This window comes from Arachis ipaensis, chromosome B4 (genome assembly GCF_059453495.1).
Source record: "Arachis ipaensis isolate K30076 ecotype BB chromosome B4, ASM5945349v1, whole genome shotgun sequence".
Classification (NCBI taxonomy): Eukaryota; Viridiplantae; Streptophyta; class Magnoliopsida; order Fabales; family Fabaceae; genus Arachis; species Arachis ipaensis.
In genome coordinates this window covers 137663122-137718919 of record NC_142439.1, presented here as the reverse complement: position 1 = coordinate 137718919, position 55798 = coordinate 137663122, and the positions used below count along the sequence as shown (strand labels likewise).

Below are 55798 nucleotides of genomic sequence, written 5' to 3'. Positions count from 1 at the left end.
ATTTTTTATTTTTTATCATTATGATGACGATTATTTTTTAAAATTATTTAATTTGCATATTACATATAACTATAAGGGATTTTATTGATATATATAATTTTAAAAATATTTATTTAAATATGTAAATTATTTTAAAATTACATATATTAATAAGTAAAATATTTATTTTATTGATACAAAAAAATTTTAACTTAATGAGAATTTTTTTTTTGCTGCGTTTGGAAGGAAGACTGTGACTCATATTGAAATTAAAAGACAAAGAGCCTAAGATTGAATTAAATCTCTATTTGTGTTTAAAATTGTCAAACTCGCGAATCTAAGTAAATTCGTGGAGTTGACTTACACTTGACTCGTAGACTCGATTTGTAAACTTATATGAATTTATCTGTTATGAATTATATATATATATATATATATATATATATATATATATATATATATATATAAACTATAGACATTTAAACTTAATCATTTTAAACTCAAAACACATAATAAATAAAAATAGTACATTAGTTCAACAATTACAACAAATACTTTAGAACACACATTTAAGTTCTTCATGATAAAATATCTAGTACAACATAAAACACAACAGAAAAGAATAACAATGCAATAATTATATATTCTAATAAACTAAAAATCTAAAATTGAAATCCTCTAATATCTTCATCTTCTATGACATCAACATCATCATTTTCAACATCTTCATCAGAAACATTATTTAGACCGGGATAAATAAATTCATAATTCAAACGTTCTGTAATAACTAACAAATAATTGTATTCAAAATAATTAAATTCAGAATTATTCCTAATAAAAATGCAGTAACAACTAACAACTATCACAGAATTAACTTAAGTTTAACAATGAATTAAGTAACAACTAACAAATAAAAAAACGCAGTAACAACTATCAACTATCACAGAATTAACTTAAGTTTAATAATGATTTAAGTAATTAACAATGAATTAACAACTATTGCAGAATTCAGTAACAAGTAACAACTATATATCACAGAAAACAGATCAAGTAAGAAATGGAAGTAATTAATTGTAAATTTTTTAAAACATACCTGAATAGAGAAGAGGTCCTCGGTGGTTATGTTGTTACTGTTGTGCAGTCAAACAAAGGGCGGCGGTGTGCGAACAGAAGATGGAAGCGCGGCGGACGGCAGATGAACACTGGCGACCAGCAATGCAACGAACGACAGCAGCACAAAGGATGGAAGATGCTCCACTTGAAGTGAAACCAAACAGAACAGACTCAACAAAAAATGAGAGCAGAGAGTAGGGAGCGACGGGGGCGTAGGTGAAAGATCGACGGCGGATGGCAGACAGCAGACGAATAGAGGTGAGAAATCACAGCAGAGAGAAAGAGAGAGAATGGCGGAGAGAGGGAGAGAAGAGTGAGTGACGAGCCAAAGCCATTAAGCGATTTTGATCGAGTTTCTACGAGTCTAGCCGAGTTTACTAAAAAACTCGCGATTTTGACCATCATTAAACTCACGAATTTGACAATTATGATTGTATGTGGTGTAAAATGTACTGATGTTTAATTTAAAATAAATATAGAAATTAAGTGGTAGATTTATAATTTAAAAAGTTAAATGAAAATATTTTTAATAAAAAATATTATTTAAATTTTAGTTTTTGTCTTTAAAATTTCAGTCTTTTATATCCCCATTTTTTAAAAAATATTAAAAAAATTAAAATTTTAGTTCTAGTCTCTTACCACCAAATACAATACTAAATCTTAATTCTTTAGTCTCCATCCCCTAACCTAACACTGCTATATTTAGGAATGAGGTTTTAAATTTATCCCAAATAATTTTTGAATGATTATCTTAATTTTAAATAAAACTCTACAACCAAATAAAATATTTAACCAAACTATTTTTCGCATCACACGCTTATTCGAAGTTTTAGATTTATAGATTCGATCGTAACAAAAAAGATGAATATTGGACAGCATTGTAATATTCCAAGACCTATGAGTCCAATTCTTCAAGGATTTATTTATATATTTTTTATCAAAAATCTATTAGTTCATCGTAAAGTGTTTGCTAGAATTTATTTGATACTTTAGTTTCTTTAAGAACTTAGAAAGAATTTCAAATGTTTTTGAAATATAGAATTCTAGTAAATTTAACTGTTGTTGTTAATTATAAATAATATATATAATATATTAATTAAAATTAACGATTAAAATTATTTGAATATTGATATTCTAAGAATATTTGAAACTTTTTTCTAAAATCTTATTTATTTTATTTTTAAAAAACCTAATTTCTTTCATAATTTAAATAATTAGAACGACTTAAAATAAAAAGTAATTATGCAATTTTAGTTCTTTTTCTTAAAAAAAAAATAGAATCCTAACTTATTATTTTAAGGGTAAAAAACGGAAATAAGTCAAGGGTGGAAAGAAATTACATGAATCAGCCAAATTGGAAATTGCTTCACGAATGAGCCAAAGCACATTACTATATAATTCGAACCAGCTTGGTTCGAACTACAATAACACATAATTCGAACCAGGGTAGCTCGAATAATGATGGAACACGTGATGAATGTAATTCGAACCTACATGGTTCGAACTAGAATTGAGAATAATTCGAACTAGGAGAGTTCGAATTACACATTTGGATGCTTCACCAAGTAATTCAAACCTAGTTGGTTCGAATTAGTCAAAGTTTGCCTCGAATAGTAATTCGAACTGGGCTGGTTCGAATTACAAAGGTTTCCGCTATATAAAGAGTTCGAATTAGCCTCATTCGAACCACATTTTCATTCTCATACACCCCACCAAATCCCAGAGAAAACGACCCAGATTTGATCCGACAAAGACTCGAACAGAATACTCAGCTGATGGGGGACGATCCGGAAAGGCTATATCGGTTGGACGGAGTTGCTCATATAGCCGGGGTCATCAACGACGAGGTTAGTTGATAGAAAACTTTGTGCTAGCGGTTTATCTAAGTTAGTGGTTTTGCATGTGGTTTTAGTGGCGGTTTATGTTAGCAGTTTATCCTAGTGGTATTGCAAGTGGTTTGTTTGAGAGGTTTTGCATGCAGTTTAGTTGGTAGTTTAGTTGGTGGTTTATTTATGTTAGTGATTTTTGTTAGTTGTTTAGCATGCGGTTTTAGTTGGTGGTTTATTTATGTTAGTGGTTTTTGTTAGTTGTTTAGCATGCGGTTTTAGTTGGTGGTTTTATGTTAGTGGTTTTGTATGCGGTTTTGTTGATGGTTTATGATGGCGGTTTATTTTGGTGGTATTGGAAGTGGTTTATTATGTGATTTTGTGTGCGGTTTATGATAGTGATTTTGCATGTGGTTTTCGTAAGTGGATTTGTATGCGGTTTATGTTAGCAGTTTGAGCATGTGGTTTTGCAGCCGGTTTGTTATATTGGTTTTGCATGTAGATTCTGTTAGTGGTTTCCATTAGTGGTTTCTGGTGTTGGTTATTTTTGTCACTGGTATTCTACGTGGTTCTAATAATGCGGTGCATGTAATGCGCAGCCACAGCGATGCATCAGGAGCATGCGGCGGCAGCAGGGCATGCGACTCGATGAGCGGTATGTTCCGTACTTGCAGATGGCCGGATTATACCATCTTGCGAGGCTGAACGATAGATGGTTCCGGTTAGATGAGCCCCTTGTCAGTGCCTTCGTCGAGCGGTGGCGTCCGAAGATGCACACCTTCCATATGCCGTTCAGAGAGTCCACGATCACACTTCAGGACGTGGCGTACCAGTTGGGGTTGCCAGTGGACGGGCGTTATGTCAGCGGTTGCCTTACAGATTTCCAGATATACATCCAGGGTGGCCGTCCAGCTTGGGTGTGGTTCGAGGAGTTGCTTGGAGTGATTCCTCCTCTGAGCTAGGTTCAGAAGTTCGCAGTAAACTGCACTTGGTTCCAGGAGATTTTTGGAGAGTGCCCTGAGGGAGCCGATGAGGAGACTGTGCGACGCTTTGCTCGACTAGTGCGAATGCAACAGGGAGTATGTTGGAGTTCCCGTCCTGTGCAATCACGACAAGCAACGTTCCCCCATACTTACCATACAGATGTGTGCCGTCAATACTAACCAGCGGCTTGCAATGATGGAATGCCTCGATACACGGTGAAAACGTCCAGAACAGTCTGTGAAAATAAGCTTGAGACTCGTCTAGCTGTCCACCAACTCGAACAGGGCTCATCCTAAGGACTGCAACAGTACCAGGCATCGTCAACTAGACTCCTAACACCCACCTGGGGAGCTCATTGTACGACTCATCCCAGTCACCATAGATGAGGGCAATAGCCTTCTGCTTCGCCAACCAGACTCTCCTGTACGTCGGCCTAAACCCAAAGTGTGCGGTCGTGGCATTTAGGAGCACCTTGATGCTGACGGATGCATCAGCCCTAACCATTGGCATAATGAATGCCGATATCACATGATAATCCAAACTCCTGTGGTCGCTGGAGATGGAGGTGGCAAGACAGGTATGAGGTCTATTGTACCGTTTGACCTCCCAAATGCCCTTGCGCTGCCGGAGACTCAGCCGAATCAACCATGTGCACCCATTCCCGAACTCAGAACACTTGCCCACATACCGGCGATAGTCAGACTCCACTACCTTGTACTGTACCCCTCGGTGGATGCTGTAAGTCTTCACACTTAACAGGGCCTCATCTTTATCCTGAAATTGCTAACCAACCTGGAACTCTGTCAGACCAGCAGTCCCTTCCGCATGTCTAGCTCCAAATCCAGCAGGCTGCCCAGAAACCCCCTCCTGCCTCATGGCATCCAAGTCCAAAGAGGAAAAATGTGGTGGATACTGCTGTGTGCCAGAGCTAGAACCACCTCCCGCCCCGGCAGGCTCACTCGCTCCAATATCATCGCCACTGTCATCATCAATCATATCCGGCTCGACATCATCGTCCTCTGGATCACCCAGCAATCCCTCTTCAACCCCAGGCGGTGCAACGCACTGTAAAGAGGTCGGCAGAAATTCTCCTGTTCCGACCTCGTCGCCTACACTGCCATTGAGATCAACAGCGAACGAAGGGGAGGCGACAGGTTGGACGGGTGGCTCGTACGCAGGGACGGAAGAAGAAGCAACGGCAGGTATGGAGCTAGAACCGGCTGCCGTGGCTAAAGTGGTGGTATTCCGGTTCGAACCCCCTAAGCTGGATACCACATCAACCAACTTTGCCAACAGTTCTGGTGTCCTCACTTCTGGAAACTGCCGGCGACAATGAAACATGACCTGCAAGTCCTCATCACTCCCGATCGTGAAACAATCATACTTCATGGTTTCCTGGAGCACCGTGATTGGAATGCGATAGAAAAACTTCTTAACCCGCTTCGCATCTTCCAGACCAAGTTTCAGCAGTACAGACCTAACAAGGTCATCATAGCTCGTCGTAGGCCTCACGATAATACAGAGAGGATCCTTATGGGTGAACTTCACACCGGAACGAGTTTTCCTCTTAATCGATCCTTTGTGGTAAACCAACACTACAAAACTCTCCTCACTAGCCATCTTACCCCTCTAATGAGAGCAACTCACGTTTACAACCATATATATACAGGTCTGGTGCTCACTAATTCGAACCAGCCTAGTTCGAAATATGGTTTGTGTAATTCGAACCAACCTGGTTCGATTACTTTGGGAAGCTTCCACTCATATAATTCGAACTCATCTAGTTCGAATTATGTATGTTCTTAGTTCGAACCAATCTAGTTCGAATTAGTCTGAATTTCGCTAAACAATTCGAGCTAATTCGGTTCGAATTATATACAAAGGCAATTCGAACTAAGCTGGTTCGAATTGCATAGAGAAGTGCTTTGGTTGATTGATGAAGTAATTTTCAACTTGGCGGATTTACGTAATTTCTGGCCTCCCTTAACTTATTTCTGTTTTTTACCCTTATTTTAATATCCTTCTAATATCTAAAGAAATTTAAGTTTTTATTTTTAATATTTTAAGCATATAATATATATATTTAATTTTTTTGCATATTTAAAAATTAAAAAGATAAATTAACTTTCTAATCAATATTCTTATTTTAGTGCATGATATATATATGAGTAAAGTATCATTTTTGTCCCCAACGTTTGGGGTAAGTACTATTTATGTCCCTAACGTTTAAATCGTCCTATTTGTATCCTTAACGTTTATAAAAGTGATTCAATGTTATCCTACTATCAATTATACTAACAAATCAGATTATATTTTTCAATTATTCTCACTTGGATGTATTCATTCTCAATTAGGTCTCACTTGGATGTGTTCGATTTTAATATTATACCCACTATTTGTGTTTAGATTCAATTATGTCCCTAGAAAAGTGAATTATGTAAATGTTGTAGGAATTAGTTTCAACATTTGATGAGCTATTTTTCGGAGTATATCATCGATTCTATCCCAGACATTTGTATTCTAACTTCAAGAAGAGATTTTTAAAACTCAAACTAAAGCGCTCATGATGTGTAATTGACGACAGGATAACATTGAATCACTTTTACAAACGTTAGGGATACAAATAGAACGATTTAAACGTTAGGGACACAAATAAGATTTACCCCAAACGTTAGAGACAAAAACGATACTTTACTATATATATATATATATTTTTTTTTTTCCCTTTTAGATATAGGTGTTAAGGACTCGAATTTATTGATTTTTTTTTACCAATTAGGATCTGTCCATAATTTATTTTGTTGAGTTTGGGTGGACTTTGAGTTAAAATAATTTTTTTTAAAGGAAAAACTAATAAAATTTTATAAAATTATATTAATAATAAACTAAAAAAATTTATATCTGGAACCCTTGATTTATATTTCATGTAACTAAAGTTAGATACTTAGTTTAAGTTAATTATTTTTTAAAATTATTCGAAGAGTTACTTAGTGAAAAATTAATTTAGAGTAAACTTTGGATAGATACAAATTGGTAAGGTGGTAGCTTCTTTGATCGACAGAAAAAGTATATGTACGGAGACTTCGACCTTTTTTAATTTCTGCAAATATTTTTGTCTGTAACTATTGAAAAATATTTTTAAGTAGTTTCTGACATTTTTAAAAGTTAGACCGATCAATCTCTCCATTCAAATAACAGAAAAATCTGACGTGGCTCCCGTAATGCTTGTCACGTGTATGTGTGTGTCACGCGTACGCGTCGTTATGAATTCAGCAAATTCTCATTTTTTTTCATAATTCTCCATTTTACATGTTTTTTTTCCATTTCTTTTAAGTCATTCTTGTCTTCAAAACTTTAAATCACTCAAACAAATATATCAAGACATCGAATGAAAGAAAAATAAATTAAATTATGGTAAATCTAATAAAAATATTGTAGTCATTTTTTATAAAACAAATCTTCCTTCAATTAATTTGCCTTCTACTATTAAATTTTCAAGAGAAAATTAATTTATATGTATTACGAAGGAGAGAAAGAAAAAATGTATTTAAAGCGGATACGGGAGAACATTAAGAGAAATGGTGAAAACTAATCACCAATTATACGATATGATTCTGAAATTAGGACTTTTTTTTTAGTGGTAAAACTAGCTTAGTGATTTACTTATTCTGAAATTAAGTTTTAAATTTATTGAAAACCAAAATACAAATTATAAAATTCTAAAATGTATGCAACTCAAATTACTCTACTTAACTAAATAAAATATGAAATGCAAAATTGATTTTATTTATAATTTTATTAAAAATACAACTTAAAGAAGAAAAGTGATTGAATGCATGTTATTGTAGTACTGGTAATATATATGGAAATAGATTTTCTTAAATTTTTTTGGTAAGATGTAATTTTTTATCGTTTAATATTTTTATTTTTTAATTTTATTTAAAAAATATAAAATGAAGAACCACGTTAAATTTATACTAAAATCAACTATTAAAATTAGTCATTAATATAAAATACACATAAAAATATAAAATACACATAAAAAATTAGTGAAACTATATATATATATTTTTACATAAATATATGATGACTGATTTTAGTGTACAAATAGCTTTTTTATAAAATGAGAGATCATACTTTATTTTTAGGGCAATTTACGCATCTAAATTGTTTGACCCCTAATATTACGCAAATACATTGTTTCCAAATTTAATACGCAAATGCATTGTTTCACTATTTTATGTAAACCGCTACTGGCAGTAGCGGTTTACAGATGTGCATAAACCGCTACAACCAGCCGCAGTTTATGTGTGTGAGTGTGTGAGTGTAAACCGCTGCTGCCAGCAGCGGTTTACGTGCGTGTGTATGTGAGTGTAAACCGCTACTGGCAGTAGCGGTTTACGTGCGTGTGTATGTGACTGTAAACCGCTACTGGCAGTAGTGGTTTACGTGCGTGTGTGAGTGTACGTGTATGTGTGTATACTATTTAAATAATATTATAAATAAAAAATTTAATTTATCATTTCACAATATAATTTAAAAAATATAAATATGCATCTAATAAATTTTTTATTTGTATTTATTATTAGAAGTGAGACCAAATTACAAATAAAAAAATACAGTCTTCAAAGTATTGAATTATATAAAGCAAGACTAATTTTTTTTATTCTCATCTCTTTTAAAATTTATAAATAATAAAATAATTTATTTTTAGCCAAAAGTTTACTAAATTATATATTTTACTCTTTAAAAATCACTTCATTCCCTTTTATTTATATCAACCATACAAAGGAGATTGGAGAGTTTGGAAAATGGGTTGTGTTCTTTGCTGCTGATTTGCATTTGAGGTTCTAGCTAAATGATTTTTTTTATTTGTGCAACTTTGTTGTCTTATACCAAAAAATAAAAATTATTTGTATTTTACAGTTGATTAATTAGATAAATAATAGTGATAGCATCATAATTTTGATGACTAAAATAAAAAATATAAATATGCATGTAATAATTTTTTATTTGTATTTATTATTAAAATGAGATTAAATAGCAAATCAAAGAGTGAGTGTTCACAGAGTACTAAAATATATAAACTAAGACTAAATTTTTTTTTATCTTCATCCCTTCTAAAACTCATGAATGATAAAATAATTTATTTTTAGTAAAAAATTCACTAAAGCATACACTTTTTCTTTAAAAATTACTTCATTTTTTATCCATATAAATCATATGATTGCAAAAAATATATACTCCTTTTTCTTTCTCTCAATTTTTTTGTAACTTAATTTAGCATAAACAAACATTTTTTCTAATCAACGTAAACCGCTAGAGGAACACAGAAACCGCTAAATTAAGTTACAAAAAAATTGAGAGAAAGAAAACGGAGTATATATTTTTTGCAATCATATGATTTATATGGATAAAAAATGAAGTAATTTTTAAAGAAAAAGTGTATGCTTTAGTGAATTTTTTACTAAAAATAAATTATTTTATCATTCATGAGTTTTAGAAGGGATGAAGATAAAAAAAAAATTAGTCTTAGTTTATATATTTTAGTACTTTGTGAGTACTCACTCTTTGATTTGCTATTTAATCTCATTTTAATAATAAATACAAATAAAAAATTTATTACATGCATATTTATATTTTTTAAATTATATTGTGAAATGATAAATTAAATTTTTTATTTATAATATTATTTAAATAGTATACACACATACACGTAAACCGCTACTGGCAGTAGCGGTTTACACTCACACACACATGCACGTAAACCGCTGCTGCCAGTAGCGGTTTACACTCACACACACGCACGTAAACTGCTGCTGGCAGCAGCGGTTTACACTCACACACTCACACACATAAACCGCTACTGCCAGTAGCGGTTTACATAAAATAGTGAAACAATGCATTTGCGTATTAAATTTGGAAACAATGTATTTGCGTAATATTGAAGGTCAAACAATTTAGATGCGTAAATTGCCCTTATTTTTATAAGATTGATTACAGAAATATATAAAGGTGTTTGTTATGATGCCTAAAAATTATTGTTTAATTGGTGAAAAAAGTTAAATAATAAAAATTAAAAAAACTTAAATATTTAAAATTATTATAAAAATTAAGTTAAACAAAAAGTTAAACATTAAATAAAAGATACCATAAAATTGACCATATATAAAATGAGGGCAAGTGCTATCATGTAGATAAAAAATATTATCTCCATGTATAGATGACACATGTAGGTTTATAATGAAACTAACTTATAGTGCATTCTACTGAAGGGAAACAAATTTCTTAACAATGGACCTTACTAAAAAGTAGACTTATAGCTAGTATATGATATCACACGTATAATCGTCATTAGGATTGATGAAAAATAATTAAGTGTATAACTTTTTTTTTTCCTTATTTTGGGCCTGGATACTTAAGTTGTTAAAAATTTTAATAAAAAATTAAAGAAAAAAAAAAACAACTATTGTAGAGGAAGAAAAATTGAAAACGGCGTCGTTCTCCAACACCTTTTTCCCTACCGCATCCCTTAATAAATTCCCTAATCTATTATGTGATTACCGACCCCTGTCGTAAAGCCTCAAGTAACGTCTCTCTCTATCGCCGGCGACAAAAGCAGCAGGTCCCAGAGTTGTTGTCGTCGTCGTCGCTCTTTGTCTGTCACCGTTAAGCACTCAGTCGTGTGCCTTCTGTTCGGTATCTTCCCTAGAAGCAGCACATCCTGGAGTAGGACGTCAATATCGTATGCTTGCATGGAGTCTCGTCGACAGCAGCTGATCCCCGATGTGCTTAGTTCCAACAAATTTTTCTAATATTTGTTGCTGAATTGTGTCGCTGTAATTCATCTATGCAACTTCATTTTGGTTGCTGAAAGTTGATGTTGTTGCTAAAATATGATTGATTTAATTTATTTTTTGTCGCTGAAAATAATGACTGAGTGGAATTTTGTATTGGTTATCATGACTCATGACTGAACCTTGAAGCTGTTGCTAAGTTGAAAAATTTATATGAAAATATTTTAGTTGCTGCACCTTTATAGCACGTCACCTCTCTATAACTGATGGGCATAACACATTCTGGATCTCCATAACTAAAAATTTTTGCCACAATTCACTTCAACAATTTTTTATCCCGCTACAAAGAATAAATCAAATAAAAAATTAACTATAACTTAATTATAGAGTTATAAGTAATAAAAGGTTATAATAGTCTAAAATAATATTAAATAAAACAGTATTAAAAGTACTATAAAGTATGGATTCTAATTTCATTTTATTTTATTTTTGTATAGTTTTGTAAAATCAATCATTATAAAGTTTATGTATTGTATTTTATTGTAATTCTCTTGTAATATAAACGATTCATCATTGATCTTATTAGTGAATTAGTGAGCTAACCACTAGACCAACTCAACTACAAGGCGGGATTCGAACCTCCGACATTTACTTAAGCGAACTAGTGAGCTAACACTAGATCAACTCAACTTAGTTGTGTGGTTCTAGTTTATTATGATTATTGTTATTATTTTTTTATAAACGGAATTGTTTTTTTTTTTTTTTTTTTTTTTTATTTTTTTTACCAAAGATAGGAGACTCGAACCCGCAACCTCTTAATTGAGTATGGGGAGACTATGCCATTTGAGCTATTACTCATTGGCTATAAACTCAAATGGCATAGACTCTCCATACTCAATTAAAAGGTTGCAGGTTCGAGTTTCCTATCTTCCAAATATTTTTTTTTTATAAATGGAATTGTTAGTCCCATTAGATAGAGCAAATTAAACAAAAATTAGCCATAAATGATAGTACTGAAAAATTATACGACACCAAAAAAGAACATTAAAAGTGCTAAAAAAAAACTATACAAAAACATACTAAAAAATACCAAAAAGAAAATATGCTTAAAAAAAATTATATTATAATTTAATGTCATATTTTTTATTAATTATCTTTTTAAAAATAATTTTAATTTTTTAATTAATATTATTCGAATAATATAACATTCATTATAAATTATGTTGATATAAACTTACTTCTATTCAAAATTAATTTTGTAAAATTAAATTCATAGACCCTAAATAGGATTTATAATTTAGGGTTTAACTTCACATTCATTAACCCACACAACAAATCAATTCTATAAACTCATCAACCAAAATCAATTTTATGAACACATCACTCTTTGCACATTATAACTGGAACCAATCCACGTTGTAAGCCTAAATTTATTACAATGTCAATAAATTCATAATCCTCTCAATGCCACAAGGCTCACAACACAAGCAAGATGTACCTTTAAGTCCCAAAAAAAAAAAAAAAAGTAACGCATACCTTTTACAGTTCTACACCTGGTCTAACGTCTAAAAAAATTAACTTAATATTTCTTATTAGTAAACTAAACCTAAAAAGTTAAACAAACCTACTAATTTCAATAATGACCTAAGCTTACTTTGATTTTGTCCTTTTACACGGCTACTTTTTAGACCTACCACAATAGGATCTCATATGAAGCCGCCAATGTCCTCTGCATGTGTAAATACAAGTTCCAATCTACACAGTAACAAAATCCTAAAATGAGAGATCACATGTTATGTGAATTGTCACAACTGACAACCCTAACCACAAAACAAAAAGAGAAGGAGCATGGAGAGGAATCAGCTGGGCATGAATGACATCCTCCCTCAGGAGCTCATTGACCGAATCTTTCTAAGGGTACCCGCCAAAGACCTGTTTCGCCTCAGATTCGTTTCAAAACTTTGGCACTCTTTCATTTCCGATCGACACTTTGCGGAATCGCATTACAACTTCCACTCCGCATCTTCCCGTTCGCTCTTCTTGGTAAAAGACTATACTAATGCTTGCTGTGTTCCCTTAGACACGCTATTTGATGTTGCAGCAGCACCACCAACATTCAAAGAGGTATCTCTCCCTTCCAGGAAGACGCCATATTCTCTTTTTAGTCTCTTGGGATCCTGCAGAGGTTTTCTTCTCTTAGAGGAAAAACCAGCTAATTTTCTTGTTATATGGAATCCACTGACCGGATCCAGCAAAACAATATCTTACTCTCATATCGCCTCAGAGATCCAGCCCGATGATGCATTTCGATATGGATTTGGTTTCGATGCATCACGTGATGACTATTTAATAGTTCTATCTTGGCTTGATAACTACAACCAACACCGCTTAGTTTGCTTTTCGTTGAGAACCAATTCATGGATTAATCTCGATGCAGCACTCCCCAAACCCCTGGGTAGGTGGAAGCAGCGGAAACGTTCTGATTTGTTCTTACATGGTGCTATTCATTGGTTGTGTTGTTCTAGTGAAGATTACATTGATGATGATATTCTTATCTTTGATTTGAAGGAGAGGAGTTTCTCAAAGATATCTATACCAAAACAACTCGTAGGGTGTTACCCCATCTATCTCATCACACTAGGAGGGTGCCTAGCCTTGTGTTCGGATGACAAGCATAAAACTGAGATATGGGTTATGAAAGAATATAAAGTGCCGTCATCTTGGATTTTAATGTATAAGATTCCTTATGGTAACAATGTGCCTATATGCATGTCCAATGGAAGTGACATTATTGCGCTAAATTGTACTATGCGGTATTCCAAGTTAAGATTTGTCAAATATAACGTCAATGGAGAGCTTCTAAATTATTCTCCTCTACCTTTTTCTGAATATAAATACTTCTATAGAAGTTCCTGTGTATACACAGAGAGTCTCTTTCCATTTCCGGGTGACATTAAGGATAGGAATAAGAAGAATAAAACTGGTATGTAAACTATTCTCCTATGCTTTGCACCCTATTATACCTGTTTCTTTCTATTGCTTTGTGATTAATGAAAAAAGTACCAAGCAAGATGCATCATGCATAAAGTTGCATTCAGATATGAGATTTGACTATTGATGGTATGAAATTACAATTTATCATTAATCCATAAGGTTTAGCTATGTTTTCATGTCTAAAGCCGTGACCTTTACCCGCCGATCTTCTTTGCAGGCCAAGAATGTTTTGAACAACATGATGATGTTGTCAAAGATTAGAATGACAATGGGGTCAAATAAAGGAAGAGAATATGGAGCAAGCATATTAGTGAACAACGAACATACAACCGAACAACTTAGAGTTTGGAAGTATGATTTTCTTTTCAAATTTCGCATTGTTAGCTATGCTGTGGACACTAATAACAGTCTTGTGTAGCTGTTTCTTTCCCTGTTTCTCCTTGGCTTCTATCCAAGTATCACTACAAAAAAGACTACTTAACTTACTAGCTCCTTCCATTTTCATTTTCATCTGGTTGTTTAATAGCTTAAATGTTAAAGAACAATCATGTCAGAATCTGCTGTCTCCGCATTGCTATTGATCCTTGTATCTGAGGCCATTTCACAGAACCATTTTTAATTCTATATCATAAAAAATAGTCATACTTTTGTATGAGAAGAATCTAAGTTAGTTTTACACTATCTGGTGTGAGGTGCTGCAAGGTGCATTGGCTTTTGGGATTTATAGCACACTGAGCATCAAGTTAATTTTGTTGGGATCTTAAGTTGAAATTTTTTGAAGTTAAAAAGTTCTTAAAAAACACTAAACTTTCTTTTTTCCTCTCCTTGGGTGTAGGGAGAAAATGTCTTTTTTGTTATATATCTTTTTCTATATGATCTTCTTGTTTGGGGAAATTTACATAGATGCTTTTCTTCAATTTTCTTCTTGTCCTACTAAGATATATGAATCAATATCTTGATTAAATGGCTACATATTCTGATGCAAGAGTAGAGCATTTTATTTGTGGTTTCAAGAGCTATAGATGAGGTGGCGAATTCTAAAAATGTTACATAAAAACTATTTTAGTGTGTGAAGGGTAAAATTGGACCTGCCTTTGACCAAAAAAACTCCATAGAAAATGCATGTTCACTCACGATTCCAACTTATGATTATCATTTGTTAGCTAATTTTTATTAAGGGGAGTGCTAGGAAACAATGAAAATTTTGAACAACATGAACAACCACCAATCAAATAAAAATACACTACATCCTAATTTAATGCTACTAATTAAATTTATTCTTTTAACCCTATTAATTCACATTGTTTACACATTGTTCAAAAATCTTGTTTGTTACCTATACTTTTCCTTTTATTAAAAGGTGTTTGATTCGGTAGGACAATAAATTTATACATACCATTATAATAAAAATATGGATAAATTAAAACATATCATGTAGATTATATTTTTTACGTCAATAATTAATTTTTTTAAATATATATCATATCAATGATTTTACTAAATCATCCTTATACTTTAATAAAAATAAAAATAAATTTTATTTAATTTTCATAAAAAGACTTAAATATCTTTTTTTTTTATATTGAACAAAAACAACCCTAATTCTTTAATTTAATCAAAATTCAATTAACTTTAGTTTTATAATTTTAACTCTGAATCAATTTAAAAATCAAAACCAAAATATATTTCATTATTCATATACACTAAAAAATTGCTTTGTTTATCATGAACCTTAATTTAATTTCTCCTACCCCCTTCATATATATCAAAAAGAAAAATATATCTAAAAAATTGTTCTTCTTCTTTATACCAATCTACTGATAAAGAGCAACCTTACCCCTAATCTCTATTGATTAATGAAACACTCATCCATACCTTCTTATTTTGAGTACATTTATACATAAAAAAAAAGAGTTGAAATAGCAAAACCGATAAAAATAATGATGATTTTTATAATTTTGTGTGGCTATTTATATATAGAAGACCAGAAGACCATAATTATCTAACAAAATTAATTTTATTTATTGCATTCAATTTGAATAAGTAAAAAATCATCTTATTTTAATTTAGTCCTTAATTCACATGATTTAAATTTAGCTCAATAAATATAATTTAATTTGATTTAATTATCAGTGAAAAATATCTCGAGAACCTATTTTATATAGATTTATTATTTTAATGATTAATTAATTAATCTAATTAATTAATTAATACAGATAATTAGTATAATTAATTTGATTTAATAAATAAAAAAATAAATTAAAAAATACTAACAGAACATTAAAAGAAATAAATTAAAAAATACTACTAAATCACATTAATATAAATTATAATAAATTATGTAATAGTTAAATATATAATAAATCAATTAGTTGATGTAGTTAATTTATCATAGCTCAAATGACATAGTCTCTTCATACTCAATTAAGAAATTACGGGTTCAAGTTTCCTATATTTGGTAAAAAAAAAAATTTATCATAATAAATTATATTTAAATCCAAATGATATTGTCCTTAGCAATCGCACCAAGCTACAAGAAGTAAGTAATAATCATGTGATGCATCATAACCAAATCCATGCAGATACACATCGTAGGCAATCCTACGGCCATGGGGCTTACTTCGATGAACAATATGAGAGTAGGATATTCTTTTGCTGGATGTCAGTGGGTTCCATAAACCAAGTAAGCCATAGTGTCGTTTTTCATGAAGAAGCATGCGTTGGTGGCAGCGGAATAGTGGTGAAAATGCAATTCAGCAAAGTCACGATCAGAAATGAGAGAGCAACACAGCTTGAAAACACACCTGAGACGAGTGAGATGTCTGATTGGCACCCGCAGAAGGATTCTTGTGAATCAGGTTAAGAGGGAGGATGTCGTGGATGCTCTTGCTTTTGTCATTCATCATTTTTTCCATGGTGAATTCCTCTTTTGCTTTGTTCACTGTGTGCTTCAGCCTCTTCTTCTTATGCATGCTTGGATTGTTGAGCTTTTCGCAATTCATATACCAATTCACTCAACTCCGGTTCCCGGGACTTGAAATTGCCTTGAAAACCTAAAACTAAAAGGGAAAGGGTTAGTTTTGGATTGGCTATTGAAAAAAAAAGTTTTCTTCTTAATGGGTCCATAAAAAATATCGTATCGATATTTTTTTCCAAAAAAATTTTATTAGGTAAGTTTCTGTATTCAAAAATGCTACTTATTCTTTAAAAATTAGAGTTTAGCACATCTACATAACATTTATTTTACAAAACTCTCAATCATACATAGTTGTGCAAGTAGAATTATCTCAGACGAAGAAGGATTGTGGCGGTGGAGGAGACCTAGAACGAAAGAGGCGTGCGGGGGTGCTGCGGGTTGCCTATGGAACTGCGCATCGCGGATGGAGAAGTTCTTCGCAGGGGGAGGGGGAGCTCGTCGCGGGAGAAGGTGCGCGGTCCTGGAGAAGACGAACTTGGCAAGGAGGGGAGGCGCTGCAGCTCTAAATTTGTAGAGAGGTGACTAGTTAAAATCTATATTCAAAAGAATATTTAGAATTTTATTTATTATGTGTTAGTGTTAGGAAGATTTAAATTTTAAATTTTAATTTAGTTATTCTTTTTTTTTTAGATTTGTTTTTAAATTAAAAAAATACTAAACATATTTGAATGTGTTTGTTTTAGTTTTTTTTAAATTAATATTAAAAAAACTAAATAAATGACAATATTTATAGAATATTTAGTTGTACTATTTTAAATTTTATAAAAGTAAAATATATAAGTTCTACCTTTAAGAAGTTATTTTGGAAAGCGTACAAAATAGTAAAGTTAGATTTATTTAATATTCTTATTTAATTCGGTAACAAATTACTCTAAATTAAAATTTGTTATTCAAAGTAGTAGAAGTTATTTTATTTTTTTTTTTTTTGAATTATGAAAAGTCACTGTACGCTTGTTTAGCATTATTTTAAAAAAAACTTTTAACTTCTCCAAAAAGTTAATTCAAAGTTTTTTGAAAAAGTAGAAATATATGACTTTTGCGCTCTTCGAGAAGTCATTCTATCATTTCCGTAAAAAAACATCTCAAAATAAAAAAATCTACTTTCATTCCTGGCTCCCCATCACCATTTTCATCCAAGGTTCTATCAGCTGCTAGAAGTATTGGCCTTCTACCATCATTTTCATGTAATGATTTATCTGCTGAAAATATTAACCATCTACCACCATTTTAAAATAATATTCCATCTGAACCACCTATTGCATATATTCCTTCTAGTTTTTTTTTTATCATTTTATTACTCTATTTTTATTATTAAATTTGTATTTAACATTGTGTGTGGTATAACATCTCAGTTTTAATTTTATTTTTTTCATGTGATTTTATTTTTATATAGCTGCTATTATTATTGTGCTATTATAAAGAATTAATTGTCTAAACAATTGTAATTTTAATGATTAGGTTATAGAAAATCAACATTCAATATTGAAAAGAATTTGTTATCATCGTTATTTTAATATCCATTTTTTGTGAAAACAAAAATTGTATTTTTTGAGTTATTTATCCAAACGCTAAAACTTTAAAATAAGTATTTCTATAAATAAAAATTCAAATACAAAATAACTTATTTATAAGCTGTTATTAATAAAAATTCTTATTCTTTAAGTTTTTTCTAAAAGAGCTTATTTAAGTCGTTTACCTAAACTGGACCTTATTGATGTGATTCCCTATTTTTATAAGATTGATTACGAAAATATATAAAAGTGTTTACTATGATATCTAAAAATTATCGTCTAATTGCTAGAAAAATTAAATAATTAATTTTAAATTTAAAAATATAAAAATTTAAAAACTTAAATATTTAAAAATAATTATAAAAAATAAATTAAATTAAAATTACAGGCTTGACCATCTATAAATAGGAGATCACATGTGAATTGTCACAACGCACAACCCTAACCACATAACAAAAAGAGAAGGAGCATGGAGAGGAAGCACATGGGCATGAATGACATCCTCCCTCCAGAGCTCATTCACCGAATCCTTCTAAGGGTACCCGCCAGAGACCTGTTTCGCCTCAGATTCATTTCAAAACTTTGGCACTCTCTCATATCCGATCGAGACTTTGCGGAATCACATTACGACCTCAACTCTGCCGCATCTTCCCATTCGCACTTCTTCTTGGTAAAAAACTGTACTCATGCTTGGTGTATTCAGCTCGACACGCTATTTGATGTTGCAGCAGCACCACCAACACACAAAGAGGTATTTCTCCCTTCCAGGAAGATGCCATCATTGCCATGTTCTCTTTTTCGTACCGTGGGATCCTGCAGAGGCTTTGTTCTCTTAAAAAAACCAGATTTTCTTGTTATATTGAATCCAGTGACTGGATCCAGCAAAACAATATCTTACTCTCATATTAAGGTCCCGTGCCATGATTTAATTCAATATGGATTTGGTTTCGATGCATCACGAGATGACTATTTAATAGTTCTATCTTGGCTTGATAACTACATGCAACACCGTTTAGTTTGCTTTTCGTTGAGAACCAATTCATGGATTAATCTCGATGCAGCACTCCCCAAATCCATGTGTAGGTGGAAGCAGCAACTTTCTGGGTGGTTCTTACATGGCGCTATTCATTGGTTGTGTTACTCTAGTCAAGATTACATTGATGATGGTATTCTTATCTTTGATTTGAAGGAAAGGAGTTTCTCCAAGATATCTATGCCAAAACAACTCGAAGGATGTCATCCCATCAATCTCATCATATTAGGAGGGTGCCTAGCCTTGTATTGGAATGACGTTGACAACAATAAAACTAAGATATGGGTTATGAAAGAATATAAAGTGCCGTCATCTTGGATTTTAATATATGAGATTCCTTATGGTATGCCTCTATGCATATCCAATAGAAGTGACATTATTGCGCTTAATTTTACTCAGATGTATTCCAATATAAGGTTTGCCAAATATAACGTCAGTGGAGAGCTTCTAAATTATTCTCCTCCCCCTCGTCCTCAATATTATCATTTCTCTGAAAGTTTCTGTGTATATACAGAGAGTCTCTTGCTATTCTCCGATGACATTAAGGATTGGGATAAGAAGAAGAAAACTGGTATGTAAACTATTCTCCTATGCTTTGCACCCTATTGCTTTGTGATTAATGTAAAAGTACCAAGCAAGATCCATCATGCATAAAGATGCATTTAGATATGAGATTTGACTATTGATGGTATGAAATTACAATTTATCATTAATCACTTTCTTGCTTCTTACAGTCCAGTCTTATGGTGAGGCTTAAGGTTTAGCTATGTTTTCATGTCTAAAGCCGTGACTTTTACCCGCTGATCTTCTTTGCAGGCCAAGAATGTTTTGAACAACATGATGATGTTGCCAAAGATTAGAATGACAATGGGGTCAAATAAAGGAAGAGAATATGGAGCAAGCATATTAGTGAACAAAGAACATACAGGCGAACAACTTAGACTTGTAAATAAATCGTAGGGTTCACAAGTTGAGCATGAAGAAGATCGAAAAACTTCAATCTTATTTTGCTTTGGAAGTATGATTTTCTTTCCAAATTTCACCTTGTTAGCTATGCTGTGGACACTAATAACAGTCTTGTGTAGCTGTTTCTTTCCCTGTTTCTCCTTGGCTTCTATCCAAGTATCATTACAAAAAAGACTACTTAACTTACTAGCTCCTTCCATTTTCATTTGGTTGTTTAATAGCTTAAATGTTAAAGAACAATCATGTTAGAATCTGCTGTCTCGGCATTGCTATTGATCCTTGTATCTGAGGCCTTTTCACAGAACCATTTTTAATTCTATATCATAAAAAATAGTCATACTTTTGTATGAGAAGAATCTAAGTTAGTTTTATACTATCTGGTGTGAGGTGCTGCAAGGTGCATTGGCTTTTGGGATTTATAGCACACTGAGCATCAAGTTAATTTTGTTGGGATCTTTAGTTGAAATTTTTTGAAGTTAAAGTTCTTAAAAAACATTAAACTTTCTTTTTTCCTCTCCTTGGGTGTAGGGAGAAAATGTCTTTTTTGTTATATATATATCTTTTTCTATATGATCTTCTTGTTTGGGAAAATTTACATAGATGCTTTTTTTCAATTTTCTTCTTGTCCTACTAAGATATATGAATCAATATATTGATTAAATGGCTACATATTCTGATGCAAGAGTAGAGCATTTTATTTGTGGTTTCAAGAGCTATAGATGAGGTGGTGAATTCTAAAAATGTTACATAAAAACTATTTTAGTGTGTGAAGGGTAAAATTGAACCTGCTTTTGACCAAAAAAACTCCATAGAAAATGCATGTTCAAAATTCCAAGTTATGATTATCATTTGTTAGCTAACTTTTATTAAAAGGTGTTTAATTCGGTAGGAACATAAATTTATACGTATCAGTACAATAAAAATATGGACAAATTAAAACATGACATGTGGATTATATTTTTTACATCAATAATTAATTTTTTTAAATACATATTATATCAATGATTTTACTAAATCACCCTTATACTTTAATAAAAATAAAATAAATTTTATTTAATTTTTATAAAAAGACTTAAATATCCTTTTTTTATGTTGAACAAAAACCACTCTAATTTTTTAATTTAATCAAAATTCAATTAACTTTAGTTTTATAATTTTAAATTTGAATTAATTTAAAAATCAAAACCAAAACACATTTCATTATTCATATACACTAAAAAATTGTTTTGTTTATCATGAACCTTAATCTAATCTCTCCTATCCCTTCATATCAAAAAGAAAAATATATCTAAAAATTTGTTCTTTTTCTTTGTATACCAATCTACTGATAAAGAGCAATCTCACCCCTAATCTCTACCGGACAGCAGTTCTTCACCCTTTTTCATCGGATTCTGCCATTGCCCTTTCTCCCCTGATCTTGACTTAGTCATTGATCAATTTAACGCTTCTTGTAGGTCCTACTCTTCTTCGCTTGTGCATTGATGTTTCGCCTTCTGCCCCAACGATTCTCAGGTGATTTTCTTTTCCTCTCTCATTTGATTCTCCGGTGTGCTTCCAATTCTAGCTAAGCTTACTTGCCACCATGATCCAATGAAATTTTTAGTCTTTCTAAAGATTTAGCATCAAATAAACTGATTTTAATTCTGTTTTCTAAGCGTTAAAACATAAAACTGTCTTACTACCTTAATATGTTCAATTTTGAGGGATTGAGTCCTGATGAATTGTTTAGTTTTAAAAATATTTTTATTATTGGTATCAATTCACCGTTTTGATTTTTTTAGTATTATATAGCGCAATTGACATAGTTGCCTTTGTTGCTATAATCCACTAGGATTGATTTCTTGTTGAATTTTGTCAGTTTTGGAAGGTTTTAAGATTTGAGAAGTAAGTTCTTGGTCGACGGTTATAAAAATGTGAGTTTACAACACTGAGCTATTTATGCACCATATCTCTTTTGAATATTGAACTGCCTAGTCACACAGGCCTTGCTTTTTTAAAAAGATATATGATCATCTTATGCCTTGAATAGATACATTTTGATTTGAAACTTGAATTTTCTTACTTTTACACATCACGTGTGCACTACCTGAACCTTCTCGGCATCTTATTTTAAATTTTAAGTACATCATATAAATTATTGAAGGTGAAAAGTCTAGCATGAAAGCTTTGACTGAAATTAGAGACTCAAAATAACATTAATAGATTGAAGAGTTTTTTCTTAATAAAATAATGCATTTTTAATGTAATTCATACCATTAATTATTCAAAGAAGGGAAATGGAGATAGTGAGAAAACTTATCACTAATCAGCAGTTTCATTATTCGAGTCTCAATGGAGTACCCTCCACATGGTTGTGCTGAGAGAAATTCTGCTCTCTGCAGTTCGTGTCGGAGATCTTCTTACTGCATGGAGTGTTGCAGCCCGACTTCTCAGACACTACTATCCTCTAGTAACTCCTGCTGGTCAAAATGGCCTTGCAAATGCCCTTTCAAATTCAGCAGATAGGCTGCCACCGGGGACACGATGTGCTGATCCTGCTTTACCTTTTATAAGGTGTTTACTCGGTTAAACATTTAATTTTCAGTTTGACAATTTACATCATGACTATCCAATACAAATGGACAAAGGGTAACAGTTTGATTACTAATTGTTTTCAGGTTGCATTCTTTTTCGTTCCTCCCGATACAAATGGACATTGTAAAACGGAATCCATCTAGATTAGACTGGTGGGCACGTTCTGCTCCTTCAGGTCCATTCATTTATACACCCTTCAGTAAAGGAGATCCAATCAATGTCAAGAAGCAAGAACTTATTTGGGTTGTTGGAGAGCCTATCCAGGTCATGGTGGAATTGGCAAACCCATGTGGCTTTGATTTAAGGGTTGATATACCTATCTGTTCATTAAGAAAACTTAGATGCTTTTTCATGAGTGTAAAACTCTTGCCAAATTCATCGAAAGTGATCACCTTATCAGGCATTCCAACATCAGTGGGATCGGTTACAATTTCTAGGTGCATTGTTCATTGTTTTGGTGTTATTACTGAACATCTTTTTAAAAAGGTTGACAATCTACTTTTTGGGGCAACCCAAGGACTTGTCCTTTCTGATCCTTTTCGATCTTGTGGATCTTCAAAGTCGAAGAATGTAACCGTTCCAAATATTTCTGTAGTTCCACCACTTCCATTGCTGATATCACGTGTTGTTGGAGGTGATGGTGCCATCATTTTATATGAAGGTGAATGTCGTTATATATGGATAAGTCTGGCTAATGCAGGCACAGTTACAATTGAGCAGGCGCATATTTCTCTGTCACGAAAAAATCAAGATTCTGTGATTTCATATTTTAGTGAGATTTTAAAATCTTGCCTCCCTCTAAAGCCTGGTGCTGAAGTGACCTAACAGCTAAACAAACCAATGATCTAAGCTACTCTGACTTCGTCTTTTTACATAGCTACTTTTTAGACCTGCCACAATAGGATCTCATATGAAGCCGCCACATGTCTCCTAAAATGAGAGATCACTTGTTATGTGAATTGTCACAACTGACAACCCTAACCACAAAACAAAAAGAGAAGGAGCATGGAGAGGAAGCACCTGGGCATGAATGACATCCTCCCTCAGGAGCTCATTCACCGAATCTTTCTAAGGGTACCCGCCAAAGACCTGTTTCGCCTCAGATTCGTTTCAAAACTTTGGCACTCTCTCATTTCCGATCCACACTTTGCGGAATCGCATTACAACTTCCACTCCGCATCTTCCCGTTCGGTCTTGTTGGTAAAAGACTATACTAATGCTTGCTGTGTTCCCTTAGACACGCTATTTGATGTTGCAGCAGCACCACCAACATTCAAAGAGGTATCTCTCCCTTCCAGGAAGGCCATGTTCCCTTTTTCGTCTCTTGGAATCATGCATAGGCTTTGTTTGTTCTCTTAGAGGAAAAACCAGCTTATTTTTTTTGTTATAAATTTTTATGCCCTCTCTTAAGTATTAATTTTTTAATTTAAATTATATATATTTTAAATTTTGTTTGTTAAGTACATAAAAATTTGAACGAGAGTATATAAAAATTTGAAATATATTTAAATTTTGTTTATTGGATAGAAATATATTTAAAAGATGGGGAAATATGAAGTTGATGCACGATAAATAAAACAGAAAAAATGATAAGAGAATTGAAACGGTTATCTTCCACAGTCCCACTCTTTCTCTATTTATTTATTTTCGTCAACCTCTCTTAATAATTGGGAAACCTCTCCTAATAATAGGCAAACGATTATTTCCTACTTTTTATTTATCCCCATCAACCTTTCTAACAATTGGCAAACAATTATCTCCCGCCTTTCCTCTGTTTTATTTATCTCCCTAACACACAATTAAAATATTATTTCTCCATTCTTTTTTTATTTTATTTATTCTCATCATAAAACTTGAATAACGTACAAATTTTTTATTTTTCAAATTTAAATCAATCAAATTCGATTTATAATTTAATCAAAAAAATTTTATGAACTCTTTTTAAGTATTAATTGATCAAACTGTTTGATCTCTTCTACCAACTTTTTTAAGTACTAATTGCATGGTAAAATATTTTTTATTGTTTTCAGAAAATATATTTTTATATTTATAAATATATATAACGAGATAATTTTTCATGTAACTCGTTTACACGAGATATACGAAAATTGAAAAAATAAACATAGTAAATATTTTTTAAATTATTTATTTCAGTAATAATTATAATTAATTTATTTATTAAAATAAAAAATCTTTACAATACTCCTATTATAGAAAATGATTAAAATACTTCTATTATATATATATATATATATATAAATTTTAAAAACTCTAAATTATAACCATTCTCCTCTCTCTATGTCATTATAGGGTTATAATTTAGAATTTTTAAAATTAATATATATATATATATATAATAGAAATATTTTAGTAATTTTTTATAATAAAAAGATTATAGTTATTTTTTATAAAAAAATATTAATTTAAATCGGTTCAAAGTTTAGTTAAATATTCGATTTGTCTGGTCTAATTTTGACAAAAATAATACAATTTAATCGATTATATATATTAAATTTTAATTATTAAAAAATATCTTTTGATATTTTAAATATCTTTATTTATGTGATTCTCTATTTTTATAAGATTGATTATGAAAATATATAAAAGTGTTTACTATGATATCTAAAAATTATTGTCTAATTGCTAAAAAAAAAAAATTTTAAATTTAAAAATTAAAAAACTTAAATATTTATAAATTATTATAAAAAACAAATTAAATTAAAATTAGACGCTTGACCATCTATAAAATATAGGAGATCACATGTGAATTGTCACAACTCACAACGCACAACCCTAAACCACATAACAAAAAGAGAAAGAGCATGGACATGAATGACATTCTCCCTCCGGAGCTCATTCACCGAATCCTTCTAAGGGTACCCGCCGGAGACCTGTTTCGCCTCAGATTCATTTCAAAACTTTGGCACTCTCTCATATCCGATCCAGACTTTGCGGAATCACATTACGTCCTCAACTCTGCCGCATCTTCCCATTCGCACTTCTTCTTGCTAAAAAACTGTACTAATAATGCTTGGTGTGTTCAGCTTGACACGCTATTTGATGTTGCAGCAGCACCAACAACACACAAAGAGGTATCTCTCCCTTTCAGGAAGATGCCATCATTGTCATGTTCTCTTTTTCGTACCATGGGATCCTGCAGAGGCTTTGTTCTCTTAGACAAAAAACTAGATTTTCTTGTTATATGGAACCCAGTGACTGGATCCAGCAAAACAATATCTTACTCTCATATTAAGGTCCCGCGCTATGATTTAATTCGCTATGGATTTGGTTTCGATGCATCACGAGATGACTATTTAATAGTTCTATCTTGGCATGATGACTACAAGCAACACCGCTTAGTTTGCTTTTCGTTGAGAACCAATTCATGGATTAATCTCGATGCATCACTCCCCAAATACATGAGTAGGTGGAAGCATCAACTTTTTGGGTGGTTCTTACATGGCGCTATTCATTGGTTGTGTTACTCTAGTAAAGGTTACATTGATGATGGTATTCTTATCTTTGATTTGAAGGAAAGGAGTTTCTCCAAGATATCTATTCCACAACAACTCGTAGGGGATTATCCCATCCATTTCATTATTCTCACCATATTAGGAGGGTGCCTAGCCTTGTATTTGTATGACAATGACAACAATAAAACTAAGATATGGGTTATGAAAGAATATAAAGTGCCGTCATCTTGGATTTTATATGAGATTCCTTATGGTATGCCTCTATGCATGTCCAATGGAAGTAACATTATTGCGATAAATTTTACTCCCTGGGATTACAAGTTAAGATTTGTCAAATATAACGTCAGTGGAGAGCTTCTAAATTATTCTCCTCGACCTCTTTCGGAATATGATTACTTCTATAGAAGTTTCTGTGTATACACAGAGAGTCTCTTTCCATTCCCCGGTCACATTAAGGATAAGGATAAGAAGAAGAAAACTGGTATGTAAACTATTCTCCTATGCTTTACACCCTATTGCTTTGTGATTAATGAAAAAGTACCAAGCAAGATGCATCATGCATAAAGTTGCATTCAGATATGAGATTTGACTATTGATGGTATGAAATTACAATTTATCATTAATCACTTTCTTGCTTCTTACAGTCCAGTCGTATGGTGAGGCTTAAGGTTTAGCTATGTTTTCATGTATAAAGCTGTGACCTTTACCCGCTGATCTTCTTTGCAGGCCATTGAGCTCGCCAAGAATGTTTTGAACAACATGATGTTGCCAAAAGCATATTAGTGAACAACGAACATACAAGCGAACAATAACTTAGAGTTTGGAAGTATGATTTTCTTTCCAAATTTCGCATTGTTAGGTATGCTGTAGACACTAATAACAGTCTTGTGTCGCTGTTTCTTTCCCTGTTTCTCCTTGGCTTCTATCCAAGTAGCATTACAAGAAAGACTACTTAACTTACTAGCTCCTTCCATTTTCTTTTTCAATTGGTTGTTTAATAGCTAGAGATGAGGTAATGAATGCTTAAATGTTAAAGAATAATCATATGTCAGAATCTGCTGTCTCCGCATTGTATCTGAGACCTTTTCGCAGAACCATTTTTAATTTTATATCATAAAAACTAGTCATACGTTTGTATGAGAATTGAGAAGGATCTAATTTAGTTTTATACTATCTGGTGTGAGGTGCTGCAAGGTGCATTGCCTTTTGGGATTTATAGCACACTGAGCATCAAGTTAATTTTGTTTAGATCTTTAGTTGAAATTTTTTGAAGTTAAAGTTCTTAAAAAACACTAAACTTTCTTTTTTCCTCTCCTTGGGTGTAGGGAGAAAATGTCCTTTTTGTTATATATCTTTTTCTATATGATCTTCTTGTTTGGGGAAATTTACATAAATGCTTTTCTTCAATTTTCTTCTTGTCCTACTAAGATATATGAATCAATATCTTGATTAAATGGCTACATATTCTGATGCAAGAGTAGAGCATTTTATTTGTGGTTTCAAGAGCCATAGATGAGGTGGTGAATTCTAAAAATGTTACATAAAAACTATTTTAGTGTGTGAAGGGTAAAATTAGACCTGTCTTTGACCAAAAAGACTCCAGAAAAAATGCATGTTCAAGATTCCAACTTATAATTATCATTTGTAAGCTAACTTTTATTAGAAGGTGTTTGATTTGGTAGGATGATAAATTTATACGTACCAATATAATAAAAATATGAAATTAAAACACGACATGTGAATTTTGTTTTTTATGTCAGTAATTAATTTTTTTAAATACATATCATATCAATGATTTTACTAAATCACTCTTTTATTTTAATAAAAATAAAAATATATTTTATTTAATTTTTTCAAAAAGATTTAAATATTCTTTTTTTTTATATTGAACAAAAACAACCCTAATTCTTTAATTTAATCAAAATTCAATTAACTTTAGTTTTATAATTTTAAATCTGAATCAATTTAAAAAAAAAAACTAAAATACATTTCATTATTCATATACATTAAAAAATTGCTTTGATTATTATGAATCTTAATCTAATCTCTCCTACCCCTTCATACCAAAAAGAAAAATATATCTAAAAAATTGTTCTTCTTCTTTGTATACCAATCTATTGATAAAGAGCATCATCACCCAGTCACCCTTAATCTCTACGGACAGCAGCAGTCTATCCTTAGTTCCTCACCCTTCCTTGTCAGACTCTGCCATTGCCCTTCCTCCCCTGATCTCGACTTAGTCATTGATCAATTCAACGCTTCCCGTAGGTTATGATTTTCTTTCCCTCTCTCATTTGATTTTTCGGTGTGCTTCCAATTCTAGCTGAGCTTACTTGCTACCATGATCCAATGAGATTTTTAGTCTTACCAAAAATTTAGCATCAAATGAACTGATTTTAATTCTGTTTTTCTAAGCGTTAAAATATAAAATTGCTTTACTGTCTTAATATATTCAATTTTGAGGGATTGAATCCTGATGAATTGTTTAGTTTTAAAAATATTTTTATTATTGGTATCAATTCACCGTTTTGATTTTTTTTAGTATTACATAGCACAAGTGACACAGTTGCCTTTGTTGCTATAATCCACTAGGATTGATTCGTTGGTAAATTTTTTCAATTTTTGAAGGTTTTAAGATTTGAGAAGTAAGTTCTTTTTAAGATTTGAGAAGTAAGTTTTTCTAAGCGTTAAAATATAAAATTGCTTTACTGTCTTAATATATTCAATTTTGAGGGATTGAATCCTGATGAATTGTTTAGTTTTAAAAATATTTTTATTATTGGTATCAATTCACCGTTTTGATTTTTTTTAGTATTACATAGCACAAGTGACACAGTTGCCTTTGTTGCTATAATCCACTAGGATTGATTCCTTGGTGAATTTGGTCAAGGACTAATCCGTCGCGGTACTGAGCTCCATTTAAGGGTTTGCCGCTGGCCAATGGATTGCTGCATGCACAAGGCGGGATTCGAACCCCCGACACTTGCTTAAGCGGACTAGTGAGCTAACCACTAGACCAACCCAACTTGGTTCAACAGAGCTATCTATGCACCATATCTCTTTTGAATATTGAACTGCCTAGTCACACAGGCCTTGCTTTTTTTAAAATCTTATGCCTTGAATAGATACATTTTTATTTGAAACTTGAATTTTCTTATTTTTACACATCACGTGTGCACTACTTGAACCTTCCCCGCATCTTGTTTTGAATTTTAAGTAGGTTTAATTATTCTGTAGGTCTTTATAGTTTTACCAAATTTTTAATTAAGTTTCTATAATTTTTTTTCTTTTCAATTGGATCTCTAGATGTTAATTTTTTTTTTCAATTTAGTTCCTAACAAAACCGTTTGAAATAACAAAATATTCTATTCAAAAATCGAATATTCTCCTAATTAAGTTAGAATTGCTAATTAAACCCACTTCTATTTTTTCAAAATACCAAAATTACCCTGCCATTTTATCCAAAAATAAAGAACCCTAACTGGTGCTTGTTCTCTAAAGGCACTGCGTTTCTCCTCCATTCGTTGGTGTTGTCCTCCAGCTGTGGCGGCGGCGGCGTCGTTCGTCGTCTTTGGTCTGCGCTGCACTGCTTTGCGCCGGTCGTGCGTCAGCTCTACTCTGCTCCCCACCGGTGGTGTGTCGCTTCTGTCGCGTTCCCTGGCCGTGGATCACTGCGTCGCGCCTCGCGTCGCCGCACCTCGCCTTACTGCCTGAAGTCGATCTGCTAAAACAGGTAATAGGTTAGTTTTTTCTTTTGTTTTTCAAAGTTAATGAAACAGCTTTAAGCAAATGATAATTTTTCTGATTTCTGAATTGATTTGATATACCTATTTGTTTAACTGAATTCTAAATTCTTTTGATATAATAGTTTGGGTTTACAATATGAATATATATAAGGGTTTTGTGAATTGATGAATTGATATATGAATTGGTTTTGCTGATTATGAATTTACTTTATTATTGATTGTTGTTGCTGTGATGAATACCATGCTTCTTTCAACCACCGGTTCTGTTCTTGTCGAGGCTTCGCCACATGATTTTTTTTGGGATGGAGATCGAGATGGAAAAGGCTTAAACTATCTTGTCCGCTTATTGATGAAGCTAAGATCAGAGTTTCTTGGCGAGTCGTCATCATCGTGCGATTCCCCTAGTATAGCCGGATAACTATGTACAGAGCCACAGAAAATATTATACCGGTAAAAAATTTGGATATTATGCTTGAGATTTTAGGTTCATACCTTATTATTTCTGTTGTACAAAAAGAAAAGAGGGAGAGAGAATGATTATGTTGTTGTAGAAAAAAAAAAAAACAGTACATCTCCATCATATTAATCTATTAATCAAACCTTTTGCTTTGATTTCTTTCTCTGATATTTTCCATTTTCATAATACTATCACTTCCTTTCTGGAGTTATGCATAACTTTATTTGATGGTTTGTGATGTTAATAACTTAATATGGTTATGAGAATAATCTGCTTTGAGAAGAAATAATGGATTCATGTTTGATCAAAGAGAAATGCTTCTTCAGGATATAGCTGATAATGTCAAAAAAGTTGCGGTTAGAACATGATGTCTATGAGTGTTATTGAAACCTCTCAAACTCAATTCATGAATATAAATTGAAAATTCGTACTAAACAAGTAAGAGGCAAAGTTTTCTCTCAACAGAAATGAGACAGAATGATTACTTCATATGACCATTATTTAGAATTTGTTGAACATGATGTCTATCAGCTTCATTTATTCATGAAGGAAGTTCTTTAATATTAAGTTTTTATTCAATTCTAAAATCTTAAACCATATTTAAAAGAATCTTAATCCTTCTTTCTTTTTTCAATCCGGACATTGGTTCAGTACCAGGTACTTGTGGTAGTGATTATTTTCAACAATGGAAGTGTATATAGTGGTGACTGGAGAACTCCCGAAGTGATGAATGAACTTCACAAAGATGATCCTACTCCGACTTCCTTTGTTACGAAAGCAGGCTAACTTGTTGGGACACTTGATGAACTCAAGTCTGCTCTTTTAAAATCAGCTGTTATTAATGTTATTGTTGATTCCTATACTAGTTCAGAGAGTGAGAGGTTGCAACACAAGAACTGATTTTCATATTATCTATATTATGCTGAAATTATGCTTTCTATTATTTTCATTTTTAGATTTCAAATTTCAATAACACAAATTACATAGCCTTGTGATTTTTTATGATGTACCATGAAATGATAAAGACACAAACTATATTTCATGAATCTACACAAATATAAAATGTTACATGATCATAATGAATACTTGAATGATGAAAACTGAATTTTATATATACTTTTTACTACTATTTCTATTTCTGTTTCATTTTATCCATTACTTTTTTTTGTATATTTTTAAGATAAGGTATTTTAAAAGTCAAAAAATAAAAAGAATGTATTTTTGGTACAATTTGTATATAAATAAGAAAAAGGCAAAAACTAGTGCACTCCAGACAAAGTAGAGAGTACAGCACAGAGTACAGCACTATTTAAGAATTAACCTACTATCAAAAGTTATCATGTAAATTAAATTTATTTATTATTATTATTATTATTTTTATTGTCATGGGCTGAATAAACAAATTGACACTGAAAAAAACTAATCCCCTCTTTTAAACACCAGAAGTACTCTGGAACTTGATGGAACTCCTCTATTACTTTGTTACTAGCGATGTCTTTAAACATCTTTACTGCTGCCGGTGCTTTCACTATCGTTCTGGCCGCGATAGATTTAAACGTTTTTGAACCCACCTCCTTTCGCTTCTGCCATGAATGAATGACATTTCAAGCCTGAAAAATCGCTGCCATGAAAGAGGGAGACGGCTGTCTGTCGTCACTGTTGGCTGGCTAACTACAAACGTAAAACCGATTCTGGAAAAGAACTCATGTTTTCATAAAAGTGCCATGACTCCATTAATTTTCAAATACTAATTTATACTTATAGATTATTTGAAATTTTTTGATTGCATTAAAAATTAAAAATATTAATTTAATATTAAAATAAAATTAAGGGCAAAAAACAGAAATAAGCCAAGGGAGAAAATAATTTACGTGAATAAGCCAAAACGAAAACTGCTTCATGAATCCACCAATGTACATTTATATGTAGTTCGAACCAGCTTGGTTCGAACTCCATTTCTACATAATTCGAACCAGCTTGGTTCGAATTATACACAAACACATGCACACACTAATTCGAACCAGCTTGGTTCGAATTACACACAAACACACGCACACACTAATTCGAACCAGCTTGGTTCGAATTACACGCAGTAATTCATGGTATAATTCGAATTATGCTGTTAAAAATTTAATAATTTACTAAAAAAATTTATTAAAAAATTTATTAAAAAATTAATAATTTAAAAATTAAAAAAATATATATTTTATTTCATACGTTAACAAAAAGCTAACAAAATATTTAATTACAGACTTCTTTAAAATATTAATGAGCTATCAATTCGAATTCCATACAATACTTTTCTGTCCATTTTTAATAGCTCATGAATATTTTTTAATAAATTTTTTTAATAAATTTTTTAAAATTATACTACAAAAAATATTTTATCCTATGCAAAACAATTTTAAAAAAAATGACTTAAAAAATGTTAGGAGTACTATAAAAATTTGTAATGTTATAATAACTTAGGTAAATACATGCATGTACTCAAATTTTAAATAAAATATTCTACATAGTCAATAATAATTTAGAAATGAAAGAAAATATTTTATTCCATACAAAATAATTAAAAAATATATTTTATTCTATACAAAATAATTTTAAAAAATGACTTAAAAGATGTTATGAGTACTATAAAAGTTTGTAATATTCTAGTGATTTGGGGAAAAAGATGATAAAAATATTTTTTCTATAATTTCTAAATTATTAGTGATTATGTAGAATATTTCTTTAATGTCCTAAGTCATTAGAACATTACAAATTTTCATAGTACTTCTAACATTTTTTAAGCCATTTTTTAAATTATTTTGCATAGAATAAATTTTTTTTTGTGGTATAATTTAAATAAATTTATTAAAAAATATTTATGAGCTATCAAGAATGGGCAGAAGAGTATTGTATAGAATTCGAATTGCTCACCATATAATTTGAATCAGAGTGATTCGAACTTCCCTATGCGTAATTTGAATCATGTAATATCTCACCATATAATTTAAATAAATTTATTATAAAACTATCATGAATATTACAAACTTAAAAAAAATATTTTTATCATATTTTTACCTAAATCACTAGAATATTATCTCACCATATAATTTAATTATCTCTACATAGTCACTAATAATTTAGAAATTATAGAAAAAATATTTTTATCATCTTTTTACCTAAATCCCTAAAATATTACAAACTTTTATAGTACTCATAACATCTTTTAAGCCATTTTTTAAAATTATTTTGTATAAAATAAAATATTTTTTAATTATTTTGTATGGAATAAAATATTTTCTTTCATTTCTAAATTATTATTGACTATGTAAAATATTTTATTTAAAATTTGAGTACATGCATGTATTTACCTAAGTTATTATAATATTACAAATTTTTATAGTACTCCTAACATTTTTTAAGCCATTTTTTAAAAATTGTTTTGCATAGGATAAAATATTTTTTGTAGTATAATTTAAAAAAATTTATTAAAAAATATTCATGAGCTATTAAAAATTGACAGAAAAGTATTGTATGGAATTCGAATTGATAGCTCATTAATATTTTAAAGAAGTCTCGTAATTAAATATTTTGTTAGCTTTTTTTTAACGTATGAAATAAAATATATATTTTTTAATTTTTAAATTATTAATTTTTTTAATAAATTTTTTAATAAATTTTTTTAGTAAATTATTAAATTTTTAACAGCATAATTCGAATTATACCATGAATTACTGTGTGTAATTCCAACCAAGCTGATTCGAATTAGCGTGTGCGTGTGTTTGTGTGTAATTCGAACCAAGCTGGTTCGAATTATGTAGAAATGGAGTTCAAACCAAGCTGGTTCGAACTACATATAAATGTGCATTGGTGGATTCATGAAGCAGTTTTTGTTTTGGCTTATTCACGTAAATTATTTTCTCCCTTGGCTTATTTCTGTTTTTTGCCCTAAAATTAATCTTTAAAAAAAATTAAAAATACCCTTTTAGAATAAAAATTAAAATACTCTTTTGAGAATAAATATTTTTTAATTATATTATAAATTATAAATTTAAACTAAAAATAAAAACTAAAATACCCTTGTAATTAATTTTTATAAGAACATAACAAGATCTGAATGTTACTAAAAATACTAAAGTAATTTTATAAGAATTAATTCATATTATTTAGTTGTATTAGGAATTAAAAATTTAAAATAATTTTAAAAACATTAAAATACTCTTATATTTAATTTTTAAGATATTAAAATAGTCTTTTAGGATTAATCTTGGAAACAATAAAATACTCATTTAAGATTAAAATTGTTTAATTATGTTTAAAATTTTATATTATAATTTTAAAATATTAAAATATTTCTTTACAAAAAAATATATTTAATTATTTTTGTTTGTTTCATTCTTTATATTTATCTTAAATAAAAAAGATATTAAGACATAACTCAATCTTATACACATTTTATACTAAATATAATGCATCGTCTTTCAATTTTTATCTTTCAGTCTTTCTCTCAGTATATAATTTTATTTATATTTAAGAAGCTACGTTTAGCTTTAGATAAATAAATAACTAATGAGATTATTATTATTATTATTATTATTATTATTATTATTATTATTATATATTTGTTTGCTTTTTACGTAAGTATATTTATTTTTTTAATTAAATTTATATAATACAAAATTTTTTATCATTGTGTCTATATTTAGAACATAATATATAATTAAATTAAACCCAAAATAATAATACACACAATTCACCCAAAAAGAGAAACCTTACATGGATCACCCAAGTGCATATTTTTATATAAATCAAATGAGATGCATTTGATTTATAAATCTCCATAATAAATTCGAATTATCAAGACGAATGCAAATCGAATTATTTAGAGTCGATTTATGCATGCATGTCAGCCACCCAGTAAATCGAATCGATTACAATGGGATTTACAAATCGAATGTATCTCATTCGATTTACATAGAAATATGTACTTGGGTGATCTGTGTAATATTTTTTTGTGTGAATTGTGTAATATTGTTTTAGGTTTGGTTTAATTATGATTTTATCCTTATATTTAATAGTATAATTTTGTTTCACACAAAATAAAATTATTATATATTTATTTGCTTTTTAAGTGAGTATATATTTTTTTAATTAAATTTATATAATACAAAATCTTTTATTATTGTCTTCATATTTAATGTTTTAATTTTGTTTCGCACAAAATAAAATTATTATATATTTGTTTGCTTTTTACATGATATATAAATATATATATATATATATATATATATATATATATATATATATATATAAATTAAATTTATATAACACAAAATCTTTTATTATTGTGTTCATATTTAATATTTTTTTTACACAAAACAAAATTTAGTTAAATTTTAATATTATAATATATATTTAATATTATTTTTTCTAAGATTCTAATATATCTTTTTTTCTGGATTTGGTGTATGAATTTTCAATTTATTTTTTATGTATTATTTATTTTAATTCTAAAGCCCAGTAACTTTTTTTGTACAGACATGTTATAATTAATATTCATATGCTATTTTTTTATTTTGGACTTTAGCCCAATATCTAAAACTTATAAAAAAAATTCAAATTTTATAAAAAAAAAAGTAGTTAACTTGATTAACAAATTGTCTTTTTAAATTCAGACTATTCCAATAAAATATAATAAATGAAAAGTTCAAATTTAATAAACTAATAAGGTGTGCAACACTCCATACTTAACAAGGAGCGTTTAAGGATGAGCAAAAAGAATGATAGTGACAAAATAAAAAGGACTATAGGAATATCTTTCATGTCCTAGAATCATTGAATATGGATTATAGGAATATCTTTCATTAAATATTTATGGTTTTATCGAATTTTCAATTAGATCCCTATATTTTTTTTCTTTTCAATTAGGTCCCTAAGGGTATACAAGTAATTTCATAATTTACTAATATTTTTTTGATATTTAACGTTAATAAGGACTAAATTAAAAAAAAAATAATATATAAGAACTTAATTGAAAAAAAATATACAAAGAATTAATTGAAAATTTAGTGAAATTATAGGCACCTATAGAATAATTAAACCTTTTAAGTACATAGTATAAATTATTGAAGGTGAAAAGTTAGCATGAAAGTTTTGACTGAAATTAGAGACTCAAAACAACATTGATAGATTGAAGAGTTTTTTCTTAATAAAATAATTCATTTTTAATGTAATTCATACCATTAATTATTCACAGAAGGAAAATGGAGATAGTGGAAAAACTTATCACCAATCAGCAGTTTCATTATTTGAGTCTCAATAAAGTACTCTCCAGATGGTTGTGCTGAGAGAAATTCTGCTTTCTGCAGTTCGTGCTGGAGATCCTCTTACTGCATGGAGTGCCGCAGTCCGACTTCTCAGACATTACTATTTTCTAATAACTTCTGCTGGTCAAAATGGCCTTGCAAATGCCCTTTCAAATTCAGTAGATAGGCTGCCACCGGGGTCACGATGTGCTGATCCTGCTTTACCTTTTATAAAGTGTTTACTCGGTTAAACATTTAAATTCCAATTTGACAATTTACATCATGACTATTCAATACAAATGAACAAAGAGTAACAGTTTGATTACTAATTGTTTTCAGGTTGCATTCTTTTTTGCTCCTCCCGATACAAATGGACATTGTAAAAAGGAATCCATCTAGATCAGACTGGTGGGCAGGTTCTGCTCCTTCAGGTCCATTCATTTATACACCCTTCAGTAAAGAAGATCCAATCAATGTCAAGAAGCAAGAACTTATTTGAGTTGTTGGAGAGCCTATCCAAGCCATGGTGGAATTGGCAAACCCATGTGGCTTTGATTTAAGGGTTGATATACCTATCTGTTCATTAAGGAAACTTAGATGCTTTTCCATGAGTGTAAAACTCTTGCCAAATTCATTAAAAGTGATCACCTTATCAGGCATTCCAATATTAGTGGAGCCGGTTACAATTCCTGGGTGCATTGTTCATTGTTTTGGTGTTATTACGAGGATCTTTTTAAAGAGGTTGACAATCTGCTTCTTGGGGCCACCCAAGGGCTTGTCCTTTTTGACCCTTTTCGATCTTGTGGATCTCCAAAGTTGAAGAATGTAACCGTTCCAAATATTTCTATAGTTCCACCACTTCTGTTGCTGATATTACGTGTTGTTAGAGGTGATGGTGCCATCATTTTATATGAAGGTGAAAATCGTGATATATGGATAAGTCTGGCTAATGCAGGCACACTTGCAATTGAGCAGGCGCATATTTCTCTGTCACGAAAAAATTAAGATTATGTGATTTCATATTCTAGTGAGATTTTAAAATCTTGCCTCCCTCCAAAGCCTTGTGCTGAAGTGACCTAAAAGCTAAACAAACCTACTAGGCACCGGATTCGATAGTCGCAGAACGTTTGAACCATTAAATGGTTCCATAACAAAATATATTTTTTAAGTTTTTTTAATAACTGTTAAATGGTCCTTATTTAATTTTAATTATAAATTAGTCCTTTTTATATTATTTAATTATAAAATTTATTTTTTATTTTATAAATTATTATTTTATCATTCATCTATCATGTTTGCTGAGAATAAAAACTAAAACAATAACAAATTAAATATTTCATTAATTGTAATAAATATTTTGCAATATTAATTGATCATAATTTTATTATTAATCTAGTTACATATGGATTGAAAAAATATATCATGTTTTGTACAAATTTAATCGATTGGATGCACAAATCAATCGATTGAAATTCAGGCTTCCCAAACTTCAATCGATTGAATAAAAAAAATCCCACATGCCTTGCAAAATTGAATCGAGTGTATATCAATTCCAATCAATCGAGTAGCAACACCACCAACATTCAAAGAGGTATCTCTCCCTTCCAGGAAGACGCCATGTTCTCTTTTTCGTCTCCTGGGATCCTGCAGAGGCTTTCTTCTCTTAGAGGAAAAACCAGCTAATTTTCTTGTTATATGGAATTCACTGACCGGATCCAGCAAAACAATATCTTACTCTCATATCGCCTCAGAGATCCAGCCCGATGATGCATTTCGATATGGATTTGGTTTCGATGCATCACGTGATGACTATTTAATAGTTCTATCTTGGCATGATAATAGTTACAACCAACACCACTTAGATTGCTTTTCGTTGAGAACCAATTCATGGATTAATCTCGATGCAGCACTCCCCACAACCATGGGTAGGTGTAAGCAGCAGAAACGTTCTGAGTTGTTCTTACATGGCGCTATTCATTGGTTGTGTTATTCTAGTGAAGATTACATTGATGATGATATTCTTATCTTTGATTTGAAGGAAAGGAGTTTCTCAAAGATATCTATGCCAAAACAACTCGTTGGGTGTTACCCCATTTATCTCATCACACTAGGAGAGTGCCTAGCTTTGTATTCACATGACAATCATAAAACTGAGATATGGGTTATGAAAGAATATAAAGTGCCGTCATCTTGGATTTTAATGTATGAGATTCCTTATGGTAACAATTGGCCTCTATACATGTCCAATGGAAGTGACATTACTGCGCTAAATTTTACTCTGCCGGATTACAAGTTAAGATTTGTCAAATATAACGTCAGTGGAGAGCTTCTAAATTATTCTCCTCTACCTCGTTCTCAATATTATTACTTCTTTAGTGGTTTCTATGTATACACAGAGAGTCTCTTTCCACTTCCCGGTGACATTAAGGATAGGGATAAGAAGAAGAAAACTGGTATGTAAACTATTCTCCTATGCTTTGCACCCTATTATACCTGTTTCTTTCAATTTATCAATGTTTAGGAAATCATTAATCACTTTCTTGCTTCTTACAGTCCAGTCTTATGGTGAGGCTTAAGGTTTAGCTTATGTTTTCATGTCTGAAGCCGTGACTTTTACCCGCTGATCTTCTTTAATTTGCAGGCCATTGATCTCGCCAAGAATGTTTTGAAAAACATGTTGTTGTCAAAGATTAGAATCACAATGGAGTCAAATAAAGGAAGAGAATATGGAGCAAGCATATTAGTGAACAACGAACATAGAGGCGTACGTTTGTATCTGAGACCTTTTCGCATAACCATTTTTAATTCTATATCATAAAAACTAGTCATACGTTTGTTTTGTACGAGAATTGAGAAGGATCTAAGTTAGTTTTATACTATCTAGTGTGAGGTGCTGCAAGGTGCATTGGCTTTTGGGATTTATAGCACACTGAGCATCAAGTTAATTTTGTTTAGATCTTTAGTTTGAAATTTTTGAAGTTAAAGTTCTTAAAAAAACACTAAACTTTCTTTTTCCCTCGGTTGTAGGGAAAAAATGTCTATTTTGTTATGTATTTTTTTATATGACCTTCTTGTTTGGGGAAATTTACATAGATGCTTTTCTTCAATTTTTCTTCTTGTCCAACTAAGATATATGAATCAATATCTTGATTAAATGGCTGAATATTTTGATGCAAGAGTCGAGCATTTTATTTGTGGTTTCAAGAGCTATAGATGATGAGGTGGAAAATGTTAGATAAAAACTATTTTAGTGTGCAAAGGGTAAAATTGGACCTGCTTTTGACCAAAAAAAAAAAAACTCCAGAGAAAATGTATGTTTAAGATTCCAACTTATGATTATCATTTGTCAGCTAACTTTTATTAAAAATACAATTTAAAGAAGAAAAGTGATTGAATGCATGTTATTGTAGTAATAGTAATATATGTGAAAATAGATCTTCTTAAATTTTTTTTGGTAAGATGTAATTTTTTATTGTTTAATATTTTTATTTTTATTTTTAATTCTACTTAAAAAATTTAAAATGAGCAACCATGCTAGGTTTATATTAAAATCTACTACTAAAATTAATCACTAATATAGAATATACAAATACACACTTAGAATTAGTTAATCTACACATATTTATACACAAATATATAATGGTTAGTTTTAGTAACTGATTTTAGTGTGTAAATAGCATTTTTATAAAATGGGATATCACACTTTATTTTTATAGGAGCCACTCATATAAAAACACCTAAAATATATTTTTTAATAATATTTTCTAGCAATTAAAGTTTAACACACGTAATCGATTAAATCGTATTATTTTTGTCAAAATTAAACCGGACAAATCAGTTTGACTAAAAAATCAGTAAATCAAACTTTGGACCTGTCTAAATTAATATTTTTTTATAAAAAATGACTAAAATACCCTTATTATAGAAAATAACTAAAATATTTCTATTATATATATATATATATATATATATATATATAAATGAGAACTCTAAATCCTAATCCTTCTCTTCTCTCTATGGCATTATAGGATTAGGATTTAGTGTTTTCAAAATTAATATATACATAATAGTGGTATTTTAATCATTTTTTATAATAAGAATATTGTAGTCATTTTTTTTTATAAAAACAGAATATTAATTTAGATCGGTTCAAAGTTTGGTTCACTGATTTTTTGATCAAACTAATTTGTCTGGTCTAATTTTAACAAAAATAACACAATTTAATCGATTATATATATTAAATTTTAATTATTAAAAAACGTCTTTAAAAAAATGTTTTAACCATCTTTATCTAAATAATTTTCTATTTTTATATGATTGATTATGAAAATATATAAAGTGTTTGTGATGGTACCTAAAAATTAGGGCAAATCACACTATTAAACCAGTGGAGGAGAAATTACATGATTCAACCAAAGTAAAAAATGGATCAACCAGAAGTATGTTTCTATGTAATTTGAATCAAACTAATTCGAATTATAAACCAACAGTAATTCGAAGTTGATCAATTCGAAATATGCAGCCAAAATTCGTACGTAATTCAAACCTACTTGATTCGAATTATGCATGCAGGTTGACCCAGGGTAGTTCGAATTACACTAATTCGAATTACACTAAAAAAAGAAAATTATCCAATATATTAGACCAGCTCAATGTTAATAAGATTTTTTATTTCTATTATAAAATATAAAAAAAATTAATTCTCAAAAAAAAATCATGTTAATTTTTAGGATTTAATTTTTTATCGTGTGTTTTCATAAAGTTTGCACACAATTTACCTATCACATTGACTAAATTTATTTATTTACGTAAAGTTTGTTGATGGATTCAACAAACTTATTTACGTTTTAATACGATTTGAATTGTATTAGTATATTTTTATTTTTAATCAATTTAATTTTATTTAAATAATTAGAATTTTAAATTATAAAATTTGTATTAGTTTGTAATTTAAATTTAAATAGATATAATTTAAATTAATAATTTATAAAATTGTATGTATTCGTATTATTATACTCATATGATTAATTATATTTATTCGATTTAGAAAAAAATAACCGTGGTTAATTTTTTTTATTTAAATACATTCATATTATTTTCAAATTAAAAGAATATACTTATCTAAAATAACATGAGTACATTTATTTAAATTTAAAAAATTTTAAAATAGTAAAAGTATGTTTATTTAAAATATTAAAATTTTAAATTTTAAATAAACTTACTTATATTAATTTTAAATTTTATTTAAAATAATACGAATATGTTTATTTAAATTAAAAAATTAAAATAATAAGAGTTCATTTATTTAAAAATTTTTAATTTAAACATAATATAAGTGTATTTATTTGTTAGTTAAAAATTAACTATTATTATTTTTTTTTAAAATTAAATAAATATAATTAATCATATGAGTACAATAGTACGAATACATATAATTTTATAAATCATTAATTTAAATTATAGCTATTTAAATTTTAAATTACAAACTAATACAAATTTCATAATTTAAAAATCTAATTGTTTAAATAAAATTAAATTGATTAAAAATAAAAATATACTAATACAATTCAAATCGTATTAAAACGTAAACAAGTTTGCTGAATTCATAAACAAATTTTACGTAAATAAATAAGTTTAGTCAATGTAATTAGTAAATTTTGTTTAAACTTTATAAAAACACAACAACAAAAATTAAATCCTAAAAAATAACATGATTTTTTTAGAATTAATTTTTTTTATATTTTATAATAGAAATAAAAAATCTGATTAACATTGAGCTGGTCAATATACTTGATAATTTTATCTTTTAGTGTAATTCGAATGGCATTCCCTATAATTCGAGTTAGTGTAATTCGAACTACTCTTGTAACACCCTAACTTTTAGCACGTCATGATCGTACCAAAAGCAAGGCGTTACTGACCCGTTTTCCTTATTTACTATTTAATATTGAGCCTTTAGTTCGATTTCGCGTTTCAATTTTTAGAAAAAAGCCGAAATCTTTTGTTTCTATTAATTAAAATCATATACCAAAGATCTCCAAGAAATACTAGTCACATAGTTATTAATAATAATAAATATTATACAGAAAAATTCAAATAAAATTCAGTTATAACTCCTATCCCTCTGTATAAAATAAAATCTTAAATAACAAAGGCGAGAAAATTCTATAAAAACAACTCAACACATAAACTTAACTTAAATAAAACTCATAATCACCCGCAGCTTCACACTGAGTCTCCGAACCTGTGTCATTAGAAAGGGTGGAAGATTTTGGGGTGAGAACAAACCACTAGTTCTCAGTAGGGAATGAAAATGCCGTAAAAGTAATGATTAACATGCAAATAATTAACTTTACTTAATAAAAACTATTTTCTTCTTTCTAAAACCTTTGAAATACTTCTTACTCTTACTTCATATACTTAATTACCTTCTTTAACTTTTCAAACTAAAAACAAATCCCAATTCTCAGTCACCTCAATACACCAACTAATAGCACAAGAGACAGATCAACACACAAACAAATTGCAATAAGACAAACAAGTCAAGCAACACAATCATAGAGAAAATATAACAAGCAAAACAAGACCAAATGCAAATGCGCAATCAATATGATGCATGTCTCTCCTAAGCAGGCCATGAGCTCATGCATCGGTTGTCTACCCGCAACCCGACGTTACTCGGAGCGAACCCCGAATATGGTTTCTTTACTGTGTCAATTAGACACCTTGGCATCACGGTTACCCGTGTCAATTAGGCCTCATCATAATAATGTGTATCACAGTAAGAAACAGTGCTATCAATTAGGCGAACATTCCCGCATTAGCAATCTCAGGCTATCTGTTAGGCGAGCACTTTCGCATTAGCAGTTCGGCACAAAGGCCCATTCCATATAATTCTCAACTTTTATTTCATTCCTTGTTCTTCATTTTTCTCTCTTCACTGTATCTCTCAATATCATGTCTTTAACTTTAACCTTTCTTAGGGCAACTTACATTCCTTTTTAATTCCTAAGTTTGTCTAATCTAAAACCATGTTGGTAAGGTAATTCTAGAGATATTAATCTTTAATTCAAGTTAGGTTTTACTGAATTTGGATTAGAATTGAATTTTATACAAACTTTAAAATTCTGCTGTTGTATTTACAAAATTCCAAAAACGGACAGCAGCCATGTTTTCTATAAATTCCATAATAATTTCAATTCTAATCCATTGCTTCTAAATTTTGGTGATATTACAGTCAACATCCCTAAGTTTCAGAATTCACAAGTTTCAGGTTCATATCACTTCATTTGATTAATTAATTATCAATTGGAAATGGAGCCCTGTTTTTATAAACCAGTTCAGAGTTTCCAGCAAACAACCGACTTTCCAAGTGACTTATCTAAGTCTACAAAATAGATATGAACATGAAACTTGTACTCACTTAAAATAGATTGATAGATCTTTAAAATCCTTTTGAAATCAACTCAAAATTCTATTTAAATTAAAAGTTATAGCGTCTGGAAGTTGGTACTGCAGAACCAGTAAACCAGAAAAATCTGCAGCAATCACTAAATTTCAAAAAATCATACCTTCCAAACCACTTAGCCAAATTCCCTGAAATTTTTATGGAATATTCAAGACACACTAAAGTTTTACAGAAAAATAATTTCATCTAAAAATTAGGTCTGGACTGCTCCCAAAGATTCATTCATTCTGCTGCCAATTATGCAGATTTCTGCACAAAATATTTCCAACAATCTCACATACCAAATCTTATATTCAAGCCTAGGATTCATCTAAAACCACATTTCTAACTTTCTTTTGACTAACCAAAGTTGCCCAAGAACTCTTACTTCAATATATCACAATTAAACTAACATATTCAATTAACAACAATCACAACCTAATCAAACAAACAGTTCAATAACCACCATCTGACATAAAAAAATTAGAACCAGAATTTCCAGCAATCCAGTCACAATCACGATCTTAACTCAAAATCGTTCTTAAAAACCAAAATCAGCATTACTAAGCGTCTTTAAAGTTATCATTCAAACATATTTCAAACGAAGAACAAAACATGCTTTCACAATTACAAACACCCAATACATTTTCAGTGAACTTTCACACCAACATACACGTTCTTTTAACCAAGATCTCAAACCACATAAAACCACCAAGAGACATAACCAGTCACACATTCACTCTGCATCCAAAATCCATCATAGATCAAGCATTCATATATTTGCAATTATTCAGTAAACTTCTTAGACATTCAAAGTTTAAAATATTTAATTTAATAAAATATCCCCTACCTCAGTGTCGCATTAACAACGTAACCAAGCCAAACAGCAGCCTCGGGGACATTTTTCCTATGAGTTCCCTTCCTCTGGCAACAACACAACAGCTCGGAACTTACGTAGCAGCATCAGAATCATCAAGAGCAGCTCCAACATTGGTTCCCGGCGGCAAAGGCTCCAGCAACTACGAAACTAGAAGCAGAGGCAGAACAGAGCAAGAGCAGCAGCAACGATCTTAAACCCAACAAACAGCAGCGGCAATGACGTTTTCTCATATTCCAGAAACTAGAAGTAGAAGCAGAACTGGCGAGCTTCTCCATTCAGTCCTCCAGTGATGACGTCCGAGCACGACCCTACCTCTCTTACCGCGTCTCTCTCTCTTGTGGTTCTGTTTTTCCAACGACGACAGGGGTGACGGATCTGCAGCGAGGCAACGGAAGCAACGAGTTGAACGATCGGAACCTTCAGCGGCGGCAATAGGATCCACGAGCGGTGCAGCGGCAGCGCTGATTCTTCTCGGCTCGTTGGGGTTTTAGTCCCGCATCTCCCCTCTCTCGTCTGGACTTGACGGCCACGACAACCCAACCATGGAGGTGACGGGCCGGCGGCGCTCGTTGGACGGCGATGCATGCGATGGCTGCAGCAGAGCGTGATGATCGGCGGTGGAGCAGGCTCGGCGGCAACAGGCAGTGACGCCTCCTTCCTCTCTTCTCTCTTCTTCCCCTTTCTTTCTTCCCTCTTATTTCTCTGATTCACAGTGTGTGTGTGTGTGTTTTTGTTGTTTGTGAGCTGTGTCTGTGCGTGTATATCTGGGAAAGGGAGTAGCGGGGGTGAGTGAGCGTGGCACTCAGAGGGACGAACAAGTGTGGAGAGGGATTACGTGTGTGATTTGGGTGAGAGGGGTTAGGGTCAGGGGTGGCAACACTACCCGAACCCGTGGGTACCCACCCCACCCCTACCCGCTCGGGGCGGATAATTACCCGCCCCCACACCGGGCGGGTTCTTGTGCGGGGCGGGGCGGAGTCGGGTTTAGGCTAAATCCGCCCTTACCCACCCCGGTATATATAAGATATATATAAATATATATATTTTTAATATATAATATGTGTAACATATATAAAATAATTAGTAAAATAATTAATAATATTATATTATATATAAATTTTTACTTTAATTTATGTTATGTACGTAAATGGTGGTTATCTAATTTTTAAAATTTTATTTTATTTGTTAGATTTAATAATTATAGGAGCAGGTAGGGGCGGGGCGGGTATCCACAGGGGCGGGTTAGGGTTTAACATTTTACTACCCGCGGGTAGGGTGGGGGCAGGTTTCATGCGAATTTTTTGTAGGGCGGGGCGGGGTCGGGTAGAGCAAAAACCCGCCCTTACCCGCCCCGTTGCCACCCCTAGTTAGGGTTAGTGAAATTAGGGTTTAAAATTGGGAATTTAGGAATTTGAGTAGAGTTTGATTTAAAACCCAATTTAATAAATATAATTAATTTTAAGAATACTATTTTATTTTTCAAATTACAAATTATTTGTAATTAAATACTTTAATTTAAAATTATAGATAAATAAATAAATTTTTTTTAATTCATAATATTAATCAAAACTTTAAATTATTTCAATTTAAATTATATACAAAATTCTCTTTCATCTTCAATCACTCAAACTCTTAATTTTAATTAGCACAAACCATTAATTTTAGTAAATAAAAAAAATATCTAATTATAATTGAAAGTTGTATAAGACCAAATTAATTTAAAATATGAAGTCTCATAACCATTTTAAAGAAAATCATATATATAATTATAAATAATTCATAATTTATTTTCTAAAAATCTGGGGCTTACAAGCTGTGTCAACTTGCATGTATAATTCAAATCAGGTAGGGTCGAATTATATACGAATTTTGGCTACATATTTCGAATCGATCAACTTCCAATTACTGTTGGTTTGTAATTGGAATTAATTTGATTCGAATTACATAAAAACAGGCTTTTGATTGATCCATGTTACATTTTTAGCTTTAATTGAATCATGTAATTTTTTCTCTATTTTGATTTAATAGTGTAATTTGCCCTACAATTTATTGTCTAATTACTAAAAAAAATTAAATAATTAATTTTAAATTTAACAATATAAAAATTTAAAAAATTTAAATATTTAAAAATTATTATAAAAAATAAATTAAATTAAAATTAGACACCGAATAAAAGAGACCATAAAATTAACTATATATAAAATGGGAGATCACATGTGAATTGAATTGTCACAGCTCACAAGGCACAACCCTAACCACAAAACAATAAGAGAAGAAACATGGAGAGGAAGCACATGGGCATGAATGACATCCTCCCTCCGAAGCTCATTCACCGAATCCTTCTAAGGGTACCCGCCGAAGACCTGCTTCGCCTCAGATTCATTTCAAAACTTTGGCACTCTCTCATTTCCCATCCAGACTTCGCCGAATCACATTACAACGTAATTTCTGCCGCATCTTCCCATTCGCACTTCTTCGTCCTAAAAGACAATACTAATGCTTACTGTGTTCAGCTCGACACGCTATTTCATGTTCCAACACAGAAAGAGGTATCTCTCCCTTCCATCATCATGCCACGTTATGATTTTCGTACCATAGGATCCTGCAGAGGCTTTCTTCTCTTAAACGAAAAACCAAATTTTGTTATATGGAACCCAGTCACTGGATCCAGCAAAACAATATCTTACTCTCGTATTAACCTCCCGCACAATGATGCAATTCGATATGGATTTGGTTTCGATGCATCACGAGATGACTATTTAATAGTTCTATCTTGGCTTGATAATCGTTACAACCAACACCGCTTAGTTTGCTTTTCGTTGAGAACCAATTCATGGATTAATCTCGATGCCGCACTCCCCAAATCCATGTGTAGGTGGCCGAAGCAGAAACTTTCTGGGTTTTTCTTACATGGCGCTATTCATTGGTTGTGTTACTCTAGATCTGATGAAGATTACATTGATGATGGTATTCTTATCTTTGATTTGAAGGAAAGGAGTTTCTCCGAGATATCTATACCAAAACAACTTGAAGGGTGTCATCCCATTAATCTCATCGTATTAGGAGGGTGCCTAGCCTTGTATTGGAATGACGTTGACAACAATAAAACTAAGATATGGGTTATGAAAGAATACAAAGTGCCGTCATCTTGGATTTTAATATATGAGATTCCTTATGGTATGCCTGTATGCACATCCAATGGAAGTGACATTATTGCGCTAAATTTTACTCCGATATATTCCAAGATAAGGTTTGGCAAATATAACGTCAGGGGAGAGCTTCTAAATCATTCTCCTCCACCTCTTTCTCCATATTGTTACTTCTCTTTTAGTTTCTGTGTATATACAGAGAGTCTCTTGCCATTGCCCGGTGACATTAAGGATAGGGATAAGAAGAAGAAAACTGGTATGTAAACTATTCTCCTATGCTTTGCACCCTGTTGCTTTGTGATTATTGAAAAAGTACCAAGCAAGATGTATCATGCATAAAGTTGCATTCAGATATGAGATTTGACTATTGATGGTATGAAATTACAATTTATCATTAATCACTTTCTTGCTTCTTACAGTCCAGTCTTATGGTGAGGCTTAAGGTTTAGCTATGTTTTCATGTATAAAGCTGTGACCTTTACCCGCTGATCTTCTTTGCAGGCCAAGAATGTTTTGAACAACATGATGATGTTGCCAAAGATTAGAATGACAATGGGGTCAAATAAAGGAAGAGAATATGGAGCAAGCATATCAGTGGACAACGAACATACAGGCGAACAATTTAGAGTTTTAAATAAATTGTAGGATTAACAAGTTGAGCATGAAGAAGATTGAAAACCTTCAATTTTATTTTTCTTTGGAAGTATGGTTTTCTTTCCAAATTTCGCTTTGTTAGTTATGCTGTGGACACTAATTAAGTAATAACAGTCTTGTGTAGCTGTTTCTTTCCCTGTTTCTCCTTGGCTTCTATCCAAGTATCATTACAAAAAAGACTACTTAACTTACTAGCTCCTTCCATTTTCTTTTTCTTTTGGTTGTTTAATAGCTAGAGATGAGGTAAGGAATGCTTAAATGTTAAAGAACAATCATATGTCAGAATGTGCTAGATTTTTATTGATTTGGTTTGAACTGGCTTAAGCATTTTTTTAAATAGATAAATTCTTCTATTTAGTTTGAAGTTATCTTGTTTCTATATACTAATTGCAAGGGAGAAGTAAAAAATATATCAATGGACGAAGGCAACGATGGGACCTAAACAACACTTCAAGTAATCAGGTATACATTCAAAGCAGTTTTACTCGCGTGTAAATATATACTATGGTAGGTATTGGACACAAGCATATTATACAAGAATGAATCTCACATAAAAATGCACATCTATTAGAACCGTAAAACTGTTGTTACCTTGTTTCTGTCAAGAGCAGCAGCAATATCAACCATAAAAGAAATTAAGCATATTATACATGTAAGAAAATATTTTTACTTTGTTAACTTAGCCTAAATAATGAAAGACCAACTTGTCATTTTAAAATATGATAAATGACTTTATTTTTTGTATTTTATTTTTATCAGAGACAAATGAACTCTTTTCATATTTAAGATTTTGGATATGAAATCTATTAAAGAAAATCAATGTTAAGAGTTTATACATGTGACCTATTTTTAATCAAATGTTTAACAGATTATAAATACTGAAAAAATCAAATAGAACAAAAAAAAAATGTAGTGGTAATATAAAATAATAAAGGTAAGAGTACAGTAGAATTGACCAATACAAATAGAATTATTCCACCACCATATATATAACATTAATAATCAACCAACATGCTGTTGCCTAGTCCTATATATATATATAGTTTGTTGAAATTTGATCTTGTTAGGAATTGAAAAGAGATTCACAATATATTTTACTCCCACTTCCAAAAGCAAAATCCCAAGGCTTTTAAGCAAAGTTTGCATCATTATTATATATGCACTTCTAATATACATGCTTTTAGATAAGTCATACCCACCACTCAACACTTGTGTATCATCATCATATGGAAACTAGCTTTTACAATAATGTTCATCCTCAAAAGTGAGCATTTTATTTAAAAGGGTGGACTTTTTAAAAGTCACCACACATACATACATATATAATTTAGGTTGTTTAAATGTTACTAAAATCCGTTAGGTAAAATTACCATAATGCATGGATATCAGCTCTTTACCAATAATTTGTCCATGTACTACTTAGTTTCTTAAAAAAAAGTTAATTATATAATACAAGTTTTTATGCTACTATAAGGCTGATAATAAATAACAAGACATAAAAGACAGAGACATAAAATTTATTATTCTTATATTTTGTTTGGTAATAAAATAGAACAAATTATAAAAATTTAATTTATTTTTATTTTTATTATTAAAAAATTTTGAGAAGAAAAAATATAATAATAAAAATATAATTATAAAAAATTAATAAAAATAATGAAAGAAAAAATAAAAAATAAATTATATTTTTTGTTAGTATTTTCTGTGTCTTTTCTATTAGGATGGACACAAAATACACTAATTCATTGTCTTTGAACACAATATCTCTATCTATATCTCATCTATCAAATATAATTTTATATCTTTGTATTTATATTTTAATATTCCGTCCCTATAAACAAACATGGCCTAACAAACATCATCATATCTATATTTTTCTTTTTATTGTTTTTAACCCAACTCAACTAGATTTTTATTGATTTGGTTTGAACTGGCTAATGCATTTTTTTGTTTTTGACTTTTTGTTTTTAATAGATAAATTCCTCTATTTAGTTTCAAGTTATCTTGTTTCTATATACTAATTGCAAGGGAAAAGTAAAAAATATATCAATGGTCAAAGGCAACGATGGGACCTAAACAACACTTAAATATAGGTACTTCATTCAACATGCATTTGTTTTGATATCCAAACTTTACAATAGTGATGATTGGTAGGTTCTTATGCTGATATATATTCAATCCTGGGTTTGGTTTGCATAAACAGTAAACTATAGTGTTAATAACTTAAATGCTATATTATTATTATCAAAATTTATTATTTTTATTATTAATCATTAATATTTAAAAATTTGAGTTAAAATATATTATTAAATTATTAAACTAATTTAATTGATTGATTGATTGGCTGCTTGATACAAAGGATCTTCTTGCTTGTGTCGATACTAATAAGACCAACTCCAACGGTGAATGCTTTGAAAACTTTTTCTGACACAAACGAATTTCTATCTATTGGAGAAAAATAGAATTGATCCTTACATAAGTTTCGATGGAACTAATAAGTCCCTCTGAATAGGGACTGGATATAGCCAATAATAGCTTGTCATTTGGCAAGTTATTATTTAAATAATTAAATAATAATTAATTTAATAATAATTATAATAATTAATTATATTAAATAATTATATTTTTATTTAATTAATAATTTATATTAATTATTTAAATAATAATTAAATTGTAATTAATTTATTAATAATTATAATAATTAATTAGATTAAATAATTAAATTTATATTTAATTAATAATTTATATTAATTATTTATGTCATAATTAATATTGAATATTATTTATATTATTATATTAAATTAGCCGTTGTAAAACTAGCTGTTGTAAAATTAAGCGTTGGAAACTAGTTGTTACTATGCTACTGTTATTATTAATAAATTAATATTTTGGGTAAAAAACCCAAATAAACCAAGCTGAAAAATTTATTACCCAAATCAGCCAAAACAAAAATTATTTCAACAATCTACCAATAACCATTTATATATAATTCGAATCAATATGATTCGAACTACAAATACATGTAATTCGAAACAACTTGCTTCGAATTACGTTTGAATGGATATGCATGTAATTCGAATCAAGTAGATTCGAATTAGAGAAGGGTAAATCGAATTGACTCGATTCGAATTAGTAGGCTCATGTGACTCTATGGAGTTCGAATCATATTGATTCGAATTATTCAATGTTGGTGACACTAGGTAGTTCGAATTAAGTTGATTCGAATTACTAGTGAGTTGCCTATATAATGCTACGTTAGTTGGATATATATCAAATTTTTTTTCACATTCTTACTTGAATAGTTGGATATATATCTTATAATTGATACAAAAGATATTTACTGTATAATTTTATTTTTCTAAAAATATTTTATATATATATATATATATATATTTTTTATGATTACACAATTTTAAAAATATTTAAAAAGTATTATTAAAATTAAAATTATATTTTTTATTATTTGACAATAAAATTAAAAATTAAAAATTAGGGATTAATATTGCTAGGTAGGCAGTAGTTGTGGTGGCAAATTTGTACCCTAACAAAAATATTAGGGATTAATATTGCTAGGTAGACAAAAAAAATAGCTAGAACTTACCTTATTTATCATTAATTATATAAATTTGGTTACAGAATATTAAGGTGTGTTTGGCAAACGCTTTGGTGAAAAAAGAGGTGCGTTTGAGCTTCTTGAAAGTTTCACTTTTATGTTTAGCAATTTTTTTCTTTTTAAACGCAGAAACGATTCTGCCTCTAAACCCACGTTGAGAAGAAGCTAAAATTTGTAGCTTCTGCATTTCACGTTCATGGTTGCTGATTACCTTTAGAAAATTAGGTGAGAAATTTTTTTCTTTTTTACCAACCTTACCTTTCATTTTTAGTTCTCTATAGTTCTTTCTACTTTTTCATAGTTTTTCTTTCCATTTTTTTAAATCAAAATGCGTTCAGATTTGTTTCAATCACTAGTAAATTGAATATTTTAATTTTTATTATTTTTAGTACTCATTTTCATATTTTAATTTTTAATGTTACGATTTCTGATGTTATGTTTTTATATGAGTTTTTTTTTATCATTTCCTATACTATTTTATATATATATATTTTTTATGATTTTTTTTTATTTTTGTTTGACTTTGTTTATATAATTTTTTATTTATTTTATTGTATTTCTTTTATTCATATGACAAATATTGTTGATTTTTTTTTTATTTTTTGTAGTGCTATAATTTTTTAGGTATTTTTATTAATTTTTATGATTTTTTAATTATTTTTTGTTCATATAAATTCTTTTTTTTCTATCTTTTACTACATTGTATTTATGTTATGTATAAAATTTTTTTTATTCATTTTATTCATATGAATTTTATTTAGTTTTTATTGTATTTTTTTGTTCATATGATATATGTTGTTGGTTTTATGAAATTTTTATTATTTTTTATCTGTATGATTTTTTTCTATTCTTTGATGTACTCTATCTTTGTTTTATATTAATTTTTTTATTTTGTATTTTGACTTTGTAAAATTTGTAATTGTAATTATTATATACTATGTTTATTATCAAAATTTTGTATAATATAAACTATGATCTATAAAAAAGGACAAAATAAATAAAAAATTAATTATAAGTAACAATAGAGTCATAAATAATAAAAATTTATAGTCCAAAATAATACTAAATTAAAGAGTACGGGTAATATTAGAAAAATTATAGAATATTTTTTCTTTAACATTATAAAATTTATAGTACTCTCTTTTATATTTTTTTATTATATTTATTTATTTATATAATAAATATTTTTTATATTATTTTTGTTAGGTTCTGTTTTTGTATGTATATAAAAAATAATTTAAATTGATGTCTCTTTTAGTAATTTTTCATCTAAAAGTGATTTTGAGTAGTATAATCCAAACAACATTTATTTTGCTATAATCAATTTTGATACAAATATTGCTAAATATAAATCACATTAACTCAAACTTATTTTTCATCAAAATCAATTTTGTAAAATCAATTTTATGCAAACTCACTTTTGCAAACTGAAATCCAAACACACACTTAATCCCTAATTTTTAATTTTTAATTTTATTGTCAAATAATAAAAAATATAATTTTAATTTTAACAATACTTTTTAAATATTTCTAAAATTGTGTAATCATCAATATATATATATATATATATATATATATATATAAAATATTTTTAGAAAAATAAAATTATACAGTAAATATCTTTTGTATCAACTATAAGATATATATCCAACTATCCAAGTAAGAATGTGAAAAAAAAATTGATATATATCCAACTAACGTAGCATTATATAGGCAACTCACTAGTAATTCGAATCAACTTAATTCGAACAACCTAGTGTCACCAACATTGAATAATTCGAATCAATATGATTCGAACTCCATAAAGTCACGTGAGCCTACTAATTCGAATCGAGTCAATTCGATTTACCCTTCTCTAATTTGAATTTACTTGATTCGAATTACATGCATATCCATTCAAACGTAATTCGAAGCAAGTTGTTTCGAATTACATGCATTTGTAGTTCGAATCAATATGATTCGAATTATATTTAAATGGTCATTGGTGGATTGCTGAAAAAATTTTTGTTTTGGCTGATTTGGGTAATAAACTTCTCAGCTTGGTTTATTTGAGTTTTTTACCCTAATATTTTGTACTCTATATATACCACTTAGATACACTTCTATTCTCACACTTTCTACTACTCTTCTTTATCTTCTTCCAAGTTTACAAAATCAAAGTTATGCTAATATTATTTTTTGTTCGAAAAAATGGATCCAAACCAACTCAACTCTTTCTTCAATTACTTACAAAACTTTTCTCAAATTCCAAATACCCAACAATCTCAAACCTCAAACTCTCAAGTTCCAAATCAAAACTTCACACTACCGAATACATTTCAAAATCCAAATCCACAAAATCTTTCTAATTTTAATTTTCAAGCTCCTTATAATAATCAATTTTCTATATTCCAACCGCAAAATCAAAATTCACAAACACCACATTTTTCCATTTTCTTCCATATTTAACCCCCTCTATCGGAAATGTTAGTCCAACTTCCTTGCCGTTTTCAACTCAATTTAGTGCATCAAGACATAACTCATCTGGTGTTGGTGGCTCTTCTAACCCATCATCTCATACTCCTATACAATCTAGTCCAAATTCGTAATATTTAAATTTTGCCAACCCTCGTGGATTAGATGCTATCGACCTCAATCATGATGATATTGAAGATCAGAGGCAAGATAGTATTCAACACTGGTATTGGAAAGAGGATGAGATGCTGATCAGTGCATGGTTAAATGTTTCAACTGACCCTATAGTTGGTACCGATCAAAAAGGAGAAATATTTTGGAGTTGAATTCATAGCTACTGTGTAGAATTTTGCTCCGACATGACAAGGGGGGTAGTTGCATGTAAGAAACGATGGTATAAGATCAACAAGGCTGTTGCACAATTTGCTGGTTACTACGATCAAGCTAGTCAAAACATAAGGAGTGGTTCGAACGTTGATGATATAAAGGAGTTTGCCTATAAACATTATTCCACAAATTATGGTAAAAAAATTCACTTTTGAGAGGCATTGGAACATGCTTCGGTTGGAGCAAAAATGGAGAAGCCAACTACCTACACAGAGTGGCGGCTCAAAGAGAACTAAGGTTAGTGCAACTGGAGCATACTCATCCTCATCAAACCCAGAAACACCATTAGCTGACGAACCCGGTGTGGACTCTCCCGTTTGCCCACAAGGATCAAAGAAGAGCAAGCAAAAATGTAAGAAAAAAGCAAAAATGCCTGAAGATTTTAGCGAAAAGAAATCATCGGTGGTTAAAAAGTTATCTCTCATGTAAGATATTAAGAATGTTAGAGAAAAGAAACTAATGGATAGGGAAAAAGAAAGAGAAGAAGAGAGGGA

General features: G+C 30.3%; 4 protein-coding genes, 1 long non-coding RNA gene and 1 pseudogene across 5 annotated transcripts; all 6 read left to right on the top strand.

Moving 5' to 3' along the window:
• The first annotated feature begins 12547 nt into the window (after positions 1-12547).
• Positions 12548-14014, top strand: LOC110262459 (F-box/kelch-repeat protein At3g23880-like). Its single transcript, XM_021121892.2, has 2 exons — positions 12548-13682; positions 13911-14014. The coding sequence occupies exons 1-2, from the start codon at positions 12548-12550 to the stop codon at positions 13952-13954; spliced, it is 1179 nt and encodes a 392-aa protein (XP_020977551.1). The 3' UTR covers positions 13955-14014.
• Positions 14015-18612: 4598 nt separating this feature from the next.
• LOC107635128 (F-box/kelch-repeat protein At3g23880-like) lies at positions 18613-20316 on the top strand. Its single transcript, XM_021121891.2, has 2 exons — positions 18613-19785; positions 20031-20316. Exons 1-2 carry the CDS (start codon positions 18651-18653, stop codon positions 20072-20074), a joined length of 1179 nt encoding a protein of 392 aa, XP_020977550.1. The 5' UTR covers positions 18613-18650; the 3' UTR covers positions 20075-20316.
• Positions 20317-25570: 5254 nt separating this feature from the next.
• On the top strand, positions 25571-27039 carry LOC107637163 (F-box protein CPR1-like; annotated as a pseudogene).
• A 2524-nt stretch (positions 27040-29563) lies between these two features.
• Positions 29564-31416, top strand: LOC107635129 (uncharacterized). The gene is made up of 2 exons (XR_001619170.3): positions 29564-30423; positions 31082-31416. It is a non-coding gene; the product is annotated as an uncharacterized LOC107635129 (long non-coding RNA).
• A 5333-nt stretch (positions 31417-36749) lies between these two features.
• LOC110271610 (uncharacterized) lies at positions 36750-39296 on the top strand. The gene is made up of 5 exons (XM_021122613.2): positions 36750-36955; positions 37060-37151; positions 37460-37636; positions 38289-39173; positions 39274-39296. The coding sequence occupies exons 1-5, from the start codon at positions 36750-36752 to the stop codon at positions 39294-39296; spliced, it is 1383 nt and encodes a 460-aa protein (XP_020978272.2).
• An 8000-nt stretch (positions 39297-47296) lies between these two features.
• On the top strand, positions 47297-48851 carry LOC107638088 (F-box/kelch-repeat protein At3g23880-like). The gene is made up of 2 exons (XM_016341262.3): positions 47297-48452; positions 48698-48851. The coding sequence occupies exons 1-2, from the start codon at positions 47327-47329 to the stop codon at positions 48739-48741; spliced, it is 1170 nt and encodes a 389-aa protein (XP_016196748.1). The 5' UTR covers positions 47297-47326; the 3' UTR covers positions 48742-48851.
• Positions 48852-55798: the final 6947 nt, after the last annotated feature.

Bases quoted from the DNA above. Each gene is read 5' to 3' on its own strand.
- LOC110262459 (XM_021121892.2), top strand. From the start codon at position 12,548: ATGGAGAGGAATCAGCTGGGCATGAATGACATCCTCCCTCAGGAGCTC. The intron at 13,683-13,910 runs GTATGTAAACTA...TCTTCTTTGCAG, and splicing joins GAATAAGAAGAATAAAACTG to GCCAAGAATGTTTTGAACAA.
- LOC107635128 (XM_021121891.2), top strand. From the start codon at position 18,651: ATGGAGAGGAAGCACATGGGCATGAATGACATCCTCCCTCCAGAGCTC. The intron at 19,786-20,030 runs GTATGTAAACTA...TCTTCTTTGCAG, and splicing joins GGATAAGAAGAAGAAAACTG to GCCAAGAATGTTTTGAACAA.
- LOC110271610 (XM_021122613.2), top strand. From the start codon at position 36,750: ATGGTTGTGCTGAGAGAAATTCTGCTTTCTGCAGTTCGTGCTGGAGAT. The intron at 37,152-37,459 runs GTCCATTCATTT...ATCTTTTTAAAG, and splicing joins GGCAGGTTCTGCTCCTTCAG to AGGTTGACAATCTGCTTCTT. The intron at 37,637-38,288 runs GTGAAAATCGTG...TCAATCGAGTAG, and splicing joins TGCCATCATTTTATATGAAG to CAACACCACCAACATTCAAA.
- LOC107638088 (XM_016341262.3), top strand. From the start codon at position 47,327: ATGGAGAGGAAGCACATGGGCATGAATGACATCCTCCCTCCGAAGCTC. The intron at 48,453-48,697 runs GTATGTAAACTA...TCTTCTTTGCAG, and splicing joins GGATAAGAAGAAGAAAACTG to GCCAAGAATGTTTTGAACAA.